The sequence below is a fragment of the Hippoglossus hippoglossus genome, chromosome 15 (genome assembly GCF_009819705.1).
Source record: "Hippoglossus hippoglossus isolate fHipHip1 chromosome 15, fHipHip1.pri, whole genome shotgun sequence".
Classification (NCBI taxonomy): Eukaryota; Metazoa; Chordata; class Actinopteri; order Pleuronectiformes; family Pleuronectidae; genus Hippoglossus; species Hippoglossus hippoglossus.
This window is the reverse complement of record NC_047165.1, coordinates 21,691,571-21,752,518: the sequence shown is the minus strand read 5'-3', so window position 1 is coordinate 21,752,518 and position 60,948 is coordinate 21,691,571. Positions and strand designations below refer to the sequence as shown.

General features: G+C 41.1%; 2 protein-coding genes and 1 long non-coding RNA gene across 3 annotated transcripts in view; 1 reads left to right on the top strand and 2 right to left on the bottom strand.

The window, feature by feature from the left end:
• Positions 1-799: 799 nt before the first annotated feature.
• On the bottom strand, positions 800-9,640 carry ogfrl1 (opioid growth factor receptor-like 1). The gene is made up of 7 exons (XM_034608587.1): positions 9,319-9,640; positions 7,897-7,983; positions 7,728-7,806; positions 7,286-7,364; positions 6,338-6,404; positions 5,761-5,906; positions 800-4,886 (listed from the first exon to the last, which is right to left on the bottom strand). Exons 1-7 carry the CDS (start codon positions 9,502-9,504, stop codon positions 4,334-4,336), a joined length of 1,197 nt encoding a protein of 398 aa, XP_034464478.1. The 5' UTR covers positions 9,505-9,640; the 3' UTR covers positions 800-4,333.
• A 1,022-nt stretch (positions 9,641-10,662) lies between these two features.
• On the bottom strand, positions 10,663-24,921 carry LOC117775453. Its single transcript, XR_004616264.1, has 4 exons — positions 24,910-24,921; positions 15,328-15,331; positions 12,018-12,027; positions 10,663-10,787 (listed from the first exon to the last, which is right to left on the bottom strand). It is a non-coding gene; the product is annotated as an uncharacterized LOC117775453 (long non-coding RNA).
• An 11,832-nt stretch (positions 24,922-36,753) lies between these two features.
• The window catches only part of b3gat2 (beta-1,3-glucuronyltransferase 2 (glucuronosyltransferase S)), a 48,048-nt gene continuing 23,853 nt past the window's right edge, over positions 36,754-60,948 (top strand). The window contains exons 1-2 of the mRNA XM_034608045.1: positions 36,754-37,817; positions 59,051-59,195. Of these exons, the coding sequence (XP_034463936.1) occupies positions 37,284-37,817; positions 59,051-59,195 (679 nt within the window). The 5' untranslated portion in view covers positions 36,754-37,283. The remainder of the gene's footprint in view (positions 37,818-59,050; positions 59,196-60,948) is intronic.

Genomic DNA, 60,948 nt, shown 5'->3' with positions numbered 1-60,948 from the left:
AAACTGTCTATATGCATCAGTACCAACACTACCAAGATGATAATAAATACAAAAAAAAGTCGAACACAACAACATTCAATTTACCATTTCCACCTAAAGGACAAAACATGTTTTCACTTTTACTAGATTCAGGCATTAATAATTTTAGAGTGAGACTTAATCAGAGAAATGAGACCAAAGACGGATTAATGAGGTGGAGGGACTCATGTTTTTGTTTTGTGGTCTATGTGTTAACATTAAAAATAATAGTGTGAGAGCGAACAGCAGTCACACACATAATTGTTAATTTCCCCTTGTTAATCTTCAGTATTTAAATTTCTATGTCACATAATCTACAGGCTCATCCTATTACATCCGTATTTATTTTACAAGTGGAAATCCTAATCTTTATCTCACGTATCCTCGGTGTGTAGAGAGTGTCCCACGTGGTCCAGCTGTGTTTGTTTGAGGCTCAAGTACGTGCTCTTCTCTGAATGTCAATACAGACCCATTCTTTGAATACTGGAGGAGGCCGGCTATCTCTCTGTTTCTGTGCGTTTCAGTCTTTGGCTCTGTTTCCACTTTGCGTGGGGCTGTTCAGTCACGAGAAACAGTGCAAGGATTTAACAAATTAGCCGGCACTCACACATTCTTTTTTTTTTTATTAAGCCTCCAACATAACACCAGATACCTGCCATTTGCTTTTTTCTTTCTTTTGTGTGGCATAGTATCGTGTGTGCATGCATCTATGTGGATATTAATAAGTTCCAGTCCGATTAGAGCCTCTGACGTCAGATAATCTTAGTTATGTTCAGTATTTGAATGCGAATCCCTTTGCATGTTTAATCCTCTGCTCTGAGCTTATTTAACGGTGATCGCTGCTCAGCCAAACGCTGAGGTTTATCTCGACCAATGAGATTATTCCTGCTTGCAAAGAAGCCCTGCACCTGACAAGCTCATCCTCTGAACAACTGCATGTGATGCACAGTGCTAGTGTTAGCTTCCTTTACACTCTATCCACTCATTCTTAGTCCACATCCACTGTTTTATTTGAGTTGACTGTGTCAGATTGTGTGATCAGCAAACATAGCGAGCAGTCATCTATGGAACCATCACATTTTATTAATAAGCCAGATACAAACAATTTCAAGTATTATATATTGTTAACTATTCCTGCTCTGACTGCACATGAATCTACTCATACTGCACTGTATATGACCAGAATGAAGACAATAATGTAATAATTATCAAAATGCTGTACAAAAAAACAGGATGTACAGGAAATCAGCTGGGAAAGACATCAACATACAGATAAACGTAAAAAATACAAAAGAGGCACTTAAGAATATCAGACACACACATTCATACATCTATATGTACACATACGGGACACTAAAATTCACATATTTGAGCCCATGTCACCGCACACTTCACCTGAAAAGTTATTTTGTTTTACAATTATATCAGATACACTTGGCTAAGGGAGCATTGTGGAGGCCCTGAAACACAAGGCTTGAACCTACAGGAAGAACAGCTGAAAAAATCAGGAAGAAGCGTTAAAGTCCCGATCATATGCACCATCGCTGTCTTTCACCACACATGGCTTTTTGTTTCACTGATATCTACCTATTGCAACCAGGACCCCAGGTGCCTCGCGTTTAACTGGAATCCAACGACATTGCTTTAACTTCAGAGTAAGGGCACGGTCGCACATATGCAAATGTGAAGCGAATATCAAAGCCACACTGCGATTTGCCTCACTACAAGAAGCAAATGTTTTATACGCCTCCTCGTTCGCGCTGATTGGAAGTGAATGGGAGTGGCCGTGCCCTCATATTGTCCTTTTATAGTAACTAAACACAAGCGAAGAGTGACGCTGTCCACTTCTGATATGATGGGGGTGATGACATGATATTCGTCAGCGGAAAGTTCAGATAGAAAAACGTTCTACATACTGTAAGGCTCCTGTACCCACATTAGAGTTTCTTGTGGGGTATTTTTTGTCATCTAAACGGATACATTTGAATAAATAATCCAATAATCTATACTGCCACCTACCACTGTATGTTTAGCCTAGTTCAACACTATGAATGTATAATATGGATGTCTGATTTTAAAAGTCCTTTAGCCAAATTATTGCAAAATGACACAATATGAGAACAATCACTTGTGTTTATGGCGCAGCAGGTTCCTGGCTATTTGTAGATCATATATATACAGTATGCAGATCAACGATTATTAAAAACCTACAACGCTTTCAACCGGAAGACATAGATTGTCAAAAGAGTGCAACGCACAACACATCACCTGCTCTGATACATCAACTTCACCAACAGCCCACAGTAAATATCCCCTGTTCAGTTACGTGTAGAAGACCTTTAGGTGACAAAACACACCCAATTACCATGGATGTTAAAAATGTCAGTATGTTAGCCATAAAACCACAGTACAGCTGTCTTTTTAATTTGACATATCGAATACCAGTTTAACTTTCGACACTTGAATTATATTTCCTAATTAATAATGAAATATTTACAGTCTATTCTTGTGTACTCTTGTTAAAAGCCTTCATAAAATGCAACCTGATTTATTGCATGCCCTGTTATTCTATAGGCTAATCCTGTTTGTGTTCCTAATACAAAACAGAGGAGACTAGCAAATTGTGCTGAATTATGATTATTATCATGACACAAAGCCATCTGAGAAATAAAAGGTCCTGAAGCATTTTAGGTTTAACGTCATATTAAAAACTGCCTGGCATTATAATACTGCAACAAATCTGTGAAGCACAGCAGAGTTATTAAAGAGTTATTGAAGTGTAACATGATGATCTTTGAGCAGTGAGACTAGTGTTGAAACAGAGACACTTCACTGGGTCATAGTTACCTACATTGTATAACAGAAACTACACTGCTCCCGTCCTCTTCAAACAAAAGCAATGTCTTCATTTTCTTTGACCAAATGTTGGAAACTACACTTGTTTTCCAGTTTATAAGATACACCTGAATTATTTATATTATATTTCAGTCTAATACAACAACAAGAAAGTGAATGCGTCTCTACAAGAGGCCTTTTCAACTATATGCTCATTTTGAAGGCTGCAGTTTGAAGTTGATATTGAACTTTATGGCATTACACAAAGAGGTGTTTCTGTTGTTAAGCCTGCCCTCATTGATTTGAAAGGGCTGGACAAAATAAAAGGAAACACCACCAAACATAATGCAGTGCACTTGAACAGCACCACAGGCCATATTCACAAAGATGTTCACCTACCACGCTGGAACGTCCGTTCAGGACTGTTGTATTAGACTGCATTCACTTTGGCTAAGTAGACCCAATAAACTAACAACTGAGCCATCATGTGACCCTGGTGAATTGTTAACACTGGACCAATCACAGTTGAGAGGATAGTTTTAACGTCACTAAAAAGCCACTCTACTCTTGACTCTTCATACCAACAACAAATCTTTTTATAGTTCAGAACAATTTTCAGAGGGAGCATCTCCCGTCAAGTTGTATACAGTGAAACTGTAAAGAAGATAAATATTGTGTTGATATTATTATTACAAGAATTTCACGTTAATCTCAATAAATATGGTTTCCAGGTATTGCTATGACAGTCTAAGTCACCCCTGCCCCTTTCAGCCAGTCCTCTTCCTCCTGTCTGCCCCTAACATCACTTTTAAATGTCAGAATTAGAAAGAAAAGAGGGAAATAATCTCTGTCTTCACATTATAATTTTCACTTTACAGTGCCTGTACAAAGGGAGCTCAGTCCCGCTTGTGGCTCAGTGGAACTCCAGCTACACTGATGAGTATGCAGGACTGTTTTCCCAGAACCATCAACATCCCAATCAGCAGGTGCCTTTGGTTCTGTGATGCTGTTGAATCCACAATTCACACCCGCCACAGTTCTGAAATACAACAATAAATAAGGCAATCGTCTTTCTCACTGGTACCTAGTCCATGGCCCCAATGAGGAAACACCTTGAACTACACGTTTGGATCTCTCCTGGCTCAGATGATTTTGGGATTTGGTCCAATGTGAGATTGCTTAGCTTCACCTCCCCAAACCCCCCTGCCCCACATTATAATCCCTAGTACAGCTAAACTGAATAATCTGCAATAAAGTTATATCATAGTTTATGGTAGCCCTTAAACTGAATAGAACAACATGTTTATTAGATTCCTAGATGTAACTACTAATGTGTATTACTGTCCTGACCCTGGCTTTCAGAGTCTTACAGGACCTGCTATTAATAAAGTTCTACGTTCTTTGTATTGAATTGGTTGATTTTAAAAACTGCTGTTTTTTCTGCTTTAAAAACCTGATAGCAATCAAACCCTTTTCCAGGCTAAGGAACAACTTCATTGTACTCGTTCCTCGCTCCTCTTGCTCCCGCCAACATCAGCGCTCCCTCCAGTCTGGCCATATTAGAGCCGAGTCCTGTGTAGCTCTTCAGTGCTGCTCCAGCCAGGTCCTGGCACATCACGGCATCATGGGAAGACACCATTATCCCGCTTCTCGGAGAGGTGGAGGAGGTGCTGTCCTCCTCTTTTCTCTGTGGCTCGGGTGTTGGAGCTGGTGCTCTGATTCCACTACTCCCAGCACCCATGCTACCTCCGGTACCAACCCCTCCCCCTTGCCTTTTAGGTGGCGGACCCCAGAGGAATGCATGGGCTGGCTTGTAGTGCTGGCGGGCGTAGCGAAGCAGGCGCCTGCGGGTGGCCGGGAGGCGGATTGTGTAGACGTAGTACTCCAGGACACTGTGCTGCATGTTTGGGAGGGTGTTGTGGCACAGCGACTCCTCCAGGAAGAGGCGAACCAGTGGGGCCTTGAAGGCCTCATAGCCCAGTTCGCCCAGTGACTTCAGGATGCGAGTGATCCGCAGGTAGTTGTGCTGAGACCTTTAAAGATCAGAGCAGGAGAAGCATTATAGGAAGAGGACGTGAGCGATCAGATCTTAATCGGTTCTCAATATGGACACTGGAGACACAAATTTATGCCAGGTGTGAACGGAGTCTCCATATTTTAGCAGTTTGTAAAGATTCATAATAAAAATGACACAACAGTTTAAGACATTTCTAAAAAACTATTTTTTGTTGAAATATATTCAAATGAACCTGAAGAAATTAGGAAGAAATTAGGAAAAGGACTAAAAGGCTGCACTAACTCATTGTGCTGCAGTCAACAGTGTTTGACCATACAGAACTTTTATTATTTTATTAAAGCTCCTGTCTGATAGTTGAAGACCAGAAACCACGGTGCACCAGATGATTAAAAGCCAGACAAGGGACTAATACTGTATTGAGCAGCTGTTTTATTGTGTGAGGTATCTGTTGTTTTTCATGTGGTTTGGATAATGGAAACAATTAGAATCAGAAGCTAAGAAGTCGAGGAGGTTTGTGACTTGATGAGCTACGGTAATAGCCTGAGACTTTGCTAGGTTGAAGGAGAAAAACAAACTGAACAAGGAGCAACTTATAACATAGAACACTCAGGTGGTTGTTTGGCAACGCAAGAATTCTCTCAAGGAATGGAAACCATCAAGAATCCCCCTTTAAGTGACCATTTAACCATCTGTTTGCTGACGCGCACCATGCCGTTTCACATTTGGCTGCTGATAGAAGAGCAATTAAGTTGCGTGGGATTTAGAACAATTGCCTCGCTGAAGAAAAACAAAAGCAGCGATCGGCAACCGAGCGATTACTTCGCACAAATCCTGGCTGCAGTGGCACACCCCGAAGCTGCCGCACAATGTGTCGATGTGTGTATGCTCACTCATTAAGGTGCTGGAAGCGCTCCTGCCAGTTGGAAGCCCGAGCGACGTTTCCGCTCTTATCCAGCAGTTTGACGCCATAGAAGTCCAACATCAGGGAATAGGCCGCCAGGAACCTCCGCTTAGCTTCACGAGTGCTTTGGAATTCCTGACAGGATTCAACACAGAACATCAGACACCAACAGACAGGTACAGTTCCATCTTTCTGCCTGGTGAGCATTTAAGTGATGGGATGATAATCGTGTGGAACGCGAGAACATAAAATCTGTATAAATGTCTTGTTTCACCCAAATTGCATCTAAATTTGCTCAGAGAAACACATTTGCACTCAATTAGCAGCTAAATTGCAACGAGCCTCCCCAGAGGTTTTCTTTGAAGATTCTGTTTATGTCCCTTATGAGGGAGCTGGGTAACTGCTTTTTTTCTAATGGAGGCTACAGTCACTCAACCAAGCTAAGCACTTATGCAATGATGAAGTGCAAAACAAATCAGACAGGCGGGTCAGACAACAACACCGACACAGTATGTAGAGTCTGCACGTATATATGTTTATTATGTGTTTCTGTGTGTGTGTCTTACTTTGATCTCGTCCTGAGTCAGTTCATGTGCGTAGAAGTTGAGCCCTTGTTCTCTTAACGGAAACAGCCTGCAACACAAATTATTGTTTTACCAACATGATGATGTGGATGATCAGTTAGGTTTCCTTTTCTAACAGTTGCTACGGCTTTCTATCATGAGGTTAAGAAGGTGCCACTAATAATCCAACCCTCACACGAACACAGATTCATCAATCATAGCTCAGCAATCACGCTGACAAGATATGCTGCAGTAGCAATAATACAGGAAGTAAGACTCTCTGCATATAAAGAGACTGACAGGTTTGTCTAGGGTTCGCAAGAGGATGCTATCAAAGATTACAGCAATGTAAGCATCTCTGTCTTGTTATTTATTGGCTTTGGGAAAGTTTGTATCATATTCCAACAACCACGAACAAAAGCTGATGTTTACTACACCAGAGATAGTTAGTTCCTCACATCGGTTGTCACCCTTAAAGCCTCTTGTTGTGTTGAAAATTAGACTTTGAAACAAAGTGCAGCTACTTTCGGGACATTTTCGTGCAATGTAATAAATCATTCCACTACATCAAGTTGTCCTTGTCCACTTCGTAGAAAATGTCTATGAAGACACAGGCAGCTGCAGACCTGGACCTAGGGCCAGGCTGAGAAACAAACTTAATACGATTGACTTTTGTTTTATGACTTAAATTGTAGCACATTTTGTATTTGTCATTAGTGTACTTAGCACTCATTAACTCAGAGGGGTAACTTGGGCTGTTTACATATTGTACAGGCAGTATAACATCCTCATTTTATTTCTGCTGACTTCTACTTGACAACTTGACAGAAGAAAAGGGGTTTTAACAACTCCCTTACTGTGGCTCGTACCATGTGATAAACAAAAGTCAGTTGATGCAATCACGCTGCAATCTAATGTATATGCAAATCAAAATAGAGCTGAAAGTCTCACCACTGAATGTAGGTGTGATTGTGCTCCAGTTTGTCATAGTCACCTCTCCACTTCGACAGAATCTCCTCTATGTAGATACCTGAGGAGAGACAGAGATAATCAGCTGCCAAGCACATTTTATTGTGTGTGTGTGTGTGTGTGTGTGTGTGTGTGTGTGTGTGTGTGTGTGTGTGTGTGTGTGTGTGTGTGTGTGTGTGTGTGTGTGTGTTTAAGAGAGAAAGATAGAAAGAGAGAGAGACAAACATTATAGCATTGGATCAGTTCACTAATTTGATAGTGTTTCCCAGTCAAACATGACCTTTCGCCAAACAAGGCAGACTAAACCCAAAGTCAACATGTCTTCTCTCTACAGTGGCAGGAGGTCTGCATGCATAAAGAGAGAGAGTGTGCGTGTGTGTGTGTGCGTGTGCGTGTGCGTGTGTGTGTGTGTGTGAAAACCCACCATCAGGCACTAGAGGGATCTTGTTCAGGTAGAAGCGCAGGTTACGGTACTCGTTGGGTTGCCTGGATCTTTTGTAGTTCTACACAAAAGTGCACACAAAGATTAATAAAATCATAAAGGGTGTCAACATTGCATGTGCATGTGTGTGCGTGCGTGCACGTGTGTGTACCGGGTAGCTGTGGCGGTATTTGTAGAGGTCCCTGGCAGCATAGAAACTCCTCTTCATCTTTGGAAGAGACTCTGGGGAGTCCGTCAGCTGAGAGAAGAAGCAGGGAAAACAGAACAAGATTAAAAACTAAAATAAGAGAGGAAAGAAAAGGGACAGAAAGAAGAAAGTAGAGATATATGGTGCAATCCTTGTCTGAAATAAAAACAACTCGTGTTTGAACAGATGCAGTGTAGCTGCCATTCAGCTGAATTAAAAGCACTGACTCTGCTTTTGAGGTGGAAGTCTGTCATCATCCATTTCTCTCTGGCAGAGGAGGACAACTCACATCAGCACTGCTGTGCAATTACTACAAAAGGATGCTAGAGTTGATTCTTGAATGAAATCTGGGTCATGCTAAAGTCCACGGGTAAAACGGCTCACTGTGTTACACTGAACCTTATCCTGGTAAATCTACCTATATATAACTAAATACTGTGGACAGCCTGTGGACTATAACAATAACAGGTAAAACAAATGTAATTCACACATTACTTTAAGCCATATAGTGTATTAAGTATCTTAATTTTAGTCATTTTACAGCCATGTTTGAGGCTTTTATTTTGTGATTTATACCTGATACTGAGCTGATACAAACTGCATCATAAAAGCAATTTCTGGTTGTTATCATGGCAAATAAAAAAAGTTAAACGTTTGATTTCACCAGTGTGAAATAATTTAGTAAAAAGTGATCCACTGAAATAGAACAGCCATGCTGGTTTTTAATATTCTCCACAGCGTGGATTTCTCTCCTCAACTCTCAACCCTTCTCATCATTCAGGCCACAGGGATCAGAATTTAGAGTCACGCATAAACATAATGTCTTATTTCCTCCATCAACCAGCAGGCAGACACTGAACCATCTTCTACCATTGTAGTATATATATATAAAACATAGTACCTTTAATAATTAACTAACAACATTACGTACACAGTATATGTGTATCGTGTACTATATATACTGTATCGTGTATGATGCTATGTTTGCAGCTCAGGTATTTTATATACATATGTAAACAGTTTTGACCTCTTTGATAAAATACCCTGAATAAAGCAGCAATTTACAAATTCTTCTCAAATATTAAAAACATTCTACAGTCTTCTCTGCTGCTCCTTGTACATTGATAAAGTTCAGTGGCAGAAGGATTATTTCAGTCATTCTATCTCAACCACTCCGGAGAGTTGATGAAGCGTGTGTAAATATTTTCTCCTAAAACCTAAATTGAGGTATTTTCGAATGTCAGCTCACTGTCCACCACCAGGACAGGCTGTCGGTTGTCCTCTCTGTGTCCTGGCCTGGTCAGTGTTGTGACTGACGGTGGCACATGTGACCGGGCCCCTGTCCTCTCCACGCAGCACATGCATCCTGCGGAAGCTCCGCTGTACCTGCGGGGACGTGTCTCCGGGCTCTGCGGCGGCCCGGTCGCTCCCCCCCGGGCTGACCGGGTCGGAGACGCCGCTGTCATCCTCCGCCGCCGGCTCGTCGCTGTCGGAGTCCGACCCCCACGTCGAGTCGCATTCCTCCACGGTGCTCGGCTCCTTGAAACGCCAGCTGCCCAACAGATTTCCCATCGAACCAACATGCACCAGCGGCCCTTCTCTATGATCCTCTTCTCTCTCCGGACACTACATCCTCCCCTCGGCCCGGAGCTCGTGCAGAGGTCTGGACTCTCTCCGCCCTCTCAGCCTTTCAATGGCAGCGGAGGGGATTTCCACTCCAGCAGCGATGATGCGCGTGAGTATGAGGGGGGATTAGTGCCACAGGAAGAGACAGGAGGAGGATTAGAGCTACACATGTGTGTGTGTTGACCTGAATGATTGTTACCTGTTTGACAGACACTATTGTGTAGACAACAAATTATTGTGACATAACATCTGCATTTTTTTTTTGTTACAGCTGTAAATGAGAGTAATTATTAACATTAGACAGCTATCACCAAATGTGGCCACATATTACAGAGCCTATGTAGCACCAATCTTTTTATCAGCATAGCATATACCCACTGACAGCGCGTCCATATATGCAAACTAGGCAATTGCCTGTAGGGCGGCACTTTGGCAAGGGCAGCGAAATGTGAATTCCTGAGGGAAATGTCAATCAAACTGCACCTGCAGCCGCCTCTGTCAATGCCTCCCGCCCCCAGCTCTCAAGAGCCAGTGGTCGATTCAATTCAACTTTATATGTTTTTTGTGAACGCTGAACTGAACAAATCAGTTTACATATGATTAACGTGAACGCCGTTCACTCCAGTGAGAGTGAAGGCTGGAGCAAGAGAAAATGTGTGTGTGTGTGTGTGTGTGTGTAAAATACAGAGTTTCTCTCTGGTCCACAGCTGCTCAATGATCAGAAGGTTGGTTTGTACCGAGCTGGAGTTTCCTGTGTCCTCCTCCACTCTCCTGCTGACCTGCTCTCACTTTAACAATAAACACCAACACTCATCAGAAGTCATCAGGACCTGATCAGTACATGAAGTAACTTAGTGTTTGTGTGATTCGCTCCAAAGTTTGTGAGGTTTGTGAGAGTTGTACGGCTCGAGACGTGACGCTCACAGTCAGTAAACGTCAGTCCTGTATGTGTCCTAATAACTTGTGATCAGTGATGGTGTTTATTGTGTAAAGTGAGCACAGGTCAGAGAGTGAGGAGGAAGCAGACTCCGACAGAGACTCCGACACAGGACTACCGGCCCTTTAATGAGCGTCCTGAAGCAGCGCTGGTTATAATTATGCAGGAGTACGACATCACTAAAACAATGACGTAGCAGAAAACTTGAATTGATTATGTTCAGTCTCTGCATCGATGCAAAGTCATCCACGTCTGCATCGCGATGGATCTAAGAATCGAGACATTTCCACACCTATAATGACTATAGGATTTTCTGATCATGTCCACACCTTTTTGCCAAGGTTAATGTGAACATGACCCTGAGGCAACCTGAGCCACGTGGATTTGTGACTAGCAAGGAGCCAGCAGTCTTTCCTCACAGCAAGAAGCTTCTGGGTTTGAGTGGACGGGTCTTTCTGTGTGGAGTTTGAATGTTGCTGTTGTGCTTGCGTGGGTTTTCTCTGGGCATTCCTGCTTCCACCCATTGTCCAAAGACATGCAGGTCAATTGCAGTGTGATCATGAGTGTGAAGGATTGTTTGTCTCCATATGTCAGCCCTGTGATAGACTGGCAACCTTTTCAGGGTGGTCCCCAGGGATTCAAGTTGTGGTAAATCTAGATGTTTTGCATAGTAGCAGAAACAATCAACATATTAGGAGCCAAATGTACCTATAATATTCAGTTTAAAGGCCTTAACTGAATTTAAAATGCTCAATATAATCACCACTGTCAGAATAAGTAGGTCCAAACCAATACAAATTCAAATTGGTTTCTTAGGCTAATTCAAACCTGAAAAAAAGTGGAATCTTGTAAACAATGTATTCTGTTTAGCTAACTTCTGATTTGATGCTGCAGTGCATTTTAAACCAGAGCGTATTAAATCATATCCCATGTAAACAATTAACCTGAAATCTCCAATCTGAACGTGTGCATGTAACCAGAGCTACATGTACATAAAAAAGACTGTGTTCACATTGCCTCAACTGTATTTTACAAAAAACATGTGCAATCCACGTTTGTCCAACACAACACTATGTCTAAACCAACCCATCATTTTATTTAGGTAGGGGTTTTTTTTCTAATTAAATATTGATTGTAGAGTATTAGTTGTATCTTTCCCATTTATTTGCTCCAGCTCCACCCATGACCCTCAAAAGGGTAAGCGGTATAGATAATGAATGGATGGATATGTTTCTGTCTGTTCCTCCCTGCTGGGTGGCACTAATCACCCCTCATACAGAGAGCCAGTAACAGCAGCATCAGGACCAGGGCTGCATCACGTGACACAGGGAACAGGGATGGGAGTAGGTTACTGTACGACACATTTCACCATGACAGCTCTGACCTACAGATGCTTCCATGAGACCATTTGAATAAGAAAACTGGGTATTTCCCATCAAACTGCTGAGATGTCACACCTGCACCTCAGCTTTTGGGCTACTTCCTTTTTTATCTTGTCAGAAAATGTCCTTCAAATGGCCACTTCATGTGCCCTGTTGTTGTTGTTCTGGGACTTTCCATGGAAATATTGTGGAAATATGTTGTAAATAAAATACTCAACCATTGTTATTATTTGCTCTTAGTTCTCAAGTTTTTACTCACTGAAAAAAACACACCAAGCTAAAACCAGTAAAACTGGGTAAACAGTTTTTTTTATTTCCAGTCACTGCTGTCTCCCTATCAGAGACGTGACATTCAGTTACTGTGATGTGGAAAATAAACTGTTAAAAAATGTATCGACCCCCACTTTTTTATTCATTATTTGATTCAAATACTATGGGGATTTATAAATATTTTCTACCGTCATCAGTTTGGCATTAGTTTTTATAGAAGTATTCTACAAGTTAATAACTCAGTAAACCCTACACAGGTATCCAAGCACTGTTCCTAAAGTTTACAGTTTTGAGGTACTTGTACTATACTCTATGTTTTCACTTTATTCTACTTTATGTATTACTTAATTTCATAGACTGCATTGGATTTATTTGACAGCTAAATCTACTTTTAGTAGTAGCTACAGGTACCTCTAAGATTTTACAGGAAAAAATCCAATGATAAAACAACATAAAGACATAAATTTATAGTAGAAGTAGTAGTAGTGGTAGTAGTAGTAGTGAGCACCAGCATTTTAGGCTGTGATTCTGGTTGGGGCTCTTTGACATGTGTGAGAAGTCGTCAGCACTTTTGGGCATTTGGAAGTGATTGATGATGTATATTTTATATATATTTCTATATTTCTATTTGTTGATGTTGGTGAATTTCCCACTCTGGCATTAGTCTGTATTCAGGATTTTCAACTTGTAATCCTATATTTTCACACTGTGGTAAATTGGCACTTTTCCTTCAGTTTATTATCAGTGTACTTTTTCCACCACTGGTATTTGGGCTTAGTAGAACTGCAGTTTACAGATGTTCTGTTCTTTGAAAGATAATTATACTTGACTAACACCAGAAATTACGAATAACTTCACTGCACTTATTAGTATCAACCTTGAAAAGTGCGTATGAATCCAACCTTGGTAGGATGTTTTGTTTCGGTTAAGCCTGCAGCTCAGTCCCCCTCACACAGGGAGGAGAAGCCAGGAAGGGAAGCTACGGTTTTTGGCAGCATGAATATGACCTGTGACACTTACTCTGACCATGAGGTACAGTCAGCCTTCCTGTTTGCTGCTGCTGTGATGAGTGAAACAAGTTTAAAAGGGTTATAGAGGTCAGGCAGAGCCTTTCTTCTGGTTAGATAAAACTCAGGTGAAATGTCAAAATCAAATGAAACTGAGAAATGAAAATTTCGAGAGTCGATACCGAGAGTAGTGACCAAAGAGTCTCTGTCAGCATAATAGCAAATACAGGAAGTGAAGAAGTGGACTTTGGAGTGACCCCTGTACATTGTAGGTGATTTAATATGGATATTTAAGCAATAATAAACTTGAAAGAGTGAATCCTTGTTCATGGATGTGAAAGAAAGCTGCTGTCACTCTTTATTTTGGGTTTAATTCTTTTATAAAAATACAATGTTAGCAGCCATACATGTCAGACATCAACCTCCACATGACTACTGAATCATTTCTGCAGGAGGAAATCCCAGAATTAATTTGAATCAAGTCCTCTTTTAAGTGGTAAATGGTCTGTATTTATATAGAGTTGATGAGCACTCAAAGTGCTTTACAGTAGTTTATTGACATTCACCCATTCAGACACACACATTCATACAGTGCATCTATGTGCAGCACTTTCTCTATGAGAAGGGGATATTTTGGGGTTTAGTATCTTGCCCAAGGACACTTCGGCAGGCAGAATGGGGAACACTGGGATCAAACCGCCAACCTTCTGGTTAGAGAACCACTCTATCCACTCAGCTGCCCACTTTACTACATAGAGGTTTTATTTACATATAACAATTTTATGGCTTCAATACTTTTTTCTTCCCCTAAGCATTTTATGGTGGAATTACAAAATAATCATCCTTTCTTCTTAAAACACCCAACTCAAACAATTCATTGATTAACAGAACGTTTGCTGTACGATTTCCTGGTGATCGATGAATCAATTAATTGACTAATTGTTTCAGCCCCACATGCAGCAATTATTATCTGCAAAATGCTGACATGTTAATTAACATGTTGTGAATATGCTGAAGTCAGCTCTTGGGCGGATATTCTTCCATTTTAGTGAAGAGTTTAGAAAATAATGTGCAAATTGACACGACAGTACTGCACCAGTGAGATAATGAACAACAAACAACAAAATTAGAAATACAATTGAGTACAACTCTATTCAATGGAAGTACAGTAAGAGGATGTATTTATGAGTTTTGTTGTACATGCTGTACACGGTACAATTTCATGAACAATTCTGTAAATCTATTGAGGTGGGACGGAGAAAGAAGCAAAGTGCTGAGCAGGATGTTAGTTGACGTATAAAGTCACAGATTCAGAGACAAAAACGACTGTCTACAAATGAATAAATGGAAATTAAATCATAGCAGCTCAGTTTAATCCTTTATGATGTTTACACTTATCTTTTGTTGTGAAGTAGTGACTGCACTCTGCAGTTTTATGTCCTGAACAGCTTTTATTAGGCTTCTTTCCATTCATGCTGGGTAATTGTTTTGATTTTGTTTATCTGCTCTTTGTCTTGCTGCTTTGTTTCCATTACTTCTTATCATCAAGGAAATGTTGCTTTTTGGGTAAATCTTTTCCACATTTAAAGCTGCACTGCTCAATATTTACAGAATAGAACCAAAGTGACTACAAAGTGAACAGAGTGCAGTGATGAACCCACAGAAAACTATCGCACAACTGTGAAGTCCAAAGTGAATCACTAGCTTGTCAGTAACTGACAGTTAAAGGTTCAGCGTGTAGAATTAGTGACATCCAGTGGTGAAGTTGCATGTTGCAGCTGAATACCCCTCACCTCACCCTCCCCTTCCAAACATGAAAGAGAACCTGTGTTAGCCTTCAGTTGTGATAAAAAGGTGTTTAGTGTGTCCAGTCTGGACTACTGTAAAAAACATGGTGGCCTCAGTGGAGACGACCCGCTCCTGATGTAAATATACAGTATATAAATATAAAGGGCCCATTCAAGGGTAAAGAAAACAACATGTCATACAATTTAGATGAAACACACTAGTGAAAACATCATTAGGACTATGTTATATTCACTTCTGCCCATAGATCTCTTTCACCTAAATCTTACACACTGGACCTTTAAAGCATCCTGTAGCTAAAGACCACGGTTGTTTTTCAATCAAGCAAAAGGTTCGAGAACATATGAGTTGATCAGGTGACTGGAACACGCCTCCAAATGAATGCTGGTGTTGCTCAGTGTCCGCTGCATGTGTGAATTGGGATATGAGGCCACAACACATCACATTTGTGTGTGTGTGATGTTTAGCTTGTTATGGAATTCTTCCCTCAAACAAAAGAAAACTGAAGACTGCCGCTTTAAGGTTACAAACATTATTATTTAATGACATACATTATTCACTTATATGTAATGTAACTAAAGTCACATATAAAATATGATATAACATTTGATAAATTCACATAAAGCTGTATATGGTATTCAGACTTTTCACATGAGAAACATACTACAGCAAATAAAATGCTATGTAAAGTGCTTTAACACAAGTGATGAATAATGATAAAATATATCATGTAAAGTAATTTAATCGTAGATAACAATGAGTTTGCTGGGACACTATTACCTGTGTTGGTAAGTGTCTTTGAAAGGATGGTACTGCACCGATAAGGTTTCACATGAGGTAAATCAAAAGTATATTTTCAAATAAAAACTTCATAGAGGATCGCAAAGGGGCAGATAATTGTAAGTGTGTTCCCGATTATGGGCGTGACTTGCTTTTCTCTTTTCTGTTGTACTTACAGTATTTTCGCCACAAGGGAGCAGTGTTTCCAATAAAATCCTGTCAAGCTGTCTATAGTTGCCTGCCCATCCCCAGTGTGTGTGTGTGTGTGTGTGTGTGTGTGTGTGTGTGTGTGTGTGTGTGTGTGTGTGTGTGTGTGTGTGTGTTTGCGTGTGCGTGTGCGTGTGCGTGTGTGTGTGTGTGTGTGTGTGTGTGTGTGTGTGTGTGTCAGTCAAAGGCAACTAAAATGAAGACTGAAAATCTGTTAATTGCGGACATCTTGTCCAACTGGGGGGAGGGGGGGCATAAAAAGCTGAGTTTAGGGTTAAGGTTCAGGGTCAGGAAAATTTGAAAAAATGATTTTTAATTTCCTGGCAGGCTAGACTGGGAAGAGAAGACCCTTGTTCTCTCCTCTAATGTTGTCACGACTGAGCTGTGACAACATGCCCATGCATATAGGCATTGTGCCAATGGGCAGATAGCCAGAAGAGGTGGAGAGGTTTATAATGTAAAGAGATACTCGCACACACATGCACACAGACGTGTAAACAACAGGTCCCAGCTGCAGCTGCCAGCACAGCAGCAGCATCAGGCAGCGAGCTAAGAAAAGCCCTCTAAGTGAAATGGGCAGTTCAATATTCCCCGCCTGCTGAGCTGTGTGTGTGTGTGTGTGTGTGTGTGTGTGTGTGTGTGTGTGTGTGTGTGTGTGTGTGTGTGTGTGTATACTATTAAAGTGTATGTGTTAAAAAAGGTTATATATTTTGTATTTTTCAAGAGTTTAAACCTGTGTGTGTAGTTGCCATTGACAGCTTGTTAGCTACCTAAGCATGTGCATGCGTGCCTGAGAGAGAGAGAGAGAGAGAGAGAGAGAGAGAGAGAGAGAGAGAGAGAGAGAGAGAGAGAGAGATGTGTGATAGATTGATTTTATCAACAATCTGTGAAAGAAGAGGAAGTGATAAATGAATATCTATAAATGTAAAATGTCCATATAAAGTATTATCAAAAAGGTTCAAATTCCTAAATTCTGTTGAGATTTGAATATCAACAGGGTTAAAAACCTTTAAGAAATCAATACCTGAGAGTTTTATAATCTGTGGTAATAACAATATAAACAGAAAAGGTACAGGCTGTTCTGTTTCATGAGATACGCTGAAAGGTAAAAGACTAAAAGGCTTGAGTGCTGTTGGACGGGGACATGAATGGAAAGTTAGTGTAAAATAATCTGTGGAAATTAGAAAAAGATTCACTGTGGTACACTGCACTTTAAGCATGCAACCTTCATCCTTCATGTCTATTTAATACATTTGTAAACATCGCCATAGATTTAAAGGGAAGGAAACTGTCGCCCATTTGGCATCATTAGTTTGAGCAGAGTCTCATGGTGGCTAATGCTCAGCGAATGGGCTGTAAAAACGCTCGGAGTCGAGGAGAGTCTCCAGCCAGATGGAGAGAAACAAGGCAATGTGGCAACGGAGGAAAATAAAGAGTTGGAGTGAGTGGCAGCCGGAAAGCTAAACAAAGACACCACAGAGGGGAGTAACTGCAAACTGCAGGTGGTCAGACAAAAAAAAGGAAACTATATGATGAGCACAGCAAGAAAGTACAGATGAGTTGTTTTTTTTTAGGTCCATGACTCATCAAATCCTTTGTGTTTCATATGCAGGGAGAGTTGCTCATTTCCCAAATCTCACAGCCGGAACTGGTATCTGTGGTACACGTGTTGCTCCTATTTACAGAGTCAGTGTGACACCCAGGACAAAACAGTGAAGAGTGCTGCTATAAGCACAGAGCAGCTGTGTTAATGGAGCGATGGAGTGATAGGATGGCAAAGTGGAGGAGAGATTCAAGGAAAGAGAGTTTTCTCCTCTCCTCCTCTCTCGAGTTAAAAAGTCGCCTGTATCTGAATTAGAATGAGCGCTGATTCCGTTCACACTCTTTAAACTGGTCATCTCTCTTTAGGCTCCATCTCTGGTGTCACGGCCTTATTATCACAATGCTTTGTCCAGAGAGATTCCCACAAGTCACCTGTCAATCAAAACGTGTGTGCAGTTCACCAATGTGACATTATCAATCTTTGATATTCTCTCTCTCTCTCTCTCTCTCTCTCTCTCTCTCTCTCTCTCTCTCTCTCTCTCTCTCTCTCTCTGTGTGTGTGTGTGTGTTCCCTGTATTACTCATGTTGTGGGGAGCTAATTCTGTTTACAGTCACATTATGAAGACTTGTGAGAAAGTGAGTCCCCATATTGTAAATTATTACAATTTAAGGCAAAGACATGATTTAACATTAGGTTAAGATTTGAGGTCCCAGAAGAGTAAGTCTCCAGGAAATCATTGTAAATCAGTGTAGAAATGACCGTGTGTGTGTGTGTGTGTGTGTGTGTGTGTGTGAGAGATTGATGCATTAACTCAAACATATGCATATTTCAATGAACAGTCACCTACTTGTATGAATAGTAAACCTACAAAGCACTGTGTCATTATAACCTGCTGTATTTGGTCCATAACCCACTTTATTAATATTAAAACAGAACATTAATGATGAATAAATCCACATTTTGAAGTTTAGCAGAATACTGTTTCCTCTAAAAGCTGCAAATTAAACTTAATGGTCCACTGATGGTTTGAAAACCTAATCCACACCGTTAGAGTTGAACACAGTGAAACAAAATCATTCATGTTAATAGATCTCTGGGAAGAGATGCTTTAAATGATTCTTGTTGTTCTGGAATGAAAATGAGAAAAAAAACAGGGTGATAATTAGCTTTTAGATTAACAGCCAATAACTGGGTCTTGTAATAGAATAGTTATTTATGTCCTTAGATGCTCTCCTGGGACACTGTGTGTACGTGCAGCCAATCAGCGCTAATTCAGGAGCGTCAGACGTCAGTTTGTGATGCAGAGGTGGCAGAGATAAACCCAGAGGATCTGAACCTGCAGATTAACTCAGAGTCCTTGCTCAGCTTCCTCCGACAGAGCTGCCGTCATCTGTGGAGGAAGCTCAGAGAGGGATTGGGGGCTGTGGTGTCAGCCTCCACATAGAGAAAGCTGAGGCGGTGGCACTGTGTCATCATCTTAACTGCCTCATTCTTTTCACATTAAAGTGAAACACATCATTATCTATATGCCAGAGTATTTTTCCAGTGGCCGGTGTACTTCAGAAGATCATCTTAGGTGTGGCTGAGAACAGATCAAGCAGCAGTCTCCACAGCCTGCCATTGTACATACTGTTTCAGCTAAATCAGCCTCCCACTCAGGCTGGACAGCAGCTCTTCTACTGCCCAGCTGGTTGCCTTGTTCATCCGCCCACTCATTCACCACCTAAACACATGTAAGCTTACGCAGCTTAAGAAAAAGGACTTCTGTAATACATGCTGCTGGACTCTCTTTTATATCAAATGTCATGACCCACAATGTCTTCCCATTGCGTAATGTTCCCAGTTTAGCCAGAAATTTCTTAGAAATGTGGCCCAGAGTCTGATGTGTTCTCTAGTTGTCTATGACCATTTATTTCCTATCAGATTGACATTCATTTGTAATCTGTGTCACTGTGATACAAACAGTGAGTCTTTGTGTGAGGATCCGGAAATTAAAAAGCTTAAAAACAAATATAGCCATACTTTTATGACACAAACACAAACTCCTCAGAGGGGACTTCATTAAAATGAAGATAAGAACGACTTTTGTCTGAATGTGGGGAAAAGGCAGGAAAGACGTTAGCTGCAGGCCTTTCAAAAAACATCGAAACAACAACGAAATATGATGCATCTTGTATTTGATTACAGAATAACTCAATTACCACCGATCCAGATCAACTTTGAAGTCTGACGAATCAATGCTGGAATAATTAAATAACATTAATCTTTATACCAGTGTATCAGATGAAGGAGAAAATGCATCCGAGCAGCCAATAAATATACAAAGTAAACAAAACCGTTCACTCATTTTATGAAAATAAATCTCCAGGACCTGATGGGTTTTAATTCAGAGTGTCTCAGGAGGATTTATCCCATTATTTTGCTGGTATATCAAGAATCTTTTGAAAAAGGAAGCTTTCATTTTATTTGAATTCATAAAATAAATAAAAAAGATCTAATATGTAACAAGTATCATCAAATATCATGAGCGAATGTCAATAAAAATCCGTGGGGCAGCTGTGGCTAGGCAGGTAGAGAGGGTCCACTAACCAGGAGGTTGGGGGTTTGATCCCCAGCTCCTCCAGTCTGCATTCAGAAGTGTCCTGGGGCAAGATGCTGAACCCCAAACTCCCCCTGACGCCTGTTTTGACAGTGTGTGATAGAAACTGTGCTGTGTGTAGAAGTGTTGTGTGAATGGATGAATGTGACTTGTTAATTCAAAGCATTCTGAGTGGTCAAAAGAACTGGAAGAGAATTATTTAATTCAGTCAATTACTTGCCAAAATTCCTACAGCAAGATTAAACCATGTAATGGGAAAACTGATACACACTGACCCAACTGGTTCCATAAAAAACACCCTTCATCTGATAACACTAGGGAATTATTCAATCTTATTTCTTACGCAAAGAAGCTCCCGCACTGTGGACTTCAGATTCTGAAAAACCATTGGCTCAAATCAAATGGCTCTTTATCCTCAGTGTTCTGCAGAAAGACGGGTTCGGTTAGAAAAGAAAGATCCCGTGCAGTGGATCAAGATGATCTACTCAAAGCCTCAAAAAGGATCATTGACCTCATTTCAAAACCTTTCATCATACATCAAGGTAGAAAACAAGAAGGTCCAGCTTCAGGGATTTTATCTAATCTAATCATTGAACCATCAGCAGAGAAAATAGGATCTGAACTGAATATTAAAAGGCGTAAAAATTGGATATTTAACTGTAAGGTGATGACGTCAACGACCAGATTATTACTCAAAATGGCTCACAAAAATATATACTCTTGCTTTTAAACAAACACTGCAGGATCAAATGCGGGCAAATCTAAAATTAGATGTTTTTTTAACAATAAGAAAGAAGATACATAGGAAAATAAATCACAACATATAGTTATCAAACACAAGATATACATGTCTTACAAATATTTAATGAAATAAAGGATATTTCCTGACATATGGTAAAAACAACAACATGACAAGGACATTGAGAAAATTATCAGGTAGTCCTTCTATTGTACAAAACACAATTTAAGGCAATTCAAAATACAAACCTGATTTTATTACTCTGGGTAACAGCTGTATGAAATGGGAATAGGGGACGGCAGTAAATGAATAAGACTGTGCTGCTGCTGCTGGAGGAACTCTGCTCCATCTGCTGCATTAAAATAAAAGATTTTTGGTTTAGCATAACTAAGCAAGCAACAATCAACACTAATATAGTCATTCCACACCACAGTGTGTGCTGGGAGATTTAGATCACTGCGGCACAGTTCCTCCCAATGCTGAAAATGTCTTTCTCTGGTTGTGTGCGGTCACAAGTACGTGATCATGAAGAAGTGGATTCTTTCAATTACACAGAAATAATGAGTCTGTGATGCAATACAAATGATCACATTAGAAAAGATAGTCGCAAAATAATGAGTTACATGCAAAAACAGGCTCTAGTGGTTACATTTAATTTATTTGTCTGTTTCATGTCAATACTGTTATTGTTGTTGGTGTATTACTACATTGTTTTCTCTTCTAACATGAAATACTATTGGTGGTTTATCTCTCTGTTAATATAGTTTTATATTATTAACATTGAATGTACATAAAAGCGTTGGTATAGGGACTGATGTATTTTGACGGGTGCATTGTGTAACATCTGTTCTTTTTGCTCTTTGTATATTGTGAGCTAATTAAAAATTAACAAGAAAATCTGGTTGGAGTCTTTCATGTTCATGAAACTGTAGAATAAAGTGTATATCAAAATAAATCAACTAAATGTCCCCTTGAGAGTGTTTGTGTTCATTATTAAATAAATAAACCAAGAGATTAAGTCAGATGATTGTAAAGTAGGTGTTATTGAATGAGTGGGTGATTTGGGACACAGTCTTTGTTTTCTGTAGCCTACAAACTGATTAAACAGACTCAGAGGCCAACATAACTGTTTCTACCAACAGGCTGCAGAGGACACTGTTACTCAGCAGGTATTAATAGAAGTCACATTGTTACATTTAGACATTTACCTTCTGTTAGTAAGAGCAGCAAGGTCACAGTTGAAGTCATGCAAGTAAAAACTGTAAACAAACCCATGTAATGTGAAGCTAATGGAAGCCAGGCTAGCTTGTAGGCTACAACCTACCCTCCCTTCCATTAGCTTGGATTGCAATGCAATGTTTCTCTAGTTTAATTTCTATGGGGATTCTCAACTAAAAACATAAAACATATCTAACTATCTTCTAATGACAAATATTGATAAATGTAATATTTAGATTAAATAAAAAATGAATTATTCATTAGGCCATTAAGATCAGCTGCACAAATGTTGTTAAAAGATTTAATGTGAAATGTGAAAGAGTTTGTTAGTTATGCGCCTACATAATTGTATCACCCAACTTGATTAACATTTCAACTCACTTGATTTTACAAGCTTTGTAAAGAAATTTAGTTTGAGTTCTGTCTATGTCATGAAATATAATAATAATAATAATAATAATAATAATAATAATAATAATAACTTGATTTTATACAGTGCCTTTCAAGAGACCCAAGGACTCTTTACATGTGTCAGTAGGGACAAAAATAAATATGTTAGAAGTAAGAGCTGCTTATCTGCTGAAAGTCTATGATCCTAGTCCACATCCTGTACTTGAACAGGTTTACCTTGTATGTGTTTGGGATGTAATGTCTTTGGGACTACGTGAGGAGGGACAGAGGAAGCTTTGCTCTGGTGAAAAACACCTGCTCCATTATGATAATGCTGAAATCATCACAAATGAGTGTCACCATCTGAGAGCGGTGCGTGGAGTCATTTAGGATTAGCAATCAGCAATCAGTACAGATTAGAGCTCGGGAAGAAAAAAACACTACTCCTGTAATTAGGACGGTTAGTGTGAAGCACGGCTGACTATGTGTGTAACTCTCAATGAATAACGGGGAGAAAATGTGCCAAGCTCTTCTCCGCATTCACTTCTCGCCGCTCAGTGTCGCACTCAAACACATTTTGTCGAATTCCACCTCCACTTTCTCTTCCCCTGGAGCTTTTAAGTTGCAGTGCGGTAGCAGCTAATCTCTCAGGCCGACAGTCTGGCTCATGGCTAATGACTAAGTGTCAGTGTAACAGATGAGGCTGCTGTCTACACTGACCTGTTTACATACACTAAAGGCTACAGGCGTGAATGTTGCCCATGATAAATCATCCACCTACAATGGCTGGAAAATGAACTGGTGGTAAATGAACACCAGCCACCAGCCACAAATGTGCCACGGATCAATACGTCAACCCCATAATCGATCAAGGAAATGCTACCAAATCTACATCTACACCATATGATGCACTAGAAAAGTTGGTTTTCTTCATATATGGCCTATAAAAAAAAACTAGAGTTCATCTTTCATATCCCAGTGAAAGGAGCAGCAGTATTTAATAAATGTTTGATTTTCTCATGCCAATCATTCCACGTGCAACTCAAATTGAAGAGACTCAGTTTGCTTCAAACAGAAAAACAACCCTTTGTTTTCATATTTGGATTTGAATATTTATCTGATGAGCTGAACTCTCTGAGCAGACACAGTGGCGTGTTTCAACTCAGACAGGATGTCATGTGTCAGAGTGAAGATGTATAGAAGCTCTCAGTGCTGTGCTATAGAAAGTGGAATGTGCAGCGAGGTGGAGGGTGATGTATGGGACTGCAGTTTCAGAAACAGTGATGTGCAATGACTTTTTCTGGGATAAAAAAACAAAAAGGGGAATCGGAATAATGTGTGGAGAAGAATTCCACTGCTTTTCTAACACCTTTTGAAAGAAAGCATGATATAATGTACTACCTTTTCTCACCAGGTAAGACAAGTAGGCAGCACCATGGCCAAAAGCTTTAGAAAAAGGTTCACCCGAGCTCTCTGGCAGCTGTGGTGATATAACTGCCGGAGGCAAAGGAAGAAGTATTGTAACATTATTATAGTACAACACAGTGCAATGGGAGGAGGTCGGGGGAGATGACTGGACAAACAAAACATTGGACTGAAACACAGAAAACAGCTGCTCGATTACGGTTTCCTGCTGCAGTCTTCTGGCGTTTCTAAACCACGATCATGTATTATTGCCATGGTGAGGAAGGTCACCTAACCTTATCAAATGAGTAATTCTAATTTCAACTCGAAACATGACCTGTCTCTAAACCATAGAAGTAGTAGTAGTTTATAAAGATGGATGACCCATCTCCACTTCCTCCAACTATCCTAAAGTGAAGCCAAGATATCCCAGATAGGAAAAGCTGCCAAGACGCCATTTGGTGCCAGAGTTTGAGCAGTAGTGATCAAGGGATGGAGATACGGTTACGAGGTCCCTCCCATAGATTTTTCACCCCATTTTGACCAATTACAGCCAAGCTTATCAGACTCATGAACCCTTGAACATACATCAGAGTGATGAGAACTACCAAAATCTTTTGATGTGTATTTTGGCTTTTTAGTTTGGTCCACGTCCCATCCTAAAATAGAGGAGGCAGGGTTTATGATCTATGCTGCAGCCAGCTACCAGAGGCAGGATGAAATGCTTTGGCTTCAGTTTTGTGGAGCTGTCATGTTGTCCATCTTCATATACAGACTACAGTCTATGGTCTAAACACAAGTTGTTTTTCTGCCTACACCAGGTTTGTAATAGTTGCTGTTTTGTTTGTGTTCAACATGTTTGCTTCTCTTTATCCACATTATTATTATCTGGTAACAATAACTAGCTGGACTATTAATCCGTCTCCTCTGTTGTACAGTCATACAGAACGACATGCACTCCAGTCAAGAGCAACAACATGTTATTCAGAGCTTAACTCAAACTCCAGCCATCTGACTTAAAATGATTTAATATTACCCCAAAACCAAAGTAAACTTATGTTGTGAAACAATGATTATAAACTTTGAATCTAACACAACAGACAACAATATTGCACTAGAGTGGATTTTACATTTTGGTGCAGGTGGGTTATTAAGGGGCAGATCGTGAAAATTGTAAATTTTTATGACAAATAATTGTTTTGCTTTTATATTTCTACTATAAGAACAAAACAATTGTGTGTAGGAATGTTCGGCCTTGGTGGCAGTAAACGCTCTACTATTCTAGAGGTTTGTTTTTAGAGGGAGTTGCTACAATCGTACACATTGGGGATTTGAATTATTAAATTTGTTGGGATCAACTAAAAGTACCTACATTGTATGTTGAGAGATATCAAACACACACACACACACACACACACACACACACACACACACACACACACACACACACACACACACACACACACACACACACACACACACAACCACACACTCACTTTGTGTCTCAAAAAAAAAATCCACTGTGTCCTTAAGTAAAACACACTGAATCTGTAACAATTTACCAACTGACTAAAAGTGAACATTTTGTCCAGTGCGACTTCTAGCACATTAACAGTCATTGACTCAGCCAAAGTCCAGCGTGTAATTAACATTGAGTGCACGCATAGTGCACAAAGTATACATTGACGGCGTGTTTCTAAAGGGGATGCCTCCTCTGTTATGCTAATGCTGCTAGATATTGCCAGTAATTCAAGGTTAGTCAAACAGCAGTTTGTTTGGTTGCCGGGCACGCTCTAGAGACTTTCCTGTCCTGGCTCCACGACACGCTGGCAGAGCTACAGCCATCAATGTCAGTGCAGACAACGCGAGGTGGAGCATTTGTTTCCGTCCAGGCCTGTGTTGTACACAAAGAAAAAGCCAGGCGCAGAGCCAGCAGAGAATGTAGTCACAGAGAAAAGTACAGGGGGTATAGTGATGTGATGTGTGTGGGATACAAATGAGATTTGGAAAGATTTGAGATTTTGCCACTTTTATATCCACATGCCAAGCCTCCTGTAGGTTTACACTTTAAAGGCTCCTGATGTATACTCTGTCTATGTCGGTCACACGGGTGGACATCCTCACAGCTGCTGACCGACTCCTCCTGGTGCGATCTTCACTGACTGCTGAGTGTTTCTGTTTTCCAAGTGTCTGCACTGCACTGTCTCCTCAAACCGCACTGTCTCCTCAAACTGCACTGTCTCCTCAAACTGCACTGTCTCCTCAAACCGCACTGTCTCCTCAAACTGCACTGTCTCCTCAAACTGCACTGTCTCCTCAAACCGCACTGTCTCCTCAAACCGCACTGTCTCCTCAAACCGCACTGTCTCCTCAAACTGCACTGTCTCCTCAAACCGCACTGTCTCCTCAAACCGCACTGTCTCCTCAAACTGCACTGTCTCCTCAAACTGCACTGTCTCCTCAAACCGCACTGTCTCCTCAAACCGCACTGTCTCCTCAAACCGCACTGTCTCCTCAAACCGCACTGTCTCCTCAAACCGCACCGTCTCCTCAAACCGCACCGTCTCCTCAAACCGCACCGTCTCCTCAAACCGCACCGTCTCCTCAAACCGCACCGTCTCCTCAAACCGCACCGTCTCCTCAAACCGCACTGTCTCCTCAAACTGCACTGTCTCCTCAAACCGCACTGTCTCCTCAAACCGCACTGTTTTCTCAAACCACCGTCTCCTCAAACCGCACTGTCTCCTCAAACTGCACTGTCTCCTCAAACTGCACTGTCTCCTCAAACTGCACTGTCTCCTCAAACTGCACTGTCTCCTCAAACCGCACTGTCTCCTCAAACCGCACTGTCTCCTCAAACCGCACTGTCTCCTCAAACCGCACCGTCTCCTCAAACCGCACCGTCTCCTCAAACCGCACCGTCTCCTCAAACCGCACCGTCTCCTCAAACCGCACCGTCTCCTCAAACCGCACCGTCTCCTCAAACCGCACCGTCTCCTCAAACCGCACTGTCTCCTCAAACCGCACTGTCTCCTCAAACCGCACTGTTTTCTCAAACCACCGTCTCCTCAAACCGCACTGTCTCCTCAAACCGCACTGTCTCCTCAAACTGCACTGTCTCCTCAAACCGCACTGTCTCCTCAAACTGCACTGTCTCCTCAAACCGCACCGTCTCCTCAAACCGCACCGTCTCCTCAAACCGCACCGTCTCCTCAAACCGCACCGTCTCCTCAAACCGCACTGTCTCCTCAAACCGCACCGTCTCCTCAAACCGCACTGTCTCCTCAAACCGCACTGTCTCCTCAAACCGCACTGTTTTCTCAAACCACCGTCTCCTCAAACCGCACTGTCTCCTCAAACCGCACTGTCTCCTCAAACTGCACTGTTTTCTCAAACAAATCAGCTCAGATTGCTTCAGCGCTCTCAGAGAGCGAGAGATTAAAACCAAGTGAAATATAAAAGAGTGAGATGGAGTGGGAGGGGGGTGGTGAGCAAAAAAGGGAGGACGAAGAGGAGTAGAAAAGAGACAAGGGAGAAACTGGGAAGACAGTGAGAGAAAATCGTTATTAGATTTTTATCCAGTCGGTCTGACTGGATGGAGGCACAGAAACACAGTTATTCTTTGGAGATTTGATTTTAGAGGCAGAGAATAAATTCAGTAGAGTGCCAGGTTCTACAGAAGAGGCAATTTTTGCCTTTGTGGAGTTTCTCAAACTCTTTTCTCATTGTGGGAACTGCTGAGTTTCTCTGTAACTTCCTCTGCAAAGTGCCTTGAGATGATGCATGTTGTGATTTGGCGCAACACAAATAGAACTGAATTGAATAAAGCTTTCTCACAGTCTAATAATGTTCAGCTTTCAACCAAATGGTCAAATGTGTTCTTAAACCCACAGGTGTATTTAGTTGAGGGATAGTGGTTTAATCTGCACAGATGAAAGAGATCGAGAGATTGTCCTGAATTTCTTTGAGCTCATTCACAGTTATGACATAACTGAATTGCACTGTTAGAAACTGATCTACTTTACTTTACACGTACAGAACTATGCTCTAACATTTTGTATTTCTGAAATACGAGTTTTGGAGGACAGTAGGCAGAATGGTTGATTGATCACTCATCAGACACTATGTCTCTTGCTGACAGGGTGACCACTGGCAGTTCATCTAAATAATAGTAGTAATTACAATAGTGGTCAATTCTGTAAGGACATAAATCAATGCCACATTCACACAACAACCTTCTTGTTTGCAAAAATGCATCAACTCTTCTCCGAAGAGGCCTACACCTGACGTCCACACTTCTCCGGAGGCGTAGAGCTGCTGCACTGTTCTAGTTTCAAACCTCTAGGACAGTATTTTAATCTGGACTGGCAAAAACATAAACTACCCAAACGTGGGTGAACCTGAACCCAATTAGGAAACACTGTTTTCCTTCTCTCCTTCTGTCTGTACCCTCTCCCTTAGTGGTGCTTTCCTGAAACCCTTTGTTGCACAGATTTAGCATCTCAAGGTGAAGGTGGGTTGGTGGATCAAAACGTTTAGTGTTGTATTAGGTTTTAAATCTTTAATAAAAAATACATAAACTGCAATGTGGCTTAATACACAACCTGACAACTGTTGGTAAATTCCATCGCCACTCGTAGCACATACATCCCGACACCGGTGTCATTATTCGTGCACAACCTAGACATGGCCTCCTCTCTCTCTCACTACTTTATTGTTTTGGCAGAACAATGTTAAAATGGTTCCAGCCTACACAGATTGCAGATGCGCAAATCATAGGCTGTAGCTGGTGCCCTTTTTGTAATACATATGAGAATTGGCTTTGGCAACAAAAAGCATCACAATAAAAGGCTGTGTCATTAACATACCTGGCACCAGCTAAAGTCAAATGGTTGCCACAGGAATGGAAAAACATGCTCAAACTCCAACTACCTGATATAGAAAGTGTTTCACACCATATACAAGTCATGTCACCTCCTTCCCCACATATTATTCAGCTTCATCGTGAAACACTCAAATAAAAACTCTTACAATCTTTAATGAAATCTCTTTTATGATGCTATGCAATCCAATGAAACAGATACTTGTAATGTTCAGTTTTTTTCTAACACATTGGGATAGAGAGAGAAACTGATTGAAGTCTGTGGTTATTACAGTTGTAGTTATCAGACCGCATCCGTATAATACAGTCTAACAGCTGTCCAATACAACACCACCAAGGCAAAACAATCCTACGTCTGTTCAGCTCTTATAAAATTCAAACGCACAGGGACTTTGTTTTAAGCCCTGCATGAAGTTGTACTCAGATGTCGACACCATAACTATGTCAGAATAATTGTTTTACCTTAAATCCACAATAGTTTGAGGGCAATGGTTGAACATTCTCTGCCTGCCCTTTTAAGTGTTAAAATTAAGGGGTTCCTCCAGGCCCATGTCCATGTCCAAAATATAACCTCCTTGGTGGAGATAATGAATTAACCCTGACAGTGTCAAAAATAACTTAACTGGCTTGGACATTACATTCACTGAGGAAGAGTTTACTGTTTAGCTTATTGTATCAGTATGTGCATCACAATGTGCACAAGTTCCTAACTTTTCTGGTAATTCCTGGTAAAAATGTTTAACTCTTATCTAGAGAAGGTTATGGCTATTTCCAGTTAAACTGTATTTTGCAGGCTTTAGTGACAAGCAGGAAAACAATAAATCCCACAAGTACCGTCTTCCACAGCCACATTTGAATTTCATCCTGCCATCGAGTCTCTAAAAATCAAGTTTTTGTATGAGATTGGATTTTGATTGTCAAGTTGTCAAAAGTTAAATAATTATAATCAGGTAGGCGTGTCTGAGATTCTCCATGAGAATGTGAAAACTGAAATGAAAGTATGTTATCATGACAGTCATCATGTTTTTCAGCGGCACTTGTTAGAGATGGACATGCAGTTTGTGAAGCTGCTTTCAGACATGCACTGAACTCCTGAGAATCTCCTGACACCCTCCAAAGAGGCTGTATGTGAGAAAGCAGATGTCTGAGTGAGAGCCTCCTGACTCTCTCATCGTGTTTGAGTGGTGGCATGGATGATATTTCTAACATGTGACAGATGCTAGAGTATTAGTAGTAGTATTTCCGGATGAAAATGTACACATAGAAGTTGCTGAACCTAATTCCAGTATCACTGTTCGCCATTTTTAAAAGTAGCACAAGCAATCAGTTTCTGTAGAGCTTTATATCTAATTAAAATGTTACTGCTGATGCGTTTTTTAAAGAAGATTAATGGCTGAAACACAAATGTAAAGTTTAACAGCCTTGATAGCTGGTACAGGGACACTGCTCCACTCTTCTTTTGAACCTTTGACTTTTTTGCTACAGACTGTTTTTGAATGATGCCAACTAACAAACTCAAATGTGTGGTGGAAAACCGGGCATGTGTATGTATGTATTTCTCCATTATTGTTATAATTTGACCGGTTACCATCGGGCAGACGTTACAGAGCCTATAAGTGTTAAACCAACAGCCTCAAGCTCTCATTCAGCCCAATGTCTATCACACTACTCGACAAGGAGACGTGTTGATTCGGTCATGTATTTTAATAACCGTTGCACTTTGTCCTTTATATTTTACACTTTGGTTTGTAAGTTTTAATGCTGGTTTCTGACTTTCATCTTGTTTATCTTGTTATATCCTTTTAGTTTTTTTTATCATTTTAAGTGTTTTTAGGGCAGGTGCAATATTCAACTCACTTTTATGCTGCATTATTATTATCTTGCGTCATATGTCCTTGTGTAATGTTTTTTGTCGTTGTCGTCTGTTGTACAATGTACTCCTTGCAGTTGGTGTAGCACTTTGGCCAAAGACAAATTTCTCTATGGGACAATGAATTATGTTTGATTTGATTTGATTTATTATTCCACAGGCCCTTTGTTTCTTCTAGAATTTTTAAATGTCCTGAGTCAAACCATGATTCTGTCAGTCATCAGGAACTAAGAATGTATTCATATGTATTTTTAAAATGTAGGTCTGTTATTTCCTTCCATGTTCAGGACAATATCAGGAGTCAGGAGACTGACCAATTTAATGAGTATTATTTGCCTGATTTTATTTTCCTACTGATGCCATCAAATGTCAAGCTGCACCTCTAAAATGACTTTTCATCCCGGTGCAGAATACATCAAGTCACCCACCAATCTGCAGATGTGCCGGACGGAAACTTATTTCTATGCTAATGGTGTTGACAAATATGATGTGATCGGGTTGCCATTTTTGTGCGGATTTGAATTGCCCCCTTGAATTGAATTGTACTGTGAATTATCATAATTGCATTTTCAGCTGAGATTTATATGCACACCGGTGTGCTCCAGTTAGCTGGTCGTGGCATCTCTGTAGCAGGTCTGACTCCAAACACGGCAGGATGTTTCTTTACCAGTAAACATCAGTCTTTACCCCTGCACTCTATTCCCCTCTCTTATTCTGCTTTCTATTTCTTCATCTATTTGTCCTCTCTCTCTCTGTGTCTTACTTATTCCCATTCATTCATTCTTTGCCTTTTCTTCAGTTTTTCCCTGCCAGCGATACATTCACTCGCTCCTTTGTCCATTCCATCATCTGTCTCAGATGTATTTGTGGGGATGACAGGGAGGTACCCTCAGGGTTCGGCTATACAGAAGTCCTGCCTCCTTCACTGCACACATGTACAGACACAAAGGCACATACATAAACATGTGAACACATGTATTCTCTTCTCTGTCATTGTTTTTTTTTCTTGCCCAGCACTTGGCATTGACACATTCTCTCTCCATCTCATTTTCAACATGCTATAGTGTATCCCCCAAGGTCTGTGTGTTGCTTATCAGTTCAATTTTCTATTTGAAAAATTATCAATTGAAAATTAGAACATTACATTCTATCTTAAATTTTCTGTAATTGTATTTAAAGTGTGTTAGCTCGATGAACAATTATGATTGGGTTTTATCACATTTCATAACAAAAATGAAAATTTGCATACAAAATCCTAATTTGACATGACATTGATATGATACAACTTTAGAAAAAAAAAGTGTTACACTGACCAACAACCCTGCCTTAAATATAAAATGATATTGGTACTGCTTTGTGCGTATATGTTTGCCTCTTTACATGTTCTACATGTGTGAATTTTCCAATTTTTATACCAGAAAAACCAAACAAAAAAAAGAGGAAAAATTCATGGAAAATAATCTCTGTAATTTTCTGCATAAGGGTGTAATAATTATTATTCTATTTTTCATTTACAAAATAGCTTAAAATGATTCACAGTTTCAATTACATTAATACTGGGATGAAATTACTCTAAAACTCCCCATTGAAAAAAGGGTCAAAAATGTAATATCGATAATACACAACATGGTTCTTTTAATAAGCATATTTACGATGCCATTTAACATGGAACCAGCTGAAGTATTTAACCTACAATATGAAATCACAGAGCTGCCAAGCAACAACAAGCTTAAAGCTACAGTAGATACAACAACCTCCCTCTGCTTGAGTTCTATAAACTATATGTGCGTCCTGAGGTTTTTCTCCATTCTGAGGAGACATGCACTGACGTCTGCATCTCTATTTGGAAAAACCCATACTGCTTTATCAAAGACATCATCACTACCATTTGATATCAGACACCAAATAGCCATCACATTGAAGAGGTTAGAGTGATATATGTTTTCAATAATTTAGTATGGCCCTTGAAGCCTGTTATGAAAATTAAAATGTCCCCCACCTCTGCTGGAGCACCACTCTGTCAGCAGCAGGCGAGGCCTCAATCATGTACGTCACTGAGTGTCACCACAATGCGTGTTCCTCTGTGCCCTCAATCACACCGACTCCTGACATTTGACATAATGTCACATAATAGTCAAGCCTCTGGGGATCGCATCAACAGCATCTGTAGATCCAGCCTTACCCTGGTGACAGGCTGCAGACTCAACTGTGCGTTAAAGGTTATTTTGCTGGAAAACACATCATCCAGATTGACTTTACTCAGACCAGCTTGTTTACTTGAGATGCCCTTACCGGCTGCAAAGCAGAGAGCTGGACCAGAGCGTGTGTATGTCTTGAGAAGGTGAAAGAACAATGGACTGGATTACCTGTTGTTTTTAACTGCATCTACTCCTATCACACTTTGACAAAGTGCTCAGGTAATGCAGAGCAGATTGGACTTCACGCTGTACAAACATTTCCCAGAGCTGCTCTGGAGGCTGCTATAAACACCTCACCTTTTCAGGACAGAGACTCAGGTTAGCAAAATAACAAACTGCAAATGGAGTCAATATTTAGAGCAAGTCAAAACTACATTAATCAATATTTCCAATGTTAGGGTCTGATGATAGTGTGTTGAGAGCATACAGACTGTAAAGCCCTTTGAGGCGATTTTCGAATTTGGACATATTGAAGCATTTCAAAGCTACAGAGCATTATTTAAATATAAAAGGGGCCATTATATGGGAAAGAAAACAGCAATATGCACAATTCAGATGATAAAACACTGAAAACATTACTAGGATTATTTTTTTATTCAATCTCTGCCAATAGATCGCTTTCACCTTAATCGCACACACCGAACCTTTAAATACAGCTAACACTTTTATCCTTTGCTTTTCATTCTCATGTCTAATTTTACATTCTGCTTCCTGCCCTTTGAGACTCAATTCAGTCCCCAGAGCAGTTCAGCCATTGGAAAAAACCCTCATACATCACCTTACAAAGCTTTTGTTAATGTAAATTGTCATTTAATTTTGACAAGCATTCCTTAGCAGTGAGAATTAACGACATGCTGTGGTAATCTGTTGGAAAGCTGTTGTTCAGCAGTTGATGCTTTATGTTGCAGGGCGGTCGGAGCACAGTGTATCTGCAGCAGGATTGGTCGTGTGACAGCCATGCACCCTTTGTCGAGCCAGGCACTCACACTACTTATGAATAAAATGTCAATAATAATGTGGAAACAGGAGAGTGGGAACGCAGTATGACATGAGAGCAAAATGTGACAGCAGGATTTAAAGGAGCAGTACATGTGATTTTTACTGCACCAGTGAAATGGCAGGAATTTACGGCTTTGTTGATCGATACCAATCACTTCACACTCTCAACCTGCTCCATCCAGACATTTTTTTTATTTTTAAATAACCCATTTTATTACAATTCCGGTCATAAATCTAGATAATCCAACATTTGTATTTCCCTTTCTTAGATCAATCTGTTTTTAAAGGTTCTGTGTATATGCATAAAACAAGCCTCATTCCTCTGTGCAAGTTACTAATAATATCCGAAGCAATGCCAGTAAGAATTATCTCATTTAAACTGACATTTTCCTTGACACTTGATTTCCAAATTGCTGATTGTGTATGAACAGATGGAAGAACATGCAATTAAGGCTGATAAAGCATGACCATTTATTATTGGAATCCAGCCTTTAAACCATTTGCTATCATCACATCAGTGTCTTAAAAGTGATTTATCATTGAGTAAGCCCATTACTCGGTTTTCACCCAAATCACTGAGCATGAGATTGATTAAGCCTCCGAAAGCCTTTTTGTTTGAGGACATGTAACACTCAATAACTATCAGAATGCTAAAAAAGTTTCGCTTCTTTCTCTCATCCCCCCCCCCCCACATTAGCATTCCGGCTGCCACCTAATCCAAACAATCAAATGTGCTTTCAACCTGTGCAATTATGAGCTTGTTTTCCTGCATTAGTTCTGTGAGAACCGACTCTATTAGCGTGGATCAGACAGATCTCTTGATCCGTGTTGCGTCCATAATTAACCATCATTGATTATCTTCTGGGCTCAAGTGGAGAACACCGGTAAGCCAGGACGTTCCTCTGCTTATCTGTTTCAAAGACCCTTAAATGGGTCTGCGAGACCAGTGACCTCTGTTTGATCCAATTCTCTTCAGATGAACTCCATCTGAGAAGTCAGCTGTGGTTAGATGTGACCTTGATCTGTCAGGATGATAATGACACAGGAGAGAGGAGAGGCTATATCATCAGCAACCCTGATGGGTTTGTCTTTCAAGACAGCCATTGTGTCAGATTAGACCATCATAGGGCCAAAAATTCTTGCTATATGGTTTGGCCAACAGACACACAGCAGAGGACAAATAGTTGGAGGCCATCTTTTGTGACAACATATGCTGTGACTCACTATGGGACTTCTATGCAGATTAATATATAGTCAGCTAATCGGAACAAGTCAAACACACTGATCCTACTCGGCATACTTTCTCTGCGCCGGTACCAACGTCATTGCCGGTGGAAACTCCTGTGATATGTTTATTTTACATTTCGTATTCAAACATTTTTCGTTAAATGACCATGTTTAAATGTAGAAATGAACCTGCAGTGTTTGCTCTGCTCCTATTACATATCATGCATGATGATATGATGGTATATATTGGTCAGTTAGTGACAATCAGTTGTTCACTGCTTTTCACGATGCACTGTGGGATTCAATAAGTGCACTGTACAGGGTTTTAAAAAATCCACTAAACATTCAGACAGCATTAAAAATGGGCAAATTTACAATACAGTGGACTGTGTAGTGATTAGTGAGAGATTTCAGACACAGCCATTGACATTTTAGAGAGGATCCGAAAAGGAAGTGAGTGACATCACTGTTCCACCTCACAGCAGCAACAAAATCATTTCTCTTTCTCTTCGGCATCTTTACAGTTGTGCACAGAGAAGCACCCTCTGCTACTGTGTGTCAATGCCTCGAAACATGTGCAAGTTGTCAAGTGAGACAAGAGATAGCAAAACAATTCAGACACGCTCGTCTTTTTGTCGAGCAGCCGGGTGCGGTGCCGTCAGGATATAATTAATCAACGTTTGTGCCCAATTCCCATTTTCATCCTCAATGCCCTTCATCCACTGCATCCGGGTTTTACTGGGCTTAAATTAGTCTGATCCTGGGATTATACATTTTTCGCAAATTTTTTTGGGAAACAATCCCAGTTTGGCCTTTTAGACCATATGCACTGCTTTTGGTGTCCTTATATAAGATGTTGATCCTGGTGAACTCTGTAATCCAATTAAATTGTTTAATTGAATAGGGCCAAATCACAACATACATGATGTCAAGGCACTTTATATAATGAGGTAGAGACGTTACAAAATTGTACAGAAACCCAACAGTTCCCACAACGAGCAAGCGATAGCAACTGTGCAGAGATAAAAAAAAACTCCCTTTAATTTCTTGTTCTCACCAAAAGACTCCTCAAAACCCATCGCAGTAAACTATTATAAGATGCTAATAACTGTAAAGACATTTCATTTCACACATTTTCACTTCAAAACTGAAGAGGCCTCTTGGATAAGAAGTGAAACATCTTCAGGAAACACAAGCAAGTCCAGGTGCCTGATGTAGACATGTACAACTCCTGAAGATACCACGACCTATGACTCTTCACAGATGTGACAAATCGTCACATTTAGGAGACTGAAGCCTGGAATCTCTTTCCATTTTTTCTTTCCAAAACAATTTTTTGGACCAAAATGGTCGGTTAAGATATTGAAATTTAGTTTTTCTACCAATTGATTGATTTAGTGAATGGATTTATATACAGACTATTCAACTGGCAAGCCTTTAACATTTCATGCCAGTTAATTTTCTTAAAAGTAAGTCCCTCTCAAACTGGGACCTGAATGAAGTCACCCTGAGTAGCCCAAACCAAATTTTGATTTAACATTTGGTTGTTGATAAACCCATGGGAGGCACAGGCTCTCTCCATCTCTGTGTTTGCGTTTCTATGCCTCTCGATCAGCTGGGTTTATTCGTGGTGGACACTGATGCGCACGACATAACAAGACCTCTCTCTCTCTCTCTCTCTCTCTCTCTCTCTCTCTCTCTCTCTCTCTCTCTCTCTCTCACTCCCCAGGTCCTCTCCCCCTATCCACTCTCTCCTCCTCCGCTCTGCACCTGCTCCTCCCCTCCTCCCTTATTATCCTCGGAGTCAGAGCAGCGCTCCGTCCTCCTCGCCAAGTGATGCTCCTCGGCGGGGCGGCGCACATCGGCGGGTTGTCACCGCTCGCTGCACGGAGGGCAACTCCGGCTTGTTTCGCCTCCTCGGGAAACACTCAGGAGCTGAATGACGAGCGAACATGGGGATTTAAGTGAGGTTGTGTGAGAGTGCGCCGGAGGACGAGTGAGCTCAAGTCCCATCCCAGAGAAGAGAGGGAGGAGGAGGAGGAGGAGGAGGACTAGGGGGAAACGGTCCCGTTGGGACGGGGACGCAGCGGAAGGTGCTGTGCTCCACAGAGTTTGTAATGGACTCCGGGTGCTGCTCTGTGTTGTTTGGTTGTGCAGAATAACATCGGCAGGGTTTTAAGGACGCGGCTGTTGGAGTTGGTCGCTCGTTGGGATCTGTTTGTGATGGAGTGAGTGAGAGAGGGCGCACGGGAACTTCAGCCTCGCCATGAAATCAGTGCTCTTCAGCCGCTTCTTCATCCTTCTGCCCTGGGTCCTCATTGTCATCATCATGATCGATATCGACAGCAAAAGGACGGTCCGGGCTCCAGCGGCCGCTCGGACCGGCAGGGCGCAGCGGGCGGCCCGGACCGGCGCGCCGGGGGTCGGTGTCACCCACAATCAGACCGCGCTGCCGGTCATCTACGCCATCACTCCGACTTACACCCGTCCGGTGCAGAAAGCGGAGCTGACCCGGCTGGCACACGCCTTCCGCCAGGTGCCCCGGTTCCACTGGATCGTGGTGGAGGACTCCACGGCGCGCACGGAGCTGGTGGCGCGCTTCCTGGCCCGGTGCGGCGTGCCGTTCACGCACCTGCATGTGTTCACTCCCCGCAGGTTCAAGCGCGCCGGGATGCCACGCGCCACCGAACAGAGGAATGTGGCCCTCGCGTGGCTCCGGCAGCACCGGGGCCGCCGGGACTCCGGGGTGGTGTTCTTCGCGGATGACGACAACACGTACAGCCTGGAGCTGTTCGAGGAGGTAACCGGACATGAGTTGTGGTACCTGTGTTGTTACTGTGCAGGGAGCATCATGGCAAGGTGTCATTCAGCCTGAACTGCGGCACACAACATGTATCACTGTAATCTTACACCTTTCACATCTATATGCCTGTTTATAAATGAGATGGTATTGTTTCAGGCTATTTCTATAAACCATGAGATGGAAACAAGCTGCTGTGGGATTTATACTGAGGCCAGGTACATTTGTAGGCTACTTAATCTTGACTTTCGTTTCATGAAAAAAACCCGGATCATCTTTATTCAAGTTCAAGTAATAACGTTACATGAAAAGTACATTTATTAATTCTGCGTTTAGCCTATATTTGACTACTTGTGTGAATTAACTAAAATATCATCAGTTAAATGTAACATCTACATGTGACCTCTAAAGGCAGAAACAGACATAAGTAATTATCCCCACACCACCAGAGTTCAACACTGGGGTTCTGCTCCTCCAGGTTTTTTATTATTTGATCTCAACTTTCAATCCACAGCATGATCATATGTCAATCAATCAATTAAATTCCATTTGTAGAGCCCACATCCACATATTTGTCTGGTATAGGACTTAACAAGGTGCAACCTCCTCTGCCCTTTAAAGTGAGGAAAAACTACCAAAACTTTCATCAGGGGGAAGAGACCTCAGAAGAAAGAGACCCTTCTCCCAGGAAGGACAGAAGTGCAATAGATATTATGTGTAACAGAGCACATCAACAAAATACCAATATTTATAACATTCATGAGGAAAGACAGTGTGTAAATTAAATGGTGTATAGATGTTTAAAGTATTTACACAAAAGAAAGTATGTGACAGAGATGTGTGTGAAATGTTAAACTGAAAAGCAACGATCAACATAGTGAGATAAATTAAACAGTATCTGAAATCATGTCTCATGCAGAAACGTAGATAATTAAGTCTTAGGCTCCCACATGTAAAAATTGATGAACCCCAGGAACGTCCCCACAAACCTGCATAAGTGAGGGTTTGTCCCTCAGGTTTAGATGCAGAGGAATAACAGTGTTTATGGTGTTTTATTGTTTTGTCACCTTTAATCACAGCATCAGCACTAGGAGGTTAACTGGCTGTGTTTTCACTCTGCTCCCACCGTTATGCTGCACAGGAACTGTTAGGCATCCCCCCACATGGGATCTTTTCAAAGGAACTCAAACATTGAAATTCACCAGCTTCTTACTTGTCTGCTGATGGGATCCCACTGGAGCCCCGCTCAGCACCCCCGGGAGGCTCCAGACCTTGTTTTGAGAGCCGCTTGTTTCACCGGAAAGGCCGATATCAAACCAGCCTTTTCCAGTAAAGTGCGTCTGGTAAAAACCACAAGGACACTTTGTGTGTAGGGAGAATGCTTGCTGGGGAGATGAGGGGGGGGGGGGGGGGTTAAAATGAGCGTTAGACAAAATATGAAGAGGAAGAGGAAGGAGCACTGACTGACACATGAAGAAGGGATAGGGATGGATGGCGGCCGTGTCAGCGCTGGTGCATCTTACCAGCATCGCTGTCCAATTTTCAGCCGATCCACTCGCCAGCACAGAATTAATAAGCAGGATTGTGTGTGTGTGTGTGTTTGTGTGTGTGTGTGTGTGTGTGTGTGTGTGTGTGTGTGTGTGTGTGTGTGTGTGTGTGTGTGTGTGTGTGTGTGTGTGTGTGTGTGTGTGTGTACTTGTGTGTGTGTACTTGTGTGTGTGTGTGTGTGTGTACTCGTGTGAGATTGATTGTCAGTGGTGGATAGCAGTGCCGGCTTTATAGATTCATTTTTTTAATATTCTTTTATTATTTCACTTTTTACTGGTTTAAATTCTCACACTGATCTCTATATAAATTCATCTGAACTCGCATGCGCACTGATACTAGACGCTGGAAGTCTTCTGACGTGTAAATACTGACAAAAACATATCATGTGTCGTATCGATCTGTCCTCTGAATCTGAGTTAACAGGCTGGATGATGTGCCCGGGTTGAATCTCAATATTGGAAAACTGATACCTGCGTACGTCTGAGCGTTTGTTTATGTCAATTCATTGCTATATCTTTTCATGCCACTGTTAGCGATCGTTTGTCATGTATACTGAAGCTGCACCGCCACCCCTGCATGTGCTCTAGACATCCAGCTAATGAAGAGCGTCACGTCTGTAGCAGCGGCAGCAGCAACACAACAATCCTCTCACTCTTACAAATGCACAACCACTCTGAGAGAATGCTCCCCTGATTGCAGATGGCTGCCTCTGATTGCTGCCATTCAGATATAGCTGGGCCAAATTCAGGATGCAAAACATATTTATATAGATCAGCTGAAAACCCGGCACTGAATAATATAGCAGTACTCTTAAAGGGTGACTGATTCAGTGATGGATGAAAGGACTGGTGATCTTTAATGGGGGTGTTTGATGATGAGCACATTCGAAAATTAAATACCTAAGCGTTTTGAATTGCCCTTTGTAGAGTATAAATTGTATGCTTGCATTGAAACATGCAGATTTGGGAAGGCTGTGTTCTTCCACTTTTTGAAAGCAGTGGCCACTTACATCTAAAATCTGTTCTGCAAACTATGAGATAAACCATGAGCATTAAACAAGCTTGATGTTCTTATCACCTCCGTCAAGGAGGTTATGTTTTCACCCCTCTACGTTTGTGTGTTGGTTGGTTTACTTTTGAGATTACGCAAAAACTACTGGACACATTTCCACCAAACTTGGTGGAGGGGTGTGATATGGTTCGAATCCAGATCAAGCGGCAGATCCAGGATTTTTTTTGTATCACTTTCTTTAACATTGATAGATACCGGTTTGGGATATTTTTACAGATTTCCAAGAGAAAAACTCATGGATCTTGAGGAAAACTAAATTTAGGGAAATGATAACAATGAGTGTGTACAAATTAATGCAGCCTGATTTAATTTAAGGGGGATGTTGGGCCTTGCTGGAGGTATGTGCTCTACTGAGTTTCATTTGGTTTCTTAGGCTGTGTGAGAATAAAACATTATGACTATAAACTACTGCTTGATGAGAAGTCTGGGTCACCCGGAGCGACATATACAGGTTGTTTAGGACTGTAACTAATAAGTAACTTATTGGAAGGTGGTGGGATGTATTGGTTGCATTTTTTCAAAGTAATAGCCCACTCTGGCTAGATTTTCCAGGACTACCAAACCTAGCTTTAAATTGTCATCTGATCACCAAACATTTTGCACTGTAATTTCTCATTCTACAAACCCACTGATCAATTAAGGACATTTCAGCTCTAAATAATTGAACGCCAAAATGAACTGAGTACAAACCGCTGTCTGGATTGATGCTCACAGGGAACAAGTTCCTAAATAAAACATAATATTCTGTATGAAAAGCACAGAAATCCATGGTGCCTAGTTGAGATTCCAGTTTCACCAGAATCCAAAATGACTAAGTGTCTCTCCTGTCAATCAGAAAGCAGCAAAGTCAATTTTTCCCATTGTTTTGGCCTCAAGGAATCCACCCTTAATTAGAATTAGACTTCAGATTGTCCTCCCCGTCATCCCTGACTCCAACACTTGGATAAAGAATATACTTGACTCACTGAGGTGAACCCAGCGTGCAGAAGCCGAGTCTCCTCTGACACAGAGTGTGAGTGTTCGATTCCGGCGGCTCGGTGCAAAGAGCATCTATTTGATTTGTTAATAGCACACTGTCTTCTCTCTGTCCTCCTGCCTATTTCATTACCCAGCTGCTCTGTGCAGGTAATGGCCTGTCATAGAGAGATAATAGGCTGTCATACAGCCGTAATAACCTGCAGCAACCGTCTGCAGGCTTTAGACTGATCGCAGTAGCTGCACTTATAGTGGGTGGCAGCTTTAAATTAGAAACCCTTATATCATTTCTGGAAGAAAAATTATTGAGGGATCGTTCAAGCGGCAGAAATATTATTCTACCTTGGGCCCTTGTGATCATATTTCTTGTCGTAATTGTGATTTAGGATAAGATAGGTTTGGATTTGGATTCAGAAGCCCTGTATCTAAATACAGTGCTGCCATGTGCACAGCAAGAATTATGGGTCTCCACACTGGCCATGATGCAATAACTTTGTGACACTGTCCTTGTCCTATTTTATTTCCCTTGCATGCTCCAGTTCAATGAACGTGGACAGCTTATGGTGAAACGGAGGGGCCTTGGTCAATCATTCTAAATACAGTAAATATTCTGTATTTTACACTGAAAATGTGTATCATTAGAACATGTGATCATGGGCATTACGCTTTAGTTAGAGCAGCAGTAGAAAATAAGCTTCAAGCATTACAATCAGCACTGCAGGTCACTTCCATGAGCCAGACCAGGTATGTCTGGTTTCTCCTGGTCTGTGTGTGGGTCGGTTCCCGAAGAAAATACCTTTAACTCTACACTGCAGCTCAGCGAGTATACGGTGTTCATTTAATAACTATATAAATACTACATAAATATAGTTTCTCTTTGTATGACTGTGCTTCTTAACTCAGCAGGGTTGAGGTGATTGTAGGAGCTATGTACTGCACACCTACATTTCTTGAAAGCTGGTGTGTGCTGTACAATTATGTTACTTCTTTAAATGCGTATTTACACACGAGCGCAGGTGGGACTCAGGACACGTAACTTCTGAGGGGTGAAATTAGGGCTGAGCAATAAAACTATGACATTAATCATCACAATGTCATTTTCATCAAAAGCAATGTAACAAAAGTTTGATATATATCGATAAATTGCTTATGCATTGTACAAACACAGGGGGGAGGTATAATACTTAATTGGTTTTAATGTTCTTGGCTACCTCAGACCCAAGTTTACAACTTTTTCAAAATAAAAACTGTAATTCAGCTCAGTTTAAAACATTACAGCAACGAAACAAACATACTTTTACTTTGAAGAGAATGTGATTTTTGAATGTTGATGGATATCAGCACCTTTGCTCTGTCTGTGTGTCTGTGTGTCTGTGTGTCTTTGTGTCTGTGTGAGTGTGTGTCTGTGTGTCTGTGTGTCTGTGTGACTGTGTGTCTGTGTGTCTGTGTGAGTGTGTGACTGTGTGTCTGTGTGTCTGTGTGAGTGTGTGAGTGTGTGTCTGTGTGTCTGTGTGTCAGTCTGATATGGTGAAAGAAAAATAACCAAATTATCAAAAAGATCTAGATGCGATTTTGACTGAACACTACTGTAGTTTATCTGAGGAAGAAGAGGAAAACAGACAGACAGACAGACAGAAAACGCAAACTGAAGGCACACTGCGCCCCCCCACCGACTGCTACAGAGCACTGTCACTTGTTTATTAACATTTTATTAATATTGAATGTATCTCGTGACCAAATCTCAGCAGACTCTGCCCTGCACTTCCCTGGGCCTTTAAGAATACACATGCCAATTGCAAAATCAAAAAGTTGAACGAATCTCAAGAGCCACATACAGACGGACAGATGTGGAATTAGGTAGTTGTAAGCACAGAAAAAAGGAATTATTCATTCAATATTTCGTGTTTCAATATTTTATCATTTCATTAGCTGCTGTGGAGCAGAGAGTGAAACACTTCTGACCTGCTGTTGCCCAATTAACAAATGCCGAACTCCAGCTGGAACAGAATCAGCCCCGTTTCTTTGACTCCGGGTTGTTGATTACATGAGAGGAGCTGCCCGGGCAGTTTTGCTCCGAAAGTGGGCCGCAAACTACCACAGAGTAATGAGCAAAATGTGTTACAACCATTCAACCCCCTCTGCTTCCTCCCCTTATGAAAAAAACATTGGTACGTAGCAAATGTTTAACAAGCTTCCCCGCGTTCTTCTCTTTCGCTGGCAGCGGAGTCAGAGCGCGAAATCAGGTGGAAAGGCATTTAGAGTGAATACACGAGTAAAGAGGAGCGTTCTCCGTTTCTACACGTTTGTCAGATCTCCGTCTGCTGGTGGTTCATTATGCAGACAACAAGATATGGCTGAGTAACCTCCGAGCAGTCAGTAGTGAAACACAGAATGCTCATTTAATGCCCCCCCCATGTAATAGTGCCATGATTGGGCCTGAACGCACACGACTTCCATTTGGTTCCTCAGGGTGATTCTGCAGTTTTGCCCTCAAGAGTCATTGTGTTCACATGGGAGCTCCCTCACCCAAGGCTACATGCTAATGTAGTCTGAATAGAATGTTTTTTTTTTTCATATCATCTTTAAATTTGACTGTTTCATTCAAAAAAAGAAAAAATAATTCCCATAAAAATTAGAGCTTCCTTATCGTATGCAGCGATGTGTGGAATCTCTCAGCAAGGTGGAGGGATTTCTCTGGTTGAGGGAAAATCAAGGTTGAACAGATAGATTGCACTTTGGCTCTTCATTAACAAAAAGTATGCTCAATAATGCAGATTGCAGCTCACACTTTATTCGTTTCATGAATGCCCTCCACCATGATTTCACCCCTGTCCATTTGTATTTTGGTTTGTTTGCTTCTATGCAAGTTTACAAAAAATGACCTGACAGATTACGGGTCAGGAAAGAACCCAATAAATGCAGGTGCAGATCTGACCCGGATTTCTTTCTCTTTAACATTGCGAGATTGGGCATTTTTGTTTTTGTCTCAGAAAATAATTCATGGATACTGATGCAAATAATCAGTCACGTTTAAATGTATGGTATTTATGGGTGTGTTCAATGTGGTGCAGATTCAAATAAAAATCTGGAACTAGTGAATTCAAATGTGGTTTCATCTGGGTTGGGCCTTAGCGGAGTTGTTGTCTTCCTTTCTAATTAAAAAACGTCTAGTTTTGTTTCATTAGAACTTGGTTCTTCTGGCAGCGTTAACACAACTGAGACTGTCTGAGACATGAGAGCAGGCCAACAATACTAAAAAGATGTAACATGAGATATGAGATACAAGCAGTTGGATGATCCGAGTGGTTTGAAATAAACCCACAGACTAGGATGTTATTATTTTCTTTTGTTGGTTGGAGGTCACTTTAGTTTCTTTGGTCTGAATGATCAGACGCCCAAACACACATCGGGCTCGACCCTGGTTTTGTTATAACAGACAGACGAAGACTTTGTGGTGAACATTTGGAATCAAAACTATCTCTGAAAAAACAGCGGACATATACAGGGAGATTTCGTAGTAGAACCAGCTGAGTTAAATAAAATGGCAAAGTGAGTTTAATAATATGATTACGTATTCCATAGTGTGTTATTGACCTGTTGTCTTTGCCAGAGTTGTGCACATGTAAAGGTTCTTTCTGTGCAATGAGGGGATATTACTAACATCATCTCAGCAATTACTTTGGTGAGGACGTTTTTTTTTACCTTCAAAGCTACCAAAATAAGATGAAATTTGTAATAAACCCGTAAAAAGTTCCCTTTTTATTGATGTGTAAAGGATTGATCTACGAGTGTTCACCAATGAGTCCATTACTGGGACCCTCACGCCGTCAGTTAGGGCTCTGTTTCACGGTAAAGGAACCCATTCAGATGAAGTTACATAAGAAGCAATCAGTAAAATTAAGCAGCGCTCCCCCGGTCTTCATTCCTGAAAAGCTGACTATGGGGATTGAGGGTTTTTCAGCTGACGGCAGCATGGCAGAGCTGTTTGATTCAGCTGCAGCAGGCTGTCAGCCAGGCGAGAGTTTCGTCAGACCTTTTTTGAATAATTGAACTCCCCCGGCCTCGTAAGGCTCCGCAGCAGTCAGAGTGACTATTTTAGGGAGCAGGTACTGTGGCTAATGCTCTGTGCTGAAGTGTGACTGAGGCACACCTCTCTCGAATGGTGCCATACTGGGTCTAGTGTTCATTTATTAGTTCTGATGTGGCGTGATGGCCTCTCGGATTGAGTAGTAGTGTTTTGATATTCACTGCTGTGCTGAATGTGAGAAAGATCTTTTCAAATTTTGAATCACACGTCTCAGAAACTTTAGGAATTTGTTTCACAATTCATTTCTTTGAGAGTATGTGTTTGAAATGAATTTGACTTTCTGATTATGCTTTCGTTGTGTTAATATGTTACACAGCCAGTTTGCTGGTATTGGGGAATTGGCTAAGAAATGTACAGTATATGCTTTTCAATGGGAAATGGTCCAAAGACATACACATGCAAACATGGGTATATCTGATCAAGTGTCCAAGCAGCGGAGTCCGCGCCTGCAGAGAATTGTGGGACGATGGGGAGGTGGCAGAGACAGGAACTGGCGGGATAAAGGAACCAGAGCGAAATAAGCAATTCAATTTCCTCAAACCCTATGAGCAATTATCATAATTACATAGTGTAGTGGTAGAGGAAGGGGTGGGGGGATGTGTTGGCTGGTGCGCGGGTGAGTTGTAATGTCAGTGAAGTGAAGCAGAAAGGAGATGAACTTTGCTGAGAGAAATTGTCTGCTGGGGTCGGCGGGAGGATAAGGATGGAGGAGAGAGGGGAAGGTGACGGAGAGGTTGAAGGCCGTCTGAATGTGAAGGAGGTGTTACGTGCCAGCTCTCTGCTTGTTCCTCTGCTTGACTACAAACCTCTGCTCTCTGCTCCCTTTCTTCCCACTTGTGTGTCACAGTGACCGAGACACATTTCTGTTAAACTGAAACGGATTTTCACTGAAGCTGTTTCATTAAAATGGAATGGACACGTTCTGGCTTCATGGCTTGTGAAGGGCTGCAAGGCCAGAACAGGTCTCCGACACCTTGACACTCTGAATATCTCAGAAATGTTCAAACACCTGAAAACTTACTTTCTTCCATTGAGTTTGGTGGACATATAGCTGTGCTTTCTGTAATGGGATGATTATCAAGAATGTAGTAGTGATGTGCAGGTTTGTGATGTCCTCTTCATTGTTGAAGAGGACATCACAAACCTTGACTGCTTCAGTATGGTGATTACTGGCTGTTATCCATGACTTCATGTGTGTGCAAGACTAAAAGATGCTTTAAACTATATAATTATGGTTTAAAATTTAGTCAAATGTATTTATTTGCTTCTTTCCAAGAGTGAGATGACAGGAACAGGATCAGTCTCATGGCTTTGTTTTAATGAGGAGCTGGAGCAGTGTTTCCTGGGTTCGACAAAGTCTTCACTTGTATAAAGATTAAGACTTAGGTGATGTTAATCGGGTAGAAACCAACAATCTAATCAAAATCAGCTATGGGAGTTACTATAGAATAGACTCGTGCTCAAAAGATACTGTAGGTCAATGTGTTTAGTAACTCTATGGTTTTTATCTAACTCTACAAACAGGGAGAAAATGTAGGTGATATGGGTTTCAGAGATTGTATAATATATATATAATTAATATATTTACTATATTGAACAGTAATTAGGCCCCGTGTTTGACAATGATGCAGAACCCCTCCCAAATATGAAATAATTTGGACACATCAGAGAAGAGGCGGAACTGATTCAGTCATTAAACATGTCAGTAATGTGTCAGGAAATCATACAGTGGATCTGCTGTTGATGATCCAGTCACCTCATCCTTTAGTTTGGTGGTATTTGTTGTTTCGAGTGAATAAACTGCTCAGTGTGTAGTCCAGTAGCTGCTCACAAACTCTGTGATCTGTAGCCTGCATTACAGAAACCTGCTGAACCCACACATGCGTGCTGTGAACTGCAGGATATAGAGTTACAGGCTCATTAGGTACAACTAGCAAAAACTAATTTACTCTAATGCAACAGCCTTCTACTGAGTCCTGCCTTCATGAAGGTTATAATGTTCAGTTTGGAACTGTTCAAACTGTTTTAAAGAGGTGTTGATTCAACACTGTGGTCGTGCAGGAGTTTGCAGTTTGTGGTGCTGCTGAGTTGTACTGGGTTATAGTGAGATAGTGTTTCTAACATTTGGCCTGCACTCACTGGTATAAAGATAAATAAGACAAAATATTAGAAACATCAGTCTTTATAAACCAGGAAACAATCATTTAGGGAGCTTTCATGTTTCTCTGGCTTCATGCTCTGTGTGTTCTGAACACAGACTTGAGAGTTAATACTGTTATTCTCCTCTGTATTTGTAAGAAAGGACATAAATACCTCCCAAAAAACCTTCATTACTATTTTATGACCTAGACTTACAAAAACAGCTGGATTTTTTACCATAAATGTTGGTTTGTGCACTGAATCAATATAAATATCCATATGCTTATAGACAGCTAGTTCACCTGCTGGAAAGAAACACTGTGACTTTGCAGACAGTCTCTCTCTCTCTCTCTCTCTCTCTCTCCCTCTCCCTCTCTCTCTCTCTCTCTCTCTCTCTCTCTCTCTCTCTCTCTCTCACACACACACACCTCTTCATCTCTTTAATATCAGTTTTTTCTCACATAAACCCATAAAGCATTCATCTTGCACACATATCATGCACCATTGAATCACAGTTTCATAGCCCATCCCCAGCCTCTCTAATTTGATTCATTCATTTTCTCCCAGCTCATTTCTTCCCTCCCTTTCTCCGATTGCCTCTGCCATGCATATTAATAACACACACACAGATAAAAATACACTTGATTAAAATCACACCCGACCCAGCCACCCGAGCACTCGTCCCAGTGCACAAACAACACAATGACGGCTCTTTCTCCAGGGCAGGAGGCAGGAAACGAGAACATCCATAATGGATTTCATATACTTCATCATTAAGAGTCTTTGTGTGTACACACAATCCACTTCTCACCTATGTGTTTGCAGGGGAGGGAGACAGAGTTGATTACCCGACTGAGCCGTGGTGCTCACAGACAGTGTCCTGGCTGCGAGTCAAATGAAATGTGATTCCTCTCAGCACTGTATTTCTCACCCCCAGCTTTTCTTTTGTTTACTTGTAAATAGCAGACGTTTACTGACTGGGCTGCCGATGCTGTCATTTGTCAGGACCTACAGGTTGCCATGCTCTCAGCTGCTTCTGAATTTATTTTTCACATGTGGCGTGAGATGATTTGTGATCCCAGTGCACCGTCTACCCTGTGGTGAACATATCCATATTAATAATGAGACAGGAGCTTTCTCAGCGCATGACAGAGTCCGCCGCTGGTCCCCAACTATACAACGTAGACTGATGCACAACACAGACCTGCACAGATTCATCCATCCATCCATCCATTATCTCTACCTTATCCTTTGAGGGTGGCGGGGGGAGCTGGGGCCAGTTGGTGGGATACACCCTGTGCAGGTCACCAGCTCATCACAGGACCCACATACAGAGACAACCAACCATTCACACTCACATTCACACTTACGGTCGACTAGTTTCTCCAGTTAACCCCATGTCCGCATGTCTTTGGAAAGTGTGGGAAGAAGCTGGAGTACCCAGAGAAGACATGCAAACTGTGTTTAGATTTCCTGCAGAGGTTCAACTCTTCTCCTCGCACTATTTCTTCTTCAGTGCACATTGTGAAACGTCTGATCTCCGATTTTTTTCTTCTGTGCTTGTGTCTTTTTTGTGCAACAAGTCTGTCAAATTCCCAAACCAATAGAATGCCAGGTGTAGTGTTGACAAGTGAAATTGTCCTTTCCTTGTTGTGTGTGTGTGAGCATTACCGTATATCTTTGAGAGTCCCGCATGGGCGGCTACTGTAACAGGATTCATATCCCACCTTCCACAGCTTACTCCAGCTTTGAAGTGTACTAAGACAAACCATGACACCTTCATGGAGCAGGAGTCCAGCAGATCTGGGATATGCAGTGGCAAAATCAAGGATGTCAAATTTTTGCATACGCTGTTGCTAGAATCTATAAAAACAAGATTGTCGCCCCCCCTTTTTTTTATGTGAACAGCACCAACAGCAGAAGTATCCAAAACGTGGATGGAGGGATTTTATTTGTCCTCACTACACCTGATTTTCTATTGGTTTGGGAAACCAGCATGAGAACGAGGAGAAGAGCTGAAGCTGGAGCGCAGACATTCCAAGCCTAAGCAGGGGATATTATATTTGAGTGTGAGTGCAGCGTTTTGAGTGAGAGCAAAATCGGAAAGAAAGAGAGGAAAACCCCCAAACAAGGCAATTTAACTGAACATGTCATGCCACGATTGATTTATAATTTTTTATCTGAACTAACATTGTTACCAATATTAATTCAGTTGTTTGTTTCAGAGCAGTGATGTGGGATGTTGTTATCACTGGTCTGACTGACAGGTGCTGGAGCTTTCTACAGCAGTTGATGTTTGACTGACACGGTGTCGCAGCTGCGGGTGTGATCCATATGTATGAGTGTTACTTGTGCTGTTGACGTTGTTGTGTTTTCCATGCAGAGTATTTTTGGATTGTCGATCATGTAGTAGCTTAAAGGCTACGCCCTTTTGATGCACCCTTACATAATGTTTTCCTGCTCTAATTACATAATCTGACCTAATACCAATCCCTGATTACATTTCCCATAATCCCATTTGTTGAGGACCATTTAAAAACAGTTTTTTAATCCGCACTACTTTTCACCACAAAGTGACGCCCCTCCCTCACTGACCTCAAAGCTAGTTTCAGGTGTATCACCACTGCTGACGCTGCTGCCGTTGTTAGTTGCTGCTACATTTGTTTTCAATTACTGCTTTTCCAGTAACAGTTAACCTTTTAGAGCAGCTTTGTTGAGCAGTATCCGGTAGTTTTTTTTTTTACCTGTTGCTCATCAGTCGTGTGTGAGAGACAGAGAGAGAGAGAGCGAGAGAGAGAGAGAGAGAGAGAGAGAGAGAAGATTAAGATTAAGGCCCATCATCTGAAGTTCTTTACGTTAACTTTTAACTTTTAAAGTCGAATTGACTTTTTAGATTTTTTTTAAAAAAAACAAAGAATTTTTCTAAATCTTTCTGGACTGAGAAGGCCACAGTACATTGAAGTTTTACGTGGAAGAAAAAGACTCATTGGTTTTATGAACTGTTTGAAGAATTTCCTTTCTAAATAGAAAATACCTAAAAAATATATATTACTTTAAAATCTCGCAAAATGGTGGGAAAAACAAACGCCTCTGCTAGGAATGTATTGTTAGGATGTATATATTTGAGGTTTCTGGTATGACTGCTGTATCTCCTTTTATAAAAGTAGTCCTGTGAACTCAAATAAATACCACTTCTATACAGTATGAATACGTGTATCGTGCATCTACAGCTGTTGAAAATATTTCCCAATAAAAGCCTTTTAAAAAGAAATGAATGGATTCAGCCAACAGGAACGTGGGAGTGCTTTTATTTTGAAGCACAAATGCCTGCTGCTGATGTGCAAGGTAGCGTGATCCTTTTCACTAGTCAGAAAACTGGTCACAAACACATTTATATTTGACTTTTGTCTGCAATGTGAATGGATACAATCTGTAATCACTCCCAGGTCAAATGACTCTGCATTCTAGATGCTGATGTTGCACCTTTTCTGACATGACGTTGGCATTTAAACGTTTGTGCACTTATCTTCAGCAACAACGGGCAACAGGGTTAGGGGTCGTGCAAGATGCACCACTGGTAAGACGGCGAGGGCTCCAATGTGCTTTTTGATGGTTATTAAGGTTGGTGAATAAAACTGAAAAGCAAACCCCTCAGCGGGTTTATCCAACTTAAAAAAACAAAACAACAAATTTTGACGTAAAAGAGGTATTAGAGAAAACAATGGGATTAACTGTTAATAATAATAATAATCATAATAATCATAATAATCATAACTTTATTTGTATAGCACTTATCTAAACGAGGTTACAAAGCTCTTCTAAACAGTGTGATCATGTCAAATGTTATTTTGCATTAGATTCCAATGAACTATGAGTAAAATGTGCAGGTGCTTCGAAGGCAACAAAAAAGAGACGACATGTGTAGACCCACAGAATTAGTTTTACACCCCAAGGAGATGTGTTCTCTTCTGGTGTTGCAGCAGCTCTCAACTTGAAAAATCTCTCCACAAAATCCCAGTGTGTGCTCTCACAGCAACATTTACTATTTTCTTTCCCTGTGGGGAAGCTGTTTGTTCATGATGACAAACCCGATCATAAGGGTGAGCTCTGTGGTTTGTGGTTTTCTGGCAGAGTTGTTTGTGTTCTCACATATAGACTGAATCACTGTGGACTGTTGGAAGAACAGAAAATACCAGGCTGCGATCAGGCGCGGCTGCGAGCTCATATTGCTGTTATTCCAGAAAGGACGTTTCCGTAAATAATAATCACCAATATTCAAAATATATATATATTTTCAGAATAACATTCATTCTTTGTTTGTTTATGTATATTCTTGCCTTAAGAGCCATTTATTTCTATAACTTTTCATTTTGTTGTTATCTACTGTAATAAATAGCCTATAATAATTTAATAGAGCTGTACGCTGCTCATAAAAGGGTTCTGTGCTCTCACACACACAAACACACACCAACACACACACACACACACTTTATGTGCAGGGGATTACATTCGAGGTTGTATTGATTTTTTCTTCTTCTTAGAATCCAAACTCTGAATCTCTGTTGTTCAGATGCTGTAAAACTAAGTGGGACTTCAACACGATACACTTTGTTTTCTCAGATAAAAGCTCAATATTTCCAACAATAAGAAGTGAAAGTGGGAATAACCCCTTTGAAACAGCAGGAAGTGTTTGAAGTGAATTTCTTTGGCAGTAAAAAGCAGGAGATGATTGTAAAATCTATGAATAAAAGATAGAGTGAGCTCCTGGTTTATTTCAGAACTGGCAGTGAGGAGAGTCTGGGCCACAGCCAGGAGCAGAGAAACCAAACCACTGGTTAGCATTTAGCTGATAAAGGATTGCATCCACAGGTACGCTCGCAACTGCCAAGTCAGGAGAGGACTGAGCTTATTCACAAGTTCCATCTCAGAGCAGCTGGATTCTGGAAGACGACTTCAATAAATCAGAGCCTCCCTCTAAGAAATCTGATTTAAGATATTTCATCTCAGTGAGAGTTGTTGCAGAGTACCTGCCCTTCCTCTCTCATCTTCATCTCCATCACCTTCCCTGTTTCGCTCCAGCTCCTCATCGCCTGTCGTATCGCCTCCTTTCCCAGAGCTGAGCTTTGATTGATGCATTCTTTTCATTTTCCTCTGTGTCAGTGAACAAAGTAAAATAGGGTCAATTGATATTTATATGTAAATGGTACCAGCCCACACTCAATAAAAATATACACTGGTTCCTCAATTCCTTTTGTCCCTTTACACAAATTGAATAGACATGAAAGTATTTTAACTTTTCCCGAAAGTTTGTCAGGCTGACATTTGAGGGATGGAATTAAGGTTTGCTTGCTAACTATAGTCAGTTCACTCAAAGACACCAACATAACCAGCATCATGATGATGGACGGCCACTATTGACTTGGCACAACCAAACAGGAGAAAGGTCAGAGGATGTCTGTGGGATGAAAAGCATTGGATTACAAGCAATATGCCAATTTAAAGTATCCAGTCAGCTGTATCATGCTCCAACTGTCTGTTTGGTTTGTTGACACAATCATATAACCACAGAGTTGGGTAAAGATCTTGTAGTAACGACAAAATCATTCACTCCATCCACACACACAGGAGAGAGTTGGTCATCTCAGCCACAGAACATCTTTGTAGAAGCAAAGAAGACTTACTTATTTCCTGACTTTTATTACCTACACCTTGGGAAATATTACGATGTTGATAACCTCAACGGGGGTGGCGACAAATCACAAGGTCTCCCCCGAAAATAGCTCTGTTCAGTCATTTGCTTCTCATGTTGTGTTTCAGGCATAACAAGCCAAAGATGTCATTCTGCACCAATCATAAAGTATGAAGTATATAACCACGAGGCTGGATCACATCCCTCCTGTTTTAGTCTCTTTATACAGGCTCCCAATATGTTTTAGACTTGAAAGATCTTACTGATGACAACATAAGATCTTGTTTACTTGTAAGGCTCTTCATGGCATCTCTCTCCACTATATATTTTACTTTTTAGTATGCTTCGCACTTTAGTACCTTAAGATCCTCGGACAAAGGGACTTTCATCTGCTCCAGATCCTCCGGCTGAAAAGTGTTTGCTGTTTGGGCCCCGCGGCTCTGGAACAATCTGCCTGAGGAAATCAGGTTGGCCACTCAGTAATCTCTTTTAAGTTCCTTCTTAATACGTGCTTTTATCAGAGAACCTTTCCTGATCCTACTTGGATTGAAATGTTAATTTTCTTTGAACTGTCTGTTGAACTAATGTCTAGAAAATCTGATGATTTTATGACTCATCTGTTTTGTTTTGCTGCTTGTGAAACCATTTCTAACTTGAGTTTATTCAATTATTATTATCATTATTAATCTAAGTGTTCTTCCCCCCGTGGAGAAAAGATCAGCAGCACGTAACAATTTTTTGCAACTTAATAAGAAATTAGCTTTTAGTGGTTCTTGTATTAATTACAAAAGAACCACTTGTGTAATTACTAGTGACAGAATTACACTGCTTTTTCCAGTAAATTAAAAATAATCATAATCACACACTTATATTGTGGTAATTAGCATATGTATATAGTGTGACAGGCTCACAAATATAAATATTCTGACATTCTGTCTATTATTCTCTTTGTGTCTGTTCCTGTCACATTATTTTATATATTTTTCATTCTACCTGCTCTATATCCGCATGCACTGCACTGTGTGCTCACCCTACCTCCCCTGTATAAATAAAGGTATAACTACAAATTTGTCCTGCAAACTTTACCTGTGCCAGCAGTAACCTGCAGATGGTGGCATGAAAATGTGCAGGCAGTCGCCAGCTAGCAGAATAATGCACCATCTGTTGAAACACTGTCACCTACAGCTTTGTATGGCTCCCAGTAAAAATTATGACATTGAGTTGTTGATGATAAGTCTCGGGAAATGAAAATTGAGACAACATCTGCAGTCGGCGACTTCCCCACATGACGTAAACACAGCATCTCTCTGACTTTAACTGTGCGCAAAGCACAATAGAACTTTTACCATCCTTTAATATCATGTTGTTAAAGTTGTGCTCGATGAAAGTGATGGTGAACACCTCCTGATCACAAGCGATGGCTCTACGAGCTACGAGCAAATTGAACATCTAATCTAATGTGATTTTTATTCATCCATTTGATCCTATAATGCATCGACCTGGATGCCTCTGAGAGTCATTTTGAAGCTAGTAAGAACCTGCATAGAGGACAGACAGACTCAAATTATACACACATAACTACATAGCCTGGACACAGTCCAGTTATAATGGATGAATGAAAGCTGCTATAAAGACAGCAAGAGTGAAAGTAGTAAAAAGAGAAAGCTGTTGATGGACCCTGCTGCTGCCAGGCCACAGTGTTTATCTCGCTCATTTAATGCAATTTGGAAAAGCACAACGGACATTTGTCTGAGGCAGATGTCATTTTAACAAGGCTGTAGAATGAATTATTGACATCTTACTGCTTCCATCAGATATTAACACAAACCCTGCATCTGATTGGTTGGGTGCAGAACTCGCTGTGCTGTCACTGGTCTTTGCCTCTAAATTTCCAACAAGAAAAAGAGCCAGAAAGAACGAAGATACTCTAACACCAACAATTCCCTCAGGACTTGGTGGAGACCAAAACAGATAATATAAATTTATATATTTTTCAAGTCACCAGAAGAAGAAGACAATGCTGAAGTTCTTAACACACTGTTTACTTCAACAATCAATAAAAGCAGAACTTATTTAACAGCAGCGGTATAGTAGAGAGCACTCGCCATCTTGCATTTCACTTCCTCTCTATGCACAACATCTCAACTAGTGCATGTTCTATACCAGTGCCGCCCAGTGGTATGGGGACATGCATTTAAGTGACAACAAATAGGACCCTAAATGAAAGTTAATGTTATGTTTTGTTTAGGCAGAACATTTAAGATTCAACATGTAATGACTGTGATAACCAACATTTAACCTGCATGTTAATGACATATGTCATTTACTACATCATTGTTTGGTTTATTTTAGCATTTGTGGATTTTTCTAACAATAATCTACAATATAGATTCATTAAGGCAGTTAAGGGCAGAGGATGTCACACCATGTTAAAGCCCTATGAGACAAATTGTGATTTGTGAATATGGGCTATACAAATAAAATTTGATTGATTGATTGATTGATTGATTAGATTCATGTTACCATCTTCAGTGTTTATAGAGGGTTTCTTATAGAGATTAAACAATACTTTTATCTGGGAGACCTGACATTTCTAAAGGATATAAACAAGAAATCATCTTTTTTCTTCTCTGCTGAGAAAATGTTTGACTAAAAGCAACTTCAGAAAACTGCACTTTGACAGTGCCTCAAAATGACTTTGTGAAAACTTTTCAGTGAACTCTGACATGTTAAAGACAACAAAGACCGATATCGGATGTAGTTTGACGATTTTGTCTCTAACAGCAGGCTAAACCGAACAAAAATATACCAAAGCCAGAATCCAATGTTCAAAGTGATAAAGATTAGGCCCCCCGTAGGTCCAGCCAGCCTTCCTCTGAATACGTTAGCAAATGGACTCTGTTTCCAGTCTGACTCTCTCTAATAATGTGTCAAAGTGTACTGAGCTTTGAGGCGCAGCAGTCGAACCTGGGGATCATTAGCAGTCAAACTAGGAATTAATCGCTAAGCCAAAATAACGATCGTACTCCGGGAACGAACTGGGAACGACCAACTCGCACTCTCTTTCTTCCTCTTTCTTCCGCTTCTCTTTTCATCTGTCTTTTTTACAAACCAAAGGAACCAGAGTCTTTGAAAAATGACCTGAGAGAGAAAGGCAGACAGCAGCAAAAGAGGAACAAGGGGGAAGGGTTTTAGCGTCGCACAAACTCAAGGGGGCCCAGTATTTACGGGGGAAAGGGCTTAAATGCTCCAGGCGTTGTTCAGGGACTCGGGAAGGAGAGAGGTTTTAGGGTGCAGGGCAAAAGGAAGAGAAATGAAAGGGTAGAAGAGGTGAAGGAAAGGAGAAGATGCTTATTGTTCTTCTTGAGGTTGAAGTGAGGCCAGATGCTAAATGTTAATTATATCTGCCTTCCTTCATTCTGTTCAGCGTCTCTGCACGTCATGCTATTTAATGGAAGAGGAATAACTTGTCATATCTGACAGTTTGATGCAAATAAAGGTCAGTTTCTTGTTCTTTAGCCTTTGTAAGACTACATGGATTCAAAAAACAGGATCGCCAGCTCATGAAACCTTTTACATTTCCTAAAACAGTTTAATGAAAATCTGCTTCCATTCAACATAAATGTAGTTTGAAGTCAAACAGCCAAGAAAGGAAATAAGGCAAACCAGAGATCCACAGTATCTGTCTCAGTGACTCATTGTCTCTTCATTTGATCTTTTAGAGGTCCAGACCTTTCATTGCAGGACTGCTTTGTCTTCCTGTCACTGGAGATGGATCTTTTTCACCCTGGCTATATGTTTGGGTTCACTGTCATGTTATAGAATGCATCTGTAATGGTAGATTTGACAGCCATTTGTGTAATTGCTTTCCATTCTCACAAGATAGCAATGTCCCAACAATGTGCCAGGTTACAACAACACACCCTTAGGTGCTCAGTTCCCCATCTGCATGCCTAAGTGTCCTTGGGCAAGATGCTGAACCCCGAATTGCCCCTCATAGAACAAAAATGTGCTGCTAATAGATGCACTGTATGAATGTGTGTGTAAATGGGTGAATGTAAAACTGTACTTTAAAGTTCTTTGAGTGGTCATCAAGACTAGAAATTCTGCACAACACTAACTATATGTACCAGAGGCTCTCGTACCAAAGTCACTGGCAGTTTGCAGTGTGTTCACTCCTGCAGTTAAATCTCCTGCTACTGTTATTGAGTTCTGAGGAGGCTCAACAGGCATTTCGCTGCAGGCTGATATAATTTAATCAAGCTGTCAATGGCAGATCTCCCAATCACTAATAAATCAACTGTAACCTTTCCTAAACCGTATTGGACGTTACACACCACTCACTGGGCTGTCATTGGTACTCCTAACATTTGTCAAGCTGGAGAAACACGTCAGAATATGTCCTGAAATAATTTACTGGTGAATATATAAGACATGCAATCTCTGTGGCAGTTTTACTCTCCTGCCACACGTCATGTCCTCAGCTCCAACACTTTCTTCATGGTTGCTAGGAAGCTATTTGCAACAGTACTGTAAATCCTCGTCTTGGGCCGTATATACGATTGGTTTCCCTCTGGCTTTCAAAGCTAGAAGTCAGCGTGATGTCTGGGCGCAGTAATGCAGCGCTGCTTACTGATTTGGTTTTGTTCTGTTGTTTTGTCATGAGCGACTGGCTGCAGGCTGTTTGGGTGAGCGATGAGGAGCCGTGTCTGAGTGAACGGGCTGCAGGGTGGCCTGCGCTGGAAAATAGAATCACACACTCTCTCTCACACACACACACACACACACACACACACACACACACACACACAAACACACACACAAACACACACACACACACACACACACACACACACACACACACACACACACACACACACACACACACACACACACACACACAGACATACATGCATCCACACATTACGTTGAGATACAGATGTCTCACTCCAACACTAAAACTCAGCTGTCCTCACACACTCTGCTCTCTCTGCTCTCTCTGCTCTCTCCCCTCTCTCTCCCCTCTCTCCCCTCTCTCTCTGTCTTTTATCTTGCCCGCTCTCTCTCTCCCCCTCTCTTATTTCTCGTCGCACTGCTTCTGGCTGTGTGCAAATTCATTCACTGTGAAAATGGATGGCAGCTCGGCGCCGCACAGTTTCATTCAGTCCTCTATTCAGTTAGCCACAGAGTCTCTGCATGCTGCTCTCACCCACATTTCCCATGAAGTTACACGTCTCTAATCGCTCATGCAAACTGACACACAAGTAATTCATTTAAAGATCAACGTCACAAGTCGGATCACTGACTTTCTTCACCCTTAATGCTCCCACTCTGGGTGGATGTCTCCCTTTGCTCTCAGACGTCATGTCCACTAAGCTGCATTGCGATTGATGGGAAAATTGAATATGGATGAATGAGCAGCGTGGCCTTAGATGGCTGTCATAACTTCACCAACACATACTTTCAACTAGTCCCCACAGAGGAGGCTGCCACGACACAACTGTCGAATGGAGATCCCCCATCTCCTGGACTTTTACATCAAAAGCTGATGGATTCATTTCTCCAACATGTCAGAGGGCAGCTTTTTGTTTGATTTCACGGTTTCCTGTTGGTCTTTCATCTTCACGTTTGAAACTTCAGTTTGTACTGTACATCTGCGCCGGTGATTGTAGTTGTGTATGTCAAATCTGAACAGGTATTCTTCTCCCCTCCCTCTCTCCACAGATGCGAAGCACTCGAGGTGTGTCCGTTTGGCCTGTGGGATTTGTGGGTGGCAGAGCTTACGAGCGCCCCCTGGTGTCCGGGGGCAAAGTGGTGGGCTGGTACACGGGCTGGAGACCGGACAGACCCTTCGCTACAGACATGGCAGGTAAGGAGCGGCTCACTGATCTTAAGCATTGCATGGCATTACAAAATAAGTCATGCTCCCTTCTGATTGAACGTGAAAATATTTGTTATAGACTATGTTACATACATAATATGATATCCATCCATCCACACATTGGCCTAGCCACATTCTGTTTCTGAACATTTACTATGTAAGCTTTCATGGTGCCCAGAGGATGATTCCTTAAAATGTCAACGACCCCCAAGACTCTTGACCAACACTTTATTTTATTAGATTTTTACAGTAAAATTCCCCGAGCTCATCTATACTCCCCAGAGGATAAACCATTGCTATTTTGAACACTACATAAATGTAGTTCTAGCAGCACACCCATGCTGGAATATGAGTTTTACACACCATGTGTCACATGTTTGATTTGCATAGTTCCATGAAAATCAATGGGCACATCTGAACTAGGGTCTAATGAAAGACTGTTGCCTTATGGGCAAAGTGGAACGCGCCATTGACCTAAAAGCAACGATACCTTGGTAACCATTCTGCTTTTCTGATTCCATAACACTTTTTGCATCACTGTTAAGATCAAGTCGAATCAAGGAACAATAAGACGTTTGAGTTGTTTTGGTAGAAATTATAATAATTTCACTCAACTTGCAGATACTTTTTGCAATGTGTGACTTTGGCTATATTTCATGCGTTGTCTATTTGCAGGTCCTGTTACTCTCCACTTAATCCTGTCTAACATAGCATCTAATGTTTGATTCCTCTCTTTGGCCATCAATGCTGTTGTGGAAACATATAACGATTTTATGGATCAGTTCATTAATTACAGAACAGTTCAAACTCAGCTGTACTCATTTGGCTTTCATCAGAGCAGAGAACAAACAGAAAACTATGAGCAATTTCTTTTTCTCTGCAGAAAACAGATAGCTTCTCTACTGAGTTTTTTCTATGGATTAATTTGCCTAAAATGAGATTTCGTCTTTCCAATTTATTGTTCTGACTGTTACTCCTCCACGCAGGAGCTGCTGTGCTACTTTGCTTGATTGTTCCATCCTGAGATAAATCGCAAAGCAGGATTGTGGAGTGTTGTGAGTGAAAGTGTTTTGAAACGTAACAGACTGGAAGGAAACCGAGCAAGAACCGAGTGGAGTGAAAATGAAAGAATAAGGCCTGAGGAAACTCACCAGCTTATGTGTTCTGTACTCTTAGTGTTGAGTACGTATAACATATGGTAGACTGACAGACACTTCATCCTCATTAAGTTGCTTATTCCGTTTGATCGCTTAAATGTTTCTAGAGTGGGTCGTCCACTAATTGGAAGGTCGGAGGTTCGATCCCCGGCTCCTGGAGGAAGACACTGAAACGTGGCTGTGAATGGGATGAGATTGAGGTGTGCTATATATAGAGGCGCTGTATGAATGTGTGTGTGTGAATGTGACTCATACTGTAAAGTGCTTTGAGTGTTTGTTAAGTATAGAAAAGTGTGATATAAATGCAGTCCATTTACTGCAAATGTATTTCCACTCAACGTTTTATGTACATTTTGAATTGACACATGATTGATCAGCATGGATGGAAACACCGCACATTAAAAACCTGAACATTTTAGTTATGTTCACCATCCAGGCCCAGAGGAGAAAATAAAGTTGCAATAAAGAATCAATCTGATTTTAGTTCACTAAGTGAAGTTCTGTGGGATGGGTTTCTCCTTTATTCCCTGGTCAGTGCACTGGTCCCTTGTTGCTATCACCCACCATGACATGTCTCCCCCCTC

What these genes read in the sequence shown, in the direction of transcription:
- ogfrl1 (XM_034608587.1), bottom strand. Translation starts at nt 9,504, where the DNA reads ATGGGAAATCTGTTGGGCAGCTGGCGTTTCAAGGAGCCGAGCACCGTG. An exon ending in AATACCGCCACAGCTACCCG is followed by an intron (nt 7,807 to 7,896) that starts GTACACACACGT and finishes ACTTTTGTGTAG; the next exon opens with AACTACAAAAGATCCAGGCA. An exon ending in AATCACACCTACATTCAGTG is followed by an intron (nt 6,405 to 7,285) that starts GTGAGACTTTCA and finishes TTTGTGTTGCAG; the next exon opens with GCTGTTTCCGTTAAGAGAAC.